This window comes from Pleurodeles waltl, chromosome 4_1 (genome assembly GCF_031143425.1).
Source record: "Pleurodeles waltl isolate 20211129_DDA chromosome 4_1, aPleWal1.hap1.20221129, whole genome shotgun sequence".
In the NCBI taxonomy this organism is placed as follows: Eukaryota; Metazoa; Chordata; class Amphibia; order Caudata; family Salamandridae; genus Pleurodeles; species Pleurodeles waltl.
The window spans coordinates 1,015,604,001-1,015,676,089 of NC_090442.1; positions in this window are offsets into that span (position 1 = coordinate 1,015,604,001).

The following is a 72,089-nucleotide window of genomic DNA, read 5'->3' on the forward strand; positions in this document are numbered from 1 at the left end:
AAATTCATTGGTCAAAGGGCGGAATGTACTGCCATTTGTTAAATTTTGTTTTGACCAATGACTTTGTGTTTCACCACTGCGCATATTAGTTGCTCAATGTTCACCAGTAGCACATGGTATGTTTTGTTCAGTTGAGCCGCCTATTGGCTTTGACATGGCATTAGCCATTACTTTCTGTATTCAGTTTAGCCGCCTATGGGCTTTGACATTGCATTAGTCATTACATTCTGTATTCTGCCTATTGGCTTTGACATGCTGTATCCAGTCTAGCCGCCTATTGGCTTTGACATTGCATTCCTATTGGCTTTGACATGATGTATTCAGTTTAGCTGCCTATTGGCTTTGACATGCTATTAGATATTCTGCCTATTGGCTTTGACATGATATTATACATTGCATTTTGTATTCAGCTTAACTGCCTATTGGCTTTGACATGATATTATACATTGCATTTTATATTCAGCTTAGCTGCCTATGGGCTTTGACATGATATTATACATTGCATTTTGTATTCAGCTCAGCTGCCTGTTGGCTTTGATATGACACTAGACATTGCATTTGATACTTAGGTTAGCTGCCCATTGCCTTTAACGTGGAGTTAGACATTGCAGTTGAGAATCCAAGCTGTATTTTTCCAAGCTGTGTTTTTGCATAAGATGAACCAAGATGTTTTTCTCACAGTAGACTAGACCTGATAAGAGAGGGTACATGGGTTGTTTTTCTCCGCTTGAGCTTGGGAACAGGAGTAGTCTCGGAGACCTGGCCAGTCTCCAAAAGGCTTGCTCAGTTTTCCCCGGTCTGAGAGGAGGGGGCACACCTTTGTAACGAATGTCACAGGCTGCAGAGATTCAGATTCGGATCTGCCGGACCTCGTGCTGGAGCTCGGCGCCAGCTGCCAGCAATCCCGTGTGGGTAGATGAATCTCTTTCTCGCGGCTGACAGGGGGTCATCAGCTTGCAGACCTTAGAAAGATGAAGCTGTAAATAGTTTCCCACACGGTGAAGTATTTGTTTTGCTTTGCATTCAATATCTTATAAATATAACCTGCTGTGTATATTGCAAACTGATATATTTTGTTTGATTAACGCGGGCTTGAAAGCTACTAATTCGTCATTCATAAAAATTGTGGTTGGGGAAGAATTAACAACAATAAAAGTCTTCTTTGAACTCAGAAGTGCATTTCTGGTGTGTTATGTTAGTGCTTAGAAACTAGATAAGAGGAAAGCACTAGAGGGGGAGAGGGATAAAGGATACACAGGGTCAACGGCTGCACCAACACCACTGTTGGTGTACACAGCACCCTTACACACAGGGAACAGGCCTACGCACTATGCAGTGCACTACCAGTGAAATGGCTAGTCACTAAGGAATGTGGAGGGGCACACACCGCAATCTGCAGCACACCTGGGACCCACACAGCCCTACCCAGGAGTGAGTTCTAACAAGCTAGGTAAGCAGTATTTCCCATTCAGACCCTTAGCCGCCAGAGGACCCACGCTGCTATGTCCGGCCTGTCCTAGGGGCACCCAAGGACACACAACCACTACCCGGATACCAACATATCTATTGATACCCACTGTACTCGCCCCCTTGTGGCCGCTGTGATGCCCTCAAGCACCCATCCAGCTCAGGGTAGGCCACTGCCAGTATGCGGGCCATCAGGGGGGTCAGGGTCCGATGGGCACCCCTTCCTCGTTGGGAGGCCATCCCCAGCTGGGCCTCCGCGGTCTTCCAGGCTCAGCATCTCAGGTCCTCCCACCCTTTCTGACAGTGGGTGCTCCTCCTGCAATAGAACCCCAGGGTCTGCACCACCTTGGTGATGGCACACCATATCCCCTTCTTTTGATGGGCGCTGACTTGCAGAGGCAATACTGACAGGAGAACACCATTAAACAAACAGACCAGCCTGTCACACACATGGCCCACCAAACACATTTCCATCACCATTGGCACACACATTGCCCAATCCACAACAGGTATACCGCCAAGAGGACATCCACCCACTCCCCTCATGGTAGGTCTTCACACACAACTCCAAGCATTCAGGCCACATGCATCATGCCCAAGGTGTACTCACCTGTTGGTCTGGAGGACCACACAGCTGTCTGTACTGGGGTAGGACCCCATCCACCAGTTGCTCTGACTCCTCCAAATTGAAGGCTAGGGCCCTTTCCCCAGTCACACGGGCCATGGTAGGTTCCAGACACAGGTCACAGCAGCACATGCAGAGTAGGTCCTCTCCTATGGAAGGTCAGGAAACAAGTGAGGAATCAGATACAAAATGGCAGTCACGTCTGCGGCGGTGCATATCACCATTAGCCACTGTACCCCTTTGAGCCCTATATTAACCAATGAGATACTGCACGGTGGTTCACGGCCACCTACCGCCATGGCGCACAATGTCAGCAGCATAACCTCACTTCCACCTGTCCGTCCACATGGGACAGGCTGTCGCCATTTCTGGGGGGGGGCTGGACAGGCCTATCGATTATTGCTGCGTCACAGGACCAATTGGCACAAATATCATTAATTACAATGTCCCATTACATGTATGCACATTGTGGAGTTCTGTGGTGGCTCCATTATTCATTTTGTGACAGCCTACTCACGCTTGTGTCCCTTAGATACCTACCACTGCGGATGAATAGGAGATGGAGACATACCCCCGTGTATAGACCCTTGGTGGACTTGGCCACACTGGAGGACAGACACATAATACTCACCTATGGACTGGACAGGGCCACAATCACAGAGCTGTGTGCCCAATTGGAGACTGACCTGATATCTGATATCCGTCAACCGACTGGAATCCCACCTCTTGTGCAAATGCTATCAGTTCTCCATTTCCTGGCAACTGGTTCTTTCCAAGTGACAGTGGGCTTGGCAGCGGGAATGTCACAGCCAATGTTCTCAAACATGCTAACCAGAGTGTTGTCTGTCCTGATAAAAACACATGTGCAGCTACATTGCATTCCCCCAGGTTGAGGATTTGGCCACAGTGAAGGCCAGATTCTATGCAATGGGACATATCCCCAACATAATTGGTGCGATTGACGGTACACATATTGCATGTGTACCCCCCTGCCATAATGAACAAATGTTCAGGAATCTGAAGAGTTTCCACTCCATGAATGTGCAGATGGTGTGCTTGGCGGACCGGTACATCTCCCACGTCAATGGTAAGTATTCTTGGTCAGTGCATAATGCCTTAGTCCTGAGGAATAGCAGCATCCCAAATGTGATGGTCCAACTACAGAGGCACAGGCTGTGGCTGATAAGTGAGCCTTGGTTCCCACCCAGTATATGTTGGTGTATGCCTATGCTGTTGACCATGTAGGATAGTGTGTGGCTAAATGATGTTCCCCAATATTTGCAGGTGACTCTGGTTACATAAACCTACCATGGCTGCTGACCCCTGTGAAGAATGCCAGGACAAGGGCAGAAAAACGTTATAATGAGGTACATAGGCGAACCAGAAGGATCATTGAAAGGACCTTTGGCCTCCTGAAGGCCAGGTTCAGGAGCCTCCATCTGACAGGTGGATCCCTGTGCTACTTACCCAAGAAGGCCTGCCAGATAATCGTGGCATGTTGCATGTTGCACAAACTGGCCCTCAGATGCCATGTACCTTTTCTGCAGGAGGAGGAGACTGGAGATGCCATTGTGGCAGCAGTGGACCCTGAGGACAGGAGGCAGAGGATGAGGCAGAGGATGAGGATGTGGACAACAGAACATTAGTGATCCGTCAGTACTTCCAATGACACACAGGTGAGACAGTGCAACTTTACATTTCGTGACTATTGTTGTATTCTGTGTGGCATGGCCATGCTGGCATTACCCGCTTCTTTCCCACACTTACTGTTGCCTCTGGATATTGATTTTGCAGATGTTGGTGATATGACACATTTTCCTGGTGTGATCACAACAGCCAGCTACTGGTCATTATTTCTATGCTCATTGTATGTACAGTTTATTTGCAATGGTTGTTGCTGCTTCAATCAATACATATTTGCAAAACATGAATTACTCATAGTCGATTTTTATCCATGGGTGTTTATTGTAGTGCCAATATCTGGAGGGCAAAGTGCAATGGGATGGGGTGATGATGGAGGAAAGTCCAGGGTATTGTTCCAGTCTGTTTGTTGCACTGGTGCATTGTCCATGGGGACATAGGTAGGAGAGCTATGGCAGTTCAAGATGGACAAGGTGACTGAGTGGGACACAAGGGGGACAATCAGGAGAGTCTTGTTTCCTGGCAGTGGTCTTGGCAAGTGTCTCTGGCTTCAGTCTGGTTTGCAGGGAACGGTTGCGGAGTGGTTCACCTTCTGCAGGGGGAGGGATGCTGGTGGCCTGTTGGTCCTGTGGCGGGGCCGCCTGGCCTCTAGCGGCAGTGGAAATGGAGGGCTGTTCAGTTGACTGGCTAGTGGTAGGGGCCCGCTGGCGTGACACTGCCTCCCTCATAATGTTGGCCATGTATGCCAGCAACCCTGCAATGGAGATCAGGGTGTTGTTGATGGTCTACAAGTCCTATCTGAACCCCTGATACTGTCCCTCCTGCAGCCACCCGTTCTCCTGCACGTTGTCAAGGATCTGGTCCATCGTGTCCTGGGAATGTTGGTAGGCTCCCAGGATCTCTGAGAGTGCCTTCTGGAGTGTCGGTTCCCTGGTCCTGTCCTCCCCTTGGTGCACAGCAGTCCTCCCAGTGTCCCTGTTGGCCTGTGCCTCTGTCCCCTGAATGGTGTGCCCATTGCCACTGACCCCAGGTCCCTGATTGTCTTGGGTATGAGGTGTGGCCTGGGGTCCGTGTACAGGTGGACACACTACTGATTGACGTGTCCTGGGGACAGAGGTGTGGGTACGCTGGGTGGGTGCTGTGGTGTTGGTTCCTGATGGGGGAGGCTCTGTAATGGTCTGTGACTGTGCTTGTGTGACCCACTGTCCAATGGTCCCTGATGGGCCAGGTAGATCTTCCAGATCCTGAAGTCCAGAGTTACTGTCTTCACTGTGGGCTGTTGGGGGACTGGATAGTGGCGGCACCTCCTCTCCAGTGACACTGGCTGGGGTACCTGTGGGGATGTAAATGATGTATTATGCTTCAGGTGTCTGACATTTGTACTTCTGTAGCTTCCCCTCTATGGTTGTTGCTCCCCTGGCAGCATTTGCTTGTGTATGTTAGTGTATAGTGATTATGTTAGTATCCCTATGCTGTGCATGCTTTGGTGATAAGTGTCCATGCAGGTCTGTGAGGGGTGTCCATGCATTGGTACAGCATGCAGGGCTTGCCATTGGGATCAGTGTGATGTGATGGTGGAGTGAGTGGGATGGGGTGGAGTGATGGGAGTGAGGGTAGGGTGTGTGATGGCATGCAGGTATGGAGGTAATAATTGTTAAAAGTTGGCTTACCAGTGTCCAGTCCTCCTCCAACTTCGGCCAGGTCCTCAGGATGCAGTATTGCCAGTACCTGCTCCTCCCATGCTGTGAGCTGTGGGGAAGGAGGTGGGGATCCACCGCCAGTCCTCTGCATAGCAAGCTGGTGTCTTGCTGCTATGGAACGTACCTTCACCCGTAGGTCGTTCCACCTCTTCCTGATGTTGTCCCTTGTTCTTGGGTGCTGTCCCACATCGTTAACCCTGTCTATGATCCTCCGCCATAGCTCCATCTTCCTTGCTATTGATATCTGCTGCACCTGTGCTCCAAAGAGCTGTGGCTCTACCCTGATGATTTCCTCCACCATGAACCTTAACTCCTCCTCAGTGAAACAGGGGTGCCTTTGTGGTGCCATGGATGTTATGTGATTTGTGTTGGTGAGGGTGTGTTGGGTAATGTGTTGGGGTGTGTGATGTGGAGTGTGTGAGGGGTGTATGGGTGTGAGTGGTGTGTGTGTCTAGTTGTCGCAGTGGTCTTGGTGTCAGTATGGTGGCAATGATTTGTATTCGGAAAGGGTTGTGGGTAATGTGGGTGTGTGTTTTATAGTGGAGTGGGTGTGGTGTATGTATGGGTGTCAGGTGTGTGTTGTTTGAATTGTCCAATGTAGTGTTATTTTGTCTGTGGGTGTCCATTGTGAGCGCGGTGGTATGTACTGCCAATGGTTTACCCCCGTTGAATGTCCGCCGTGGTGATTAGTGGGTCATAATGTGATGGGCGTTGTTCTGTTGGCGTAATGGTGTGGGTTCTGGGACTGCCACTTTAACACTGACCTTTGGGTTGGCGGATTTGTGTATGTGGATGTATTCTGTCGGATTGGTGATTGTGTGTCATAATATGGTGGTTGGCTATTCGCCAACATGGCGGTAAGTTGGCGGCTGTCAGCATGGCGGTAAGGGCATTTACCACCAATGTCATAATACGGGCCTAAGTCTTCCTCTGTCTAAATATCTTTTTTATGAAATTATAGTTCCTAGAATTACCCACTAACAGTCTCTCCATCAACAAAAGTGCCCTAAATCACCATCACTGCTAGTGGATTAATTACCATAACTATTAGTTGAATGATTACCATTAGTGTGTTTGGATTAATCACCATCACTATCAGTGCACCTATCCACCACATAGGTAACTCTGGTGTCAGCAGATCTGGAGTCCAGTCCAAGATTCATGTCCTCATCAGATAGCCATGACCTTAATACTCCATCGGAAGCCACAATCACATACTAGTGTCAATCATCATCATGTACAACAGTCACGGTTACTACCAGCACCCCAGTAACCATCACAATTTTCTTAATGCAAAGCATTTGAGGGTAAGGAATGCAAGTAAACAAATACAAACATATATAGATGAACATAGGAAATGTATCAGCGACAGAGTGATTTTCTTCTCTGGAGTAGACAATAGTAGAATTTGAAAAGTCACTGCCCTCTGTCTTGGCATCAACGCAGCATTCATCCTTTACATTTGTACGCTGTTGTGATATGAAAGCCAGCAGTCGATAGCTTTTTTGCTATTGTCCACAAAAATGCGTGAAGGAAACATTTCAGACTCAAATAACATATCTGCATTTTACAAATAAAAATGGGCACATTTCAATGACCATCAGCTTCACATATTTGAATTCTGGTATATAGGTGGTCATTACGAAAGACCGCCGAGGAACCACCGTGCTGAAGACCGCCAGTGCAGGCGGTTTTCCGCTCAGCGAATTATGACTGCTGGCAGCCCTCCGTCCTTTTACGGACGGAGAGCCACCAGCAGCCATCCTGGCAGTCGGCAGGGAAGTGGAGGTTGCTCCACCTCCACCGCCCCATCATCATAACACCGCCCACCGGTGTTCTGGTGACGGGGTGCTGGCGGCGGAGCAGCCCCCATGGATCCCGTCCCCTCCGGGAAGATCAACGGACAAGGTAAGTTGATCGTATGTTAGGGGAGGGGGTGGAGGGGTGTTGTGTGCGTGCATGGGAGTATGCGTTTGAGTATGTTGAGGGGTTGTGTGAGTGCGTGTATGCATGCGGGAAGTGTTCTGTTCTTGAGAATGTGCACGTGTCTGTCTGTATGTCTGTGAATATGTGTGCGTGTATGTCTGGATGTATGTGTGCGTGTATGACTTTGTGTGTGTATGTTGGTATGTATGTTGGTATGTGTGCGGGTATGTGTATTGGGTGTGTCTGTATGTGTGTAGGGATGGGGGTGTGTTGTAATGCAGGAGGTAGGGGTGGGGATGGGGGTCCTGCCACCTTTGGGGGGGGTAGGGGGGTGGGAGGTGTGGGGGAGGACTCGGCGGTGTACTGTCATGGATTTCATGGCGGTCCCAAACCTCCTGAAATCCGTGGCGGTCGGCAGGATCGTGATACCGCCGGTGGTCTTGTGACAGCCACCGGGCAGGAGACCGAAGTCTCCAGCCCAGCAGTCGTCACCGTCCTGGCGGTCGGATCGGAGAAGTGGCGGATGGCCATGGCGGTAACTGCGATGGTCATGATTCAATTTTTTTTTCCTCCAGCCTGTTGGCGGTATTACTGCCACTTCTCCACCGACTGCCAGGGTCGTAATGAGGGCTATAATGTCTTGCCACCCTATTCCGGATATTGAATCAAGATGTTGAGCCAGTTCTTGGCATGCCTCCCAGCCCCCACTACCATGGTCTGGCGCTTTCTCCAGGCATGTGCACCCTGGAAGGGAGTACTTTCATGCAGTGCTCCGGCCAAGGGGAAGGAAGTGACAGTTCTGAAGTCTGAAACCTGGGTTCGAGGAGTCCCGCTTATTTCTGGGACATAGGTTGTCCAAATTAATAGTTTTGTTGTCTTCGAGGAAGCCTGCTAATATCTGGAGCCTGTGGAAAATAGTGCATTCGAAAGGCAGTATTGCTGTCTATTTGATAGCCCATCTGTCTGAGATCAGGGATTAACACTGTTATCAGAGATAGCTTTGCTGTCTTAAACCATGCAGTTCTGTGGGATAGCACTGCTGTCAGAGGTTTGACAGTTCTGACTGGTACCAGTCCTGTCTGAAGTTTGGCAGTTTTGAGGGGTAGCTTTTGTATGTGTTCACTTCAAGGTTGCACCTCAGAGTACTGCCACCTTATCACTGAAACCTCTGAGCTATGCTGGGTTCGATTAATTTTTTTTTATCCCTGGGCCATGGGGGAGGCTGGAAAACCATCTAGTCTACAATTTCATTCACCTTTCGGAGCACAATGGTGAGCAATGAGCAATGAGGAGGTAACCACCATTTCCATGTCTAAGGCAGGACCAACAGTACTTGCCCTCAGCACACAACTGAAACAGTTGCTATACACAAATGTCGAACACCAGTGCTTCTTAGTGTTGTAGATATTTTAGTAAACCTTGTCACTCAGACAGCGGTAACTAAAAATGACTGAGGTGAGTCAAAGTTCTACAAGAGATTCAACCTGTACAGAAATAATAGCCATAGGAAATATGAGGATGTTCGGTTGCTTCCTCCCTGCTGGAAATGAGCAGTGCTGATTTTATGCTCGTTAAACTTTAGCCTCTCTGAGCTCTGCTGCAGAATAAGGAGCCGAAGGATGTAGACTGGGTGGAATTCCCCTATGCTCCCGTCCTATTCAGGTGTGTCTAGCCCCTTCTCCCACAAACTGAAAAACGTACCATCCCAGTTAAATGATGACCAGTCGGGATGTAAGTGCAAGAGTTTTTTTCTTCTATCACCATTCCCTGAGTCCAGGCAACAACTGCCAGTGCTGGAACACTGTACTCGAGCCTTCCTACTCCGCCAAACATTCCAACTCTACCAGCCTGGCCAAACAGCACACCCCCTATGTAACAAAACCAAACAAACATGTTAAAATAACATAGTTGGTAACACATTGCTGGAGATATCCACCTTCCACACAACAATGAAAAAACTATGGAGAGGTAATTTACAATGACTACAAATACAAGGAATGGAATAAAACATTTGAGTACAATACAAACCTAATACTTATAGACACCAAATTATTATAAGTGCAGCACAAACAAAAGAAAGAGTAGAAATAATAAAAATCCAGCTCTGGATAGTACTAGAAGTAAATGAAAAGTGTAAATACTACATTACATTGCAAAGTCAGAAACTAGATTTCCACGCTTATTGTCATTCATCCCAAACGTATTGTGAACGCAATCAAAGATTAAGGGCCTGATTCCGATTTTGGCGGGCGGCGGAGGCCGCCCGCCAATGTCCCGCCGACAAATGACCGCACCGCGGTCAAAAGACCGCGGCGGCCATTCTTACATTTCCGCTGGGCCGGCGGGCGCTCTCCAAAAGAGCGCCCGCCGGCCCAGCGGAAATGCCCCTGCAACGAGGATGCCGGCTCCGAATGGAGCCGGTGGAGTTGCAGGGGTGCGACTGGTGCAGTGGCACCCGTCGCGTATTTCAGTGTCTGCATTGCAGACACTGAAATACTTTGTGGGGCCCTCTTACGGGGGCCCCTGCAGTGCCCATGCCATTGGCATGGGCACTGCAGGGGCCCCCAGGGGCCCCGCGGCACCCCCTACCGCCATCCTGTTCCTGGCGGGAGACCCGCCAGGAACAGGATGGCGGTAGGGGGTGTCAGAATCCCCATGGCGGCGGAGCGCGCTCCGCCGCCATGGATGATTCTGCAGGGCAGTGGTAAACCGGCGGGAGACCGCCGGTTTACCCTTTCTGGCCGCGGCTGAACCACCGCGGTCAGAATGCCCTTGGGAGCACCGCCAGCCTGTTGGCGGTGCTCCCGTGGTCGGTGACCCTGGCGGTCACCGGCCGCCAGGGTCAGAATGACCCCCTAAATCTGGGCCAATTAACATTAAGGGTTTGTTCCAAACTTTATCATTCTCCAATACTACAACATGGTCTTTGACTTTGTTTTACTTGTACGGGAGCAGAGACACGAGAAAACCCTTTCTGCAAATTGCTTGGCTTCTTGATTCCGACCCACTTGAGTCTGACCGAATCAACAGCTTTGATAGGAAGATTACAATGTTCCCTACCTGCCCTACTGTATTTGTCTGGAACTGCACATCTGACATCTACCACCTCCTCTAGCCTCTCCATATTCACTTTCTTCCAGCCCATCAACTCCTTGTTTAACTTAGATCCAGTTACTTTCCCTCTCAACAGGGTAAAAGGTGATACCTCATTGCTAATGTGCAGTGTGGTTCTTATGGCCCATAACATGTCTCTGATTGCGGACTTGCACTCCAACCCATAAATCAATGGCAACTGCAGTTCATCTTTTATCATCAGATGTTTTCTCTGTACTAGTCCATTGCTCATGGGATGGCAAATGGAAGTCTTCATGTGCTTTACTCCCACTGACTCCGAAAATGTATACATTTCTCTTGACACTAACTGGGTGCCATTGTCAGTAATCAATTCTTCAGGGTACCCCTCTCTCAAGAACAGTTCTTGAACAAACTCGATGACATATGAGGTACTGTTTTCCACAAATGTTACCATGGGCCACTTGGAAAAGTAATCTTTGAAGACAAGACCAAATTTGGGTTGACTCCCTAAAACGCAAATGGTCCTGAGATGTCAAGTGCCATGGCAAATTAATGCAATTTTTAGGATTGGCTGGGCATGGTTACCTGCGTTTTGTTGCTGAGAACGCAAGTGCAACAATCCCTGAGGAAACACTCTAATTCCTTATCAATGCAATACACCAGAAACCCTCTCCTAATCTGCTTTTCACGGCACATATGCCTATTTGTCTCTCATGAGCTAAGTATAGAACCTTGTTTTGAAGACTTTTTGAAACGACTAACAATACACATCTGCATAGCATACCATTTTCGATTGATAATTCCTCAGCAAACTTCTTTTAGGGAATTAAGTTATCCTGTAACGTCTTAGACGTAAGCCAGTCGTGAGGCACACATTTCATAATGGCTTCCATGTCATAATCATTCTATAGTATACACTTCCATTCTTGTTCAGAAAACGCTTCTTTCATGACAACTCTGAAGTAGTCACACACACCCTCTCCAGATCATCTAAGCATTACTGCTTGGAATCATTTTTACCCAAGTAATCTGGGCAAACAGTCTGCAGCAAAATTCTTTATGCCAGCAACATACTCAAGGGTATAATGAAATACCTGATGCCTGTACTGCTAGTTGGCAATATGGGGAGTGGCTCTGCCTTCTCCAGTAGTGCTGAACAGATCAACTAATGGCTTAGGATGAGTTCTGAGGATAATATGGCTTCCCCATATAAAGTTCTTAAAGTATTGCATGCCCCAGTACAAGGCAAGAGCCTCTTTTTCTGTGGTGGAGTAAGTGGACTCCATTCCACTCAAAGCTCTTGAAGCAAATGCCACAATTTCCACACTTCCACTGTTCCTTCTTTGCATGAATACAGCCCAAAGCCATGGTTGTTGGCATAAGTAGTAATAATGCTTAAATACAGCTCGATTTATAAAGAGCCTCCACACTCATGGTGGAGGCTCCGCACAGTTGTGGTGGGATCTCAGGACTCGTGGTGGGATCAGTGCAATGAGACACTGCAGTATGCAGGCCCCTCCATGACTGCGGAGATCCCGCCATGACTGTGGAAACTAAGCTACAAGTCTGGAGACTTTCTGTGAATCGAGTACTTAGGGCCTCATTATGACTTTGGTGGTCTTTTGGCAAGACCACTGCTGTGGCTGCCAAAAGACCACCACGTTGGCAGTAATCCGACTGCCGTATCACGACCCACACTGTGAATTCTGCCAAAAACAGCCAAAATTCCAAAACCACCAGGACACTGGAGGGCGGGAAAGAGGCAGTTCACCACCAGCACCACCAGCCCGACACAGATCTGCCCACCAGATTACGATTCACAAATCACCACAGCCGTCCTTCCATGGCGGAAAAACATTGGCAGTGTGAGACGCCGCGGTCAGAAACCACCACTGTCAGAACACAATATCACAATGGACAGTTTGAATACCCCACACCTGACACACAACCACACACCCGACACACCTATACACACCACTATATAAGACGCTCGCACACAACCCACAATCCTTTGCAACAAAACTGCAATACTGAAAAACAGAGAGCAGGCACATACACAGAGAGAGCACCCTAACACTATATGCACACAAACACCACACACATCACGCCAGCTAAACAAACACAATACACACATAACAAGCACACAAATTCCACGACTACCGTTCATCCCTCACAACGCACCACCCACACCTTATCATTCACCCAACACTGCACCCTTTCATACATAACCCCCCTACACTGTCAACACAATCACAGCCATGTCCCCACAAAAGCACCCATGATTCACCGACGATGAGTTGAGGGTCATGGTGGATGAAATTGTTAGGGTACAGCCACAACTGTTTGGAGCCTCCTCCCCCACAGTTCACATCTTGGGAGGAGAAGGTCTTGGAAATACTGCACCCTGAGGGGTTGACTAGAATACCTGGGGGACTGGAGCCTGGTAAGTTGCCACAAATCAATGTCGCACAATTGTCGTGTCCTGCATGCTTCCTCAACACCCAAATACCCCCTAATTCACTGAATGTCCCACTACACCTATCTGCCAAAATCACCCAATGCCCCTATCCTACATGCCACCACCCCACACAGCCCTTGGCAAGCACACTGATACCACTAGCTAATCCTATCACTATGACTCCCACTATGCACCAACCTATCAATGCGAAAACCTGCAATGTGCACATCACGTCACATTTCATGCATGTATGACTATTGTACGACCTACACCAACTAGAATGTACAACTGAGGACTAGTACATGGCTATGACAGCAATGCAATGGCACACCACAAAGGCTAAACATAGCTACGGCTCAGTGACAAATCCAAATGGACACTGATCCATATCCCATAGCCTGTAATGGACTGACCATAGGTTTGGAAAGTAAGATGCCAGACTCCATGCAGAACATCCAGAGACAGGAATATCACCTTTTGCGTACCCACTTACTGTGTTCCCAATGGAACATCATGGTGCAATGTGCAGCCATATTGTGTGACAACTACCATGCCTCACTACTCACCAGGTAGCAGAATCGGATAGTCATGTCAAGTATCAGATAGTAACAAACCCCATTATCAGTGCCATACATACTAATCAATGATGACAGCACCCAACATTGAGTATGGTAATCCTGTCATAGACTTGAATGAAATTCCAAGCTATGCTGTGCAGCACCTGTGATTGTCATTGCAGGGAATCATGGTAAGCCACTCTCTGCATCTCACAAAGAGGGAACCAAACACACATTCTTAACTGTACTCTGTGTCTCACTCCATTCACAGGTAACCCTGCCATTGCCGCCATTGAGAGGATACCAGACACTGTTCGCCCTCCTCAGGATGAAGGCCCCAGTGAGGACTACACGTCTGGATGTCTGGACAGTGACAACCTACTTAGCCCATCCGGGACACCTTGTCAGTCAACAAGTCCCAGCCTCACCATGCCCACAACAATCCCCCCATCTCTGTTGCTCTGACATCACAGCTAACCAACCACCCCCAAACCTGTGTCCCAAGGACTGTTCAATCAGGTGTGTGTCCCACAGTACAGGGTCCTGAGTCGGACCGTCACACCCCAGACAATGATGGTCCTGCTAACACTAAGAGTGTGCACACGTGCCAGGGGCACAGGCACCTGGGGGCAGGTGATGTGGGAGAGATGCTGTGGGCCAGAGGATGGGGCACCCAAGGGACTCCACTGACCAGGAAACCATCTCCCAAGTCCTAGGAGCATACCAAACATCCCAAGACTGTATGGACCAGATCATCACCATGTTGGGGGAAAATCAAAAGCTGCAGAGGGAATACCACCAGGAGGCCATGCAGCAGTGGCAGGCACACAATCCCACCATGGCCTCCATAGCAATGGTGCTGAGGGACATGACCAGCACCCTGCATGCTTTAGCAACCCACCATCAGGGTCCTTCCACTAGCAACCTGACATCTGCCCCCTCTACATCAGCAGTAGCTAGTGGAATGGAGCCAGGGGCTCCCCAAGCCTCAGACACCCCTCCCTCTGTAGCTTAAGAATCCCCCCGCAAACGTGGATGTCCTTCCAGACGTCCGGCTGGAGCAGATGCCAAGACCAAACCCACTGCCAAGAAGCGAACCTCTCCTAATTTGTCACCCTTGTGTGCCACTGATATACCCTGTTGACTGTTCAGAGACAGAACTTCATTTTCCCATGATACAAGGACACTGGACCTGTGTGACCAAATGTTGCAGAAGCTACTCTGATTAATCCATCTACCATGACTCCTCTCTTCACCTGTTTGTTACGTTGTTCATATTCATTTCGCTTGTCACAAAACTGAATGCACAAATCACTTATGGATACAGCTACTGTATATGTGTGTTTAATGATACAACAATATTTGTCCTACTACCCAACTGTGGTCTGGTAATGCCCCCCCTGATTTTAAATGGCAGTGTCCTGGCCATCATACGGAAGCTCCCTCAGCAGGACACACATGACAACAGTAAGGTCATTGGACAGATGTCAGAGAGTAAGGTTGAAATCCACAGTAACACCAGGGTGTAGTCCATTGAGCCATCTGCAATTAGAGCAAGACAGAGAGTACCATCAGGATGGAAGGCATGACTGGGGGTGAGTGTTTGAAAAGTTTCAACACTCCATCCATCATTTTTTTTGTGATGTTGCCTTGTGTGACCTATGTGGCTAGGGTATGCCCAGACGTGGGTCCCTTGCTTGCTGCACTACTGGATTCAAGCTAGCCTGGCTGATGAAGGGTGACACCCTGAAACCAGTTACAGGATGCTTGAATCCTGTCCAGGGAGGAACTGGCTTAGCAGTTTGGGCTGGAATGCTCCCATAGGCAGCACGGTCAAGACTGATTTTCTTATGACTGGGTCTGAACTGGGGTGACGTGGCAAGCAAAATAATGATAGACTAAGCCCAGATTTGTGACTGGGGTGAGTGTTTGAAAAGTTTCAACACTGCGTCCATCATTTTATTTTGTGATGTTGCATAGTAAGCACATGTACATGTAATCAACTGTGCTCCTACTGTAGTATAACTACAATTCATGAGCACCCAGATTGGATCTATACAGCACCAGACTCAGGCCCTTCACCAAATCCACTTAACAGACTATCTGTTATGTACACCTCCCAGAACTGTACTCAATCACCATTGACTGGTGATGTGTACCTCAAGCCTTAAGCACTAGACCCACACATGAAATCCACATCCAGTGGGTGGGAGGAGAAGGGAACAGGAGAATGCAGGAAACCCAGCTCAAAACTGGTCAGTCCACAAGAGATGTGCATGTCGGAATCAGTTGCTACAACACATATTTGAGGTCAACCACTGATACTGTACATCTTACATTCTATCTGTCTGCTTTCACAACTCACACATAGGCATTGGATATCATTACTCCATCACATATGTTGAAGGTCAGGAGGTGTAATGTCAGCTATCCACTTCTGATTGTGCACAGACAAGAATTGAAAAGGCACACCTCACATAGCTGTATTTCACTGGAAGTAATGATTGATGATCTCAGTTCTACAGTCAGCTGCTCCTTCTTCCTCTGGCTCTTCATTACTTTCCATATCGCCATGTGCAGCCACAGGTACAGCTTCCTCACCATCATCAGCTAGCAATGGTATCTGACACCTCAGGGCTAGATTGTGGAGCATGCAGGAGGCAACAATGAATTGGCAATCTTTGTGGGGTGAGTAGAGGAGGGCACCTCCAGATAGGTCCAGGCACCTGAATCTTGCCTTCAGGATGCCGAAAGTTTGTTCTATTACACGCCTTGCCTCCTGTGGGCCTCATTGAAATGGAGTTCCCCTGATGTGGCTGGGTACCTCACAGTTGTTAACAGCCAAGGAAGGTTTGGATAGCCAGAGTCACCTGTGACCATAATGGTAGAACTATTAAAATTAAAGGTTCAACGAGTGGGCAGATTGTGATAACAGGTCACATTACATACAAACACATTACAATGTATACTTGCCAACCAGCCAGGCCCTCTTTGTGTGTAGTCATGCCATCATGTGTGGTACATTGCTGTTTTGCATAATGTTGGAGTCTTCACTGATCCAGGTCACTTGGCTGTCACTTGGAAGATGTACTGGTCTGCCAGACACACCTCCCGCACGTTGATGGAGTGGTAGTTCTTCCTGTTCCAATACACCTGGTCATTGACACTGGGAGGGACCAGGGAAACATGGGTGCCATCAATGACCCCTACCACATGAGGAGTCTGTCCCATTTGATAAAAGTCAGCCTTCACATATGTCGTATCCACTCTTTGGGGAAACCTGATGTAGCTGTGCAGGTGTTTCAAGAAAGCACACAGTACATCCCTGAACACCAGACTGAATGTGGGCTGAGGCATCCCTGCTGTTAAGCCAACTGTATTCTGGAATAACCCTATGGCCAGGAAATGTAGCACTGGCAATACTTGAACAATGGGAGGAATGCAATATGGATTGCGATTGCCTGCCATCAGATCTGGCTACAACTGTCTTCATAGATCCATGATGGTCTGGCAAGTTAGACGATAGGTTTGGATGACATGCCTGCCCTCCATGGTTGCAAGGTCAGCCAGTGGACGGTACACTGGTGGTTGTCTCATTTCCCTCATTGCAGGATACCTATGTTGAGAGGAGAGAATGTACAATATGTCATGCAGTAGGCACTCATCAGCAACACATGGTATTGAAACAGACATCTAACATGTGTAGGGGATACGTAGCAGTGCTGACATAAACAAAACAGACAGTGGAAATGCACATCATACACAGGCATTGCAGCACATTGGCTGAAATGTCGGGTAGGATGCATGACACATATGTACAAGAAAACGAGTAGGTTACTGTGCAGTCCTGCACTGATCAAACATATATAATTAATTCAGCCTATATGCCAGTGTACCACACAGTAGCTACACAGAACTATCGACATTCATTCAGACTCAACAGATCATTCTCATGATTGGCCCATCATGTAACACAGCCATTAAGTCACAACATTCTGTGATGAAGATATCTGAACAAATTGGTGTCTGATGCACTTATTTAAGAACATGCATCAAGTACATGTGCCCAAAATGGCAGGCTGTTCTGGACAGTTGGAAGTGGCCTTGCAGTGAATCTCATTTTGTTTTAATGGGAAACAGGAGTTAGCTTAGCCTTTCGCTTGCAGAATCGTGCCCTGTCACCCTGTGATTTTTACCCTACTTAGTTTGCTCTGTTTCAGCCAATTTATTTAATTATATTCTTTAAGATGGCTGCCTTGTTTCTAGTTAGGCCAATGTTTTAGTTTCACGTTATCAGTGCCACCGTGCTAAGGAGTCAATATCAAGCGACAAAGATAAACAAACTGTAGGGGTTCACATTAGGTACTTCCCCTCTTCACGCCTTCGAGGGAATTGTTTACTTAAATTGGTTACCCAAGCATGTCTTGTTATCTATTGTTTGGGAACAGACTTCCGTCAGGGGTCCGAGCAGATCTGTATCAATGCACCTCACTTAAACAGATAGCCAGATGGATTCCGTCAGATGCCATTGCTGCTATTGATGCTGCACATTGCCTTGACGATAACCCAGTCTTCGTGTCCCTACGGAGTCTGAGCTAGAGACCTCATTCCAAGGTAACAAGGGTTGGGGGATCTTCTCATGGACATGGCACTGGCAGATTAGGTTTAACACACCTAGCTCTCTTCTAGGTTAGAGATTAGGTTCACATTATTATGGTATTAGAACCTATTTCATATCTCATTTCACTTCATGTCATTTCATGATATTGCAAGATGGTGGGTGCCTTTGTATTAATGACTCTTGTCTTTACCATTCTGTTTCTTGTACTGTTCATTATCCTAATCTTTGCAGCCCATGAAACGTGTCGTAGATTGCAGTTTTGTTAAATAAAACCTATTGACACCTTACTGCATCTTCTTCAATGCCTGTGTTTGATTGAGACATGTTGTTCATGTGAGAAAGGAGTATTCCCCGTTTAACCACAACACTCTTGAGTCCATGCATAAAGGCTACCACAAATCACCTTTTACTGTTTGGAATTTTGGTGAGGTGCTGCCTGTGAGCCGGGAGGGTTGGGACGACAGTTGCGACTTGTTGTAGGACTGGCATAGTCACCTGCAAACATAAGTACTATCATCCTTAAACCAGCAGTCTTGCCAAGAGCAAGAGTCAAACTACGGCAACCTATGTCTGCTGGCAGAAGTAGTCATGGTGGTAGGCGGTAGCAACCACAGTGCAACTTGTCATAGGTTAATATTGCTGTCTATGGCGGACTGGGGCCAATGGCGATGACCACCGGCGGTGACAGTTCTGTGACCACCATTTTCTGCAGTCTTGTTCAATTGACTTCTGACACCGCTGCTAGCAAAACCTCTACGACGTACTCCCTCTGGGAGCCATCATGCCTCGTCCTGCAGGTGATAGGGCCCCTGTCTTCATACAGGAAGAGCTAGAGAAGCTGGTGGAGGAAGTCCTACCCCTGTATGAACAGCTATATGGGGCACCAGAGGAACAGGTGAGTCCAATAGCCCAGCAATGTGTGCTTGGTCTTGTGTGTGACTGTGAGTCAGGAAGTGTGAACTGTAGTTGGAGTAGATGCATGCATGTGGTATACCATACAGGCATGTGTGCTGAGAGGATGGGTATGTGTGCTCACTTGCTGTTACAGTTGTGTAGTGTGAACTCCTGTTCGAATGGAGCATTTGTACATCACTTTCTCCTTTTTTCTGTGTCATACGTGCAGGTGAACACCCATCAGAAGAAGGGGATCTGGCATGCAATCACGAAGAAAGTGTGGACCCTGAGGGTCCACAGCCAGTGGAGCACCTATTATCAGAATCGATGGGAGGACCTGAGGCGCTGGGCCTGGAAGACTGCGGCGGCCAAGCTGGGGATGTCCTCCCAGCAAGGGTGGGGTGCCCGTCTGACCCTGCCTTCCCCCAAGTGGACCACATTTTGGTGGTGGCCTACCTTGAGGTGGATGGGCATTTGAGGGCAGCACAGCAGCCACAAGGTGGTAGGTAATGACTGTTTCCTGGCACTTGGCTCTGGTTGTATGGTGTTTTCTGTCTCACTGTTGTTTCTATGACAATGTATTAGGTGAAGGATGTTTGTAAACTAGTGTGAATCAATTGGTATCACCTTGCCTGTGTATTTGATATGGATCTCGCATCATGGTTAGCTATGTGTAAGTTTTGGACTTCTGTATCAAGACATCATTCTGAGTGCATGTGGAGATGCTCAAATGTCAATGCCACATGTGTTGCCTCATCCTGCCATTCCAATGGATGTGAGCTGGTGTGTCACCATACCCATTGACTCATACCTGGTCCATCCATTTGCAACAGGGCTGCTCACCTGTTGTATCAACTGGGAGGCTCACTCAATTGATACAGAGTCCAAACATAACTAGTACTGGTACAGGGCTGGACCCCATGTGAGGCTGCCATCTTATTGACACCACAGATTTAAGCTGCGTAGGACAGTACTGCTGCCTACCACAGATATGTGCTGTGTGGGACAGGGCTGTGTTTGTTGTTGTACTCCCATTGGCCATTCAACTCCATTCTATGGGGTATGAGAAGGTTGCAACAAAAGGACATCCTACTTTGGGTGTCTGATTTGTGTATTTAGACTCATCATGCTTTTCCATGTGATTGGCCTATGGGTATTTCATCTCTGCCCTAATGGGTTGGTTCTAGAGGAGGTAAGTTTTTTGCCAGAGGCAGCCTTTTACAATATGCTATGTCAATGCTATGTGTGTGTATGCCCTACCATTTCCTTAGCAACCTTGGCAATATGCTGCCTATATCATCTCTCAATGGTTACTTGGGGGCACAGCATATGAATTGGGACAATCTTTCCTACACTTGTCCTAGCAGATGTGTTCAGTCTGATGAAGTTATACATGCACTGGCAATCATGTAGGTCCATGTGTGCATCATGTGAACACATCATTTCCGTCTGAGATTGTTGTAGTCTGGACTTAGGTACAGGAAATCACATGTCAGGTATGGTGTGAGTGATATAGGTTTACTCATGTGCCAGTAGTGTAGCTGCATGACAGGTGGAATGGTATGTGGCCTATAATGTAAATTGTGGCTGCCTGAAGAGTTGTTGTTGTGACACTGCACTCAGTGATTGCCAATGGATGTATCATGTGTGCTATGTAGCCCATTGTAGCTGCACACATATTTATGCACTGATGTGGTGCATCTGTGTTTTATGTCTGCAGATATTCCTCTGTGATTGTGTGAATGGCATGCCATGCCTGTACTCCAGACATGTATTCTACACATCAGTTATCATGTGTATGGGAGTCCCACTTGTTCTGGCTTCATCAGTTGAAGCACCCATGTTGCCATATATGTATAGGGGGTCAGCCAGCCATGTGATATGTATGGCAGTTGCTGTGTAGTCTGTGAATAGGGTAGTCTACACTATCAAGGGACATTGCTAATTGAGATGGACTCGTCAGGTGTTGTTTCAGGACATGCATGATATGTTGTGATCAGTCACCTGCTCTTCCAATTGGTGATAGGAGTATGGAGACCAATGATCAGGAATATGCTTGATATACCTACTTCTGGCAGGGCATGAGTAGCATGCTGACATGGCTTTACAGGTGTTCAGTTGGATTACTCTAGTTGTGCTAACTTACTTGGGATCTGATGTGTGTGTGTGTGGGATGATATAAAGGGGTGGATAGTTGTAACATGTTGTGACATGATATAGGATATGTGTAATGCCAACAGAGATTGCCTAGCAAGGAGATGTTTACCTACACTTATGCTTGCTCACATGTGTGTATGTAATGAATATGAAAGCCCTTTCTCTCCCTCCCTCTCTTTCAATTTGTGTGCATCAGCATCGGCAGGCAAAGGAGAAGGGGCACAGGCGAGTGGGCATGCTGCTGGCCATGGGACCCAGAGTGCTGCGACCAGCGACAGTGAGGGACCCAGTGGCCCGGAGGGTGAGGGGAGTGCCACGGGGGGGACTGGATATTCTGCATCATCATCTTCGGAATTCTCCACCAGTGGACACTCCCTGGTGGTGGCGAACCCACCTGGAACCACCACAGCACCATCTATGTCCACCACCCCCGTTATTACCACCGCCCTCCCTGTAGCTCCCCACCCCGTTGAGGTACCCGCTCGCCCAGGAGGGTGGGCGTCTCCTTCGCCACAGGCACCTCCACCCCTGCCCCAGTCAGCCCTGCTGCCCTCAGTGAAGACGCTATTGACCTCCTGAGGTCGATCTCTGTGGGTCAATCGACCATCGTGAATGCCATCCAGGGACTTGCAACTCAAGTCCAACCGAGCAATGTGTTTCTGGACGGCTTTCACGGTGCACTGGCTTGCCTACAGAGATCCTTTCAGGCTCTGGCCTCCGCATTGATGGCAGCTAGTCACCTTTTGTTTTCCGTCCCCCCTCCATCTTGCTCTTCCCAATCCCATACCCCTCTTCCCATCCCAGCCAGAGCACACAGACAGACAAGCATGCATCCACCTGAACAGCCAAGGGTTCTGCAGACAAAGACAAGCACCACAAATCCCACCACTGGCATGCACACAAACAACACCAACATGCAGACACACCAACACCCACTACCTGCACAGACTCCGCCACTTTCACAGACACTACACCGGACACACCTGTAGACACCACACCCATATTCACTGATACAGCCACAACTTCTATCCTACCCACAGTCATCCCAATAGCATACCCACAGACATCCACCTCAGACACCACATTCACAGACACCACAACCACAGACACATCCACATGCAGCACATCCACCATACCTGCAGTCACCACCCCAACAGACAGTCACCCATCCAGCATGGCAACTCCCAGCTCCTCCACCCCCTCCTCCCACGACAAATAAACGCCAACACTCACCCACCCAACAGACACCAGCACACACAACCATTCCTCACACACACATGCACCCAAAACATCCACCAAGACACATCCTACAAGCACTCCCTCTCACTCCACTCCCAAACCCTTTTGCCATGACCGTCCTGTGTGTCTAAGAAGTTTTTGTTCTCGGAGTTGTCCCTTTTCCCTACTCCTCCACCACCCTGTGTGACCCTCAAAAGATCAGTTTCCCTCTCCAAGTCTAGTCCTCCCATCTCCAAGTCCTCCTGTGCCACCCATGCTACTACCCATCCCTCTCGCCTGCCAAGAAGTCAACCCCTCCAAAGTGTTCCCAGCCCTTCCCTAAGCCAAGTCGAAAGCCTCACATCCCAAGCCCAATGACCCCCCTCCCAAACCTAGGCCCAAACCCTGCACCTCCACCACTTCCTAATCCCTGAGGTGCCTGCCTGCTCCCTTTATGCCTAAGCCAGTGGAGGCAAATTAGCAGCTAGGAGTCAAGTTGGGGCAGTCAGACATGCCATCTGTGCAAGTTGCACTTTGATATGTGGATTGGCCTAAGGGCTTTTATTTATTGTACATAGTTATTTATTCTTGGTATTATTTATTTATTTAATCCCATACATCTGGGCCAACCAGTTTTTGGTTCCAACGTTACATATTTGTCCTGCCTTTCATTCCTCATGGCTGTTATGGTGTTGCCTGCTTTCTTTTGTGAGTGAGTGTGTTTTGAGTGTGTCGTGGTTGTTCTACCATTTGTGCCTGGGCTTCTTGTGTGAGTGTGTGCTTTTCATTTGTCCCGCAGTGATGGCTGGGTATGGTGTGTTGGACATGTATGTGTTTGGGACATTCATTTATGTAGATATTTTGTGTATAGATTGTGTTGGTGTTTGTTATTTGGAGTGTGGTGTGCCCTAGTGTAGTTGTACTGTGTGTGTGTGTGTGTGGTGATTCCTAGGTCTGAACCGCTGTGTGGTGTGTTTGCATGGTGTAACGTCTGTCTTATTGTATGGTTGTATGATTGTGTGTATTGGTACATTGGTTTTGTTATGTTGTGTTGTTTGTATGTATTGTCAGGTGGTGGGTGTGTTGTGGAGTGCTGACGGTGCATATGAGGTGTTGCGGTTGTTGAGTAGTTGTGTACTTTGCTGGTGTTGTGTCTTGTTGTTCTTGACAGTGCCGGTGCTGTGTGTCTGCGGATCGGTGTGTGTTTTGGTAGTGTGTGTTGGACGTGGTGTGTGTAATGAGTGTGTCTGTATGTGGCTGTATGTTAATATGCGTGTCAGTGTAGGAGTATGTGTATGTGTCACCTTCGCCACCCGTACCAGATGTGTATGTTGTGTGTACGTTGCGACCTTGGCATTATCCGACAGTGACAGGTAAGTGTGTGTACTCATCGTCGTCGCTGGTGCCAGAGTCGTTGGGCGAGCAGGAGCAGCAGGAAGACGTATAGTTCAGGCTCCATGGCGGCTCCAGATGGGTATGGCTTCCTGAACGCGAGTGTCTCCATTTATACTGATGGTTTCCGCCAGGGTTTCCGTGGTGGTGTGACCCCGCAGAAATCATGGCAATGTGCACTTCATAATCTGTCCAGTGGAAACATGATCTCCGTCAGACTGAAGGTGCCTCCTGCCATCCGTGGCGACCTGACTGCACTGGCCGGGCCGGCGGTGCTTTGGCTGTATTCTGTTGGGTATACTGCCATGGTCTGCTCCACCAGCCTGTTAGCAGTACGACCGTCACCGCCAACATAGTGGTCATGGAACTGCCAAACTCGTAATGACCCCCTTAGTGTCTAATGGTTTAAGTGGTTGGGTCACCACTATTTCCTTCTTTAAAGTTTCAAAACCCTTGTCACACTCATCATCCGAGGTGTACTTTGTATTTTTCTTTAAAGGTTACAAAACATGAGTTTTACATGCAAAATTGTGAACAAACTTTGCATAATATTCTGTGAGACCTGAAAAGAATTTCAGATGAAATTTAGAATGTTGGTTCAATGCCTTTATCTGACTCAAAATGACCATGATAGTCAACTCCTGGATGGTGAAACTTATACTTATCTTTCTTGAGAGTTAGGCCACCAGCACCTATTACTTCCCTTACTCTCATGTTGTTTTTAGTCCTCATCACCAGACCTGCTTGACCCATTCATCAGTAATAGCCAAACCAACTCCTTCGCACCCACCAAGGAGCAGGAACAAGAGGAGACCACTCCTATTCGCATGGTGTCATTGAGCACTACTGTCACCCAAACCAGCAGAAATAGAGTGGGCTAGTGGTGTTCTGAATCATAAGGTTTCGTCATATTTAATTTGTAGCCATTCATCCACTGGGGACCACACCTCTAGCTTATTCTTGCACTTTCGATTTCATTAGTCCATTGAGTATACTTTCTTTAAATGTACCAACCATTCCTCTAAATTAGAGGAATCAGGATCAACTCATCTTTTACAAATAGTATGCCTTGCTATAACTACTAAATAAAAAATAAGGTTCCTTTTCTTCCAGCTATTAGGCTCATCCTCTAGCTCTTGATCTACCCCAAAGAGAACCAGGAAGGCACTCACCTTATTCTCTTTGTTGATAATTTCAGATATTGACAAACTTACTTTCTCCTAGAATGTTGTAAGCTTCAGACATTCAACAAACATATGAAGATCGTCCTTCCTGGGCATGTTACACTTCTTGCAACAGCTTTCTGAGATATTAGAAATTTATGAGAGCTTTAACGGAGTCCAGTTGGCCCTGTGTAACATAAACAAATGGTTCCTTTTGAAAGCAGCAGAAGGGACAAATTGTATAAAGTGCAAAATGATACTTGCGATAATGCTTCCAACTGGTTACACTGAAAGCATCTGTTCCAGGTCCTGTATGGTGGTGGCAGCTGCATTTCTTCCAGTTGACACATCAGCCCATACCACTTTGCAACTTCTTACTGAATCCCACTGAGGTGTAGAACAACTTCAATATCTCCTGGGGATTGCAGTTTGTTTCTCTGTGCCATTGCCTAAGAGGTTAATTGCAGATATTTGAATTTGGATAGGCTCCCACCCGACTTAGTGCTTAATTCTGCCCATGATTTTAAAGAGTTTCCACCCAACAAATCTACCTATTTTTAGATTTCCGCCACTTGGAGTGGAACACTTAAGTTGTCTTTTAAGCACTAAGGAGTACCAAGTGAATCCCAAATCGGGGCAAAAGGGGAAAATAAGGTATCAAACCATAGCTTCCGGAGCCTCATCTACATGGTTATAGCCGCTGCTAGAACCTCTATGGCTTCCCAGACCTCTTCCTCCATAATTTCTTGCACTAGGCCTACTCTAGATTCCTCTGAGAGTCATGCAGATGTACACACTCAAGCCACTTTCTGATGCATAGTGGACTAAAGTGCAGATCATCTTTATAGAGATACTGAAAAAAATACTGAAAAGCATCTCTGATCTCTTCCGACTGTCTCAGTTCTTGTCCCTCCCCTGCTTGTTCTCTATTGATGTACTTATTTACTAGAATACTTCTGATAACATTTTGGGTAGTCTGTGTTCTTGCACATCATTCTAACAGCTTATCAATCCCCTTGCCATCATTAAACTGTCTTATCTTTTCAGCTTCCCAACTCTCTTGCTGTTTCTTCCCTGCATGACCTCTATATTCTTGATTACATCTTGCTAATTCCTTATTCAGGGATTTAATCTGACTGCTTGAATCACTAATCAAACCAAGGGCCTTATTACAACCTTGATGGAGGGGTTTCCTCCATCACAAATGTGACGGATATCCCGTCTCCCATATTATGATCCCATTAGATTCAGTGAGGGTCCTAATACGACGGACGGGATATCCGTCACATTTGTGATGGAGGGAACTCCTCCGTCAAGGTCGTAATAAGGCCCTAAATGTTGAATATTTTCTTGCAAATCTATTTCCAGCACTCTTTCTGCTCTTCTCTGTGCCTTCACCTATTTGATGATCAAGCCCCTTATATAGGCCTTTTAGGCTTCCCACACTATTCTTGCTTCACAACTACCGGTATTGATGTCAAAATATTCCAGTGTGTGAGTGAGCAGGGTTTGCAAAACCCTCAGGGTAATTAAGGAACTTTCTCTCCAATATTCACTGCCTCATTTGATTGCTCGTCTTATTAATATCCCTTTTCACTTCTAACCAAACAATTTTATGAACAGAGATTACATTGGGGTGTACTTGATCTGTCTCACTCGCTCCACATACCAATAATCGATGAACCAATAATCTAGTCTTGAGCGATGCCCATATTTGGAGCTCTAAAAGGAATAACCTCCTTGATCACCCATTTTCTCTCTCCAGACATTTCTCAATCCTAGATCACTCAAAATAAACTTCAAACTGTTCACCATTTTAGGCGCATTGACATGGGTCCGCCGATTTAAACTATCCATCGCACCATCCATCAAGATGTTCTATTCACTTTCTCATATAATGGGGCTTCTGCATTCCAGTAACTTTCCAAACACGTTTCTTAGGGGTACCGGGTAGTCAAGATTCTGACCATAGTAGCCAATGCAAGCAAACCCAAACTGACCATAAATCATCTCACTTCTACCCATCTTCCCTTTTCATTCACCTCTGATCGTATAACTTGTAGTTTAGGATTGGCGGACACTGAAATAGCGACCCCTTTTGTTGCACATGTCTGGGTAGTGAATAACACCTCCTGAATCCACCTGTTTTGACACCAGCAGTCCTCTCATTTCAGTGGCCAATAGGTGAGACTGCTGCAACACCACCACCTCCTGCAAGATCACTCTCTGCCTCCTTCAAACACGGAGACCATTTACATTCCAAGACAATAATCTAATGCATTGCCTATGAGTATTGTCACCTCCTATTTGTGCCGTGCTCTACACCGCATCCCCTTCGTGACATTGCCTAACAATCTTTTCCCTAAGCTTCCCATCTAGTACCCAACGTCCATCTATCCCACAGTGTCCTCTCCCACACCCCTGAGGAACCTTCACGATTCCTTCAGCTACAACAGTCATTTGTGTGTACCTAGAAGTCCCCTTCCCTCCCAAACATACAAGTATATGACCTAATTCAAAACTAAAGCCTTCAACCAGTAATCCTATCCAATCCTCTAAACCTACATGTTCTTTGTTACCCGTTAGACTCCCATCTAGTGTTCCAATAGTATTTTGCATCTACAAACATCCAAATCTTAAACTGACTAGCTCCATAATCTTCTTGTGCCTATTCCTGTTTCTCATCACTTTTGCTTAACTTGCCGAAGTAAAGCATCAACCTTATCTCCACTATGGACAATATGCATTTTATTCTCCCACGTAACCTTTAAAGTGGCTGGGAACTACAGCTGCGCAGACGCACCCAACTGCTTGAAATTGGACATCTTTGTCCCCATGCACCACCTCCTCTCTTATGTGACCTGACAAAGATCTGACCTTATGCAACATGGGTCTCCCTGAAATGAACAAAAATGTGTTTTAGGGCTTTAGACAGGATTGCCACTTTTACCTGAAAAGAACAGAAGTTCACCAGGATTTTCCTAGGTTTTACCCTGTTCTGCCTAGCTCTATATGGGCCCCTGTGTACCATTTGGATTTCCCCATCTAAGTCCTCCGGTAAGGACTCCACAAATAACCTTTCGTTGATCAGCTTGATAAGAAAAGCCTTAATATCTTAGCCTTACTCTCATGTTGTTATGTTCATTCAGATCCTTCCTGTAAATTAAAACGTTATCTTGAAAATAGTAACTTCCAGCAATGTCCTTGAATAAATTATTCATCAGTCTTACTGAAGAAGCAGACGCTATGCCGAACTGCATGTAGACATACCGATAAGCTTCTTACAGTCTACCAAGGATAAAAGGTGCCTGGAATTGAGACAAAGTTCAATTTGGGAATATGCTGCTGACATATTAAGGGGTATGAATAATTCAGCCTTTTTTAGAGTGGCTAAAATTTCATTGATATTGGACAATGGTTGGAGTTCAACCCGAATGTCTGCATTCATATTAACCAAGTCTAGACACAATATCAGCTATTTGTTCGATCTCTGAGCCAAAACAACTGAGAAGAGCCATTCTGAACCTTTGATTGGTCTGATTGTTCAGAACGTGCAGAATCACTCAAGCTCGAATCTCAGTTCTGCTCGTAAACTCATTGGAACTTTGTGTACCATATGTACTATAGGTCAGGCTCCTTCTTTTAAGATGATGCAGTGTGGAAACCTTTTAACATTCCCAATGCATCCATGAACACATGCTGAAACCCATCCACCCATTCATACTCATTAACCAAATTAACACAGACAATTATTGAGCTTATCAATGTGTGCTTAGACAAAACCATGTTAGGATGATTGTGATGTAAAATTATATCAAGATCACCTTGATCATGCCAAGGTGATAGCACTATGTTAAATTCTATGGTTGCTTCGATTTTACACACTATTTCCACTCTCTTTCCACCATAAGTAAATATTTTTTAAAGTGAGTCTTTAATGTGCACCCCTTCAAGATCAGGAAGTCCACAATGGTTGGTCGAAGTGAAAAGATCCTGAATTAGCCATGATCCTGACATTCTTTTTGTTCATGAAAATAGTGCAATCAAGAGGATCCTCCACCTCTTATGGTTGCCGGTCATTATTTTTTCAAATACTTCATCACGCAGTGGAGGACAACACTAGCACAAATTTCTCATCATCCTCAGAATCATAGTCCTCGAGAGCTTTAACAGTTGATTTAGGACAGTTTTCTGTCCCATAGGAGATTTGGACACCTGTGTAAAATGTCCTTTCATGCCACATTTGAAACACATCTGGTTGATTTCAGCACAACATTTGGCATTGTTTAACTGGGATTTGCTGCAACCTTGGAAGCACATCAATATACTTTTCTCATGCTCACTTTTGCTGATGAAGTCCTTGTAGTAATATGAGACTGGAACTCTGTATGTTAGACCAAGACAACTTTATTCTACAAACTCCTCCTCGCCATCAGCTACTCCTCATCAACATTCCAAGGTAAACTCCTGGCCAGTCCATTCTCCTTAAGATTCTAAGGAGACTTTTGGGAGTGTATCATTGGTGCAATTACAATACATACAATCAAAATTAGTGTAAATAAGTATATATAATTAGCCTGAATAGTTATTACAAAACTACACTTACGCAATGATAACAAAATGTAAACAATAGGTTCTTATATGTAAAATTGGTTCTTAAAGTTGATTTCAAGTTCACTTCCTTCACAAGTATTGTGCTTATAACAGTCCTACCCTTAAGTTGCGTATTTTCATACTTTACAACACATTCCTCAGATTGCTTGATCATCATCTTTATTTTGCTTGCCTGTGGACTTGTATTAATCTCCCTCATAAACGCCAGAATGCTAAATTCTCCTTGCCAATGGTAGTGCAGTTTCCATATCTGGACCTTCAAAGGGCAATACACGTTCTTGATTTTGCTTGTTGTTCATTCTCTCAATCGATTGATAATCAATTATTTCATCCTTAAATTCACGATAATTGCACGTTGGAGCAAGTGTTCTCAATGCTACTACAAAATCATCAATTGAGTCTCCAAGCACACTTGTGCCCATAGAAGAAACTTGTGCCATACTAGAATTGTGGTTTTCTTAGGATTAAGGCCTTCATTATGAACACGGCGGTGTTTACTGCTGTATTCAGGCTGGAGGTAATTTAACTGACCGCCAGTCCACCGGGACCCCGCTGGCCGCTTAAAGAACATTCTGCTGGGCCGGCAGGCAGAAACATTGTTTCTGCCCGCCGGCCCAGCAGAATGCACGGCCAGGACATTGCCGGTGACTCCACATGGAGCCAGCGTCAATGCTTCTGTGCGGCAGGTGCAGCTGCACCAGTCACGCAGATCACTGCCCGTAAATTGGGAAGTGACCTGCGCGACAGGGCACTGCACGGGGGTCCCTGCACTGCCCATGCCAAGTGCATGGGCAGTGTAGAGCCCCCCAGGGGGGCCCAAATCACCCCAAGATACCCATTCCATCAGCCTTTCCCTGGCGGTGTGAACCGCCGGGAAAAGGCTGGCGGAATGGGTATCATTATCCTGTCAGATAGGAATACACCGCCCCGCCAGCATTACCACTGGTGGTGGCGGTGGCGGTGTCGTCCGCTGTTGTTTTTTGGGCGGTTCATAATTTGGCGGTCTGGGCCGCCATGCCGGATGGCGGTATTTACCGCCACCGCCAGCATGGCGGCCCAGACCGCCAAGTTCAATAATGAGCCCCTAAATCTTTTGGCAATAGTTTTGATTATGGTTGCATACTCATCTTGAACTTGGGCAACATCAACACCAGTGCATATAATCCTGACCTGTAGAGGAAGAGTTTTTAATATGCTCCTACCCTCCAAGTCTCAAGTTGTAAATGAACAGTGCCTTTTTTCTTTTTTTAAGTGAGCGCACCACTATCAATGGCTTTGAGATAAGACTGAAATGCTTCCTGCCACTGTTTCCAGGTAGGAAGAGGAATTTCTGGAGTTTGAAGAAAAGAAGGTGCTGCTGCCGTTTTATCCATAGTAAAATAAATGATTACAGCTATTACTGCCTAAGTGGTTGCTGCCGATATCCTTGTACTGTTTGCCTTGATCTTGGTGAACACAAAGCACACCATATACAGATATAGATTGCCCCAGACATATTTTTCATAAACAAACACTTTTTGTAATGGGTGCATTTATCACTGTTTATCACTTGTGTAGGTGGTACATTGTTCAATTACTTATGCCCAAGATTCCCTTGAAATTGGTGTGCCTGTCACTGATGGTTCAGGCAACAAATGTTGATAGAATTGCCTTTATGGTAAGACCAATGTACTGTAATGGACTGTATATTTTCTATCAAAACAATTATAGAAATTAAACAAATCCTCCAGATAGGCCAATACATGAATCACTAGGATGGCTGTCAGACAAAATTATGTGAAGGTATCTCCAGCACCTTTAATGAAAAAGATACTATTGTTTTTTAAAAACATATTCGAAACATACCATGGCATCCACACTATAAATTATTACAATAAATGTGACTTCATTGTGTACAATCACATCACAGGAGAGGAGTCAAGAAGCCTGCAAATAGTTTGTGAAGGAACGTCCATTGCAAAAACTACAACACACAGAAATACTATTCTCTTTCCTTTCAAGCTACTAAACTGAGCATTGAAAACTGGTCATGGGATGGTGGAAAATGAGATAGTGTGGATTGAAAGGAATGTCAAATATGTGGGAAAACACCTTTGTGGTTGAGATACGCAGACAAAATGTTTATCATATGGGACCGAAGTGAAGAATAATTTCAACAATATTTTGAGACACTGAGTATAAGAGAACCGAACCTCAAATTCAATTATGATATCAGTACCTTAATAAGTATCTTTCTAGATACAGAAGTCTATATACAGAATGGTTAGATCCAAATATGGGCCCTCAATAGGACATTGGCGGAAATTCCCGCTTACCGCCACGGTGACGGCTGTCAACATACCACTGCGGTGGTGAATATCCGTTAGCCATATTATGACACACACACACCAGACGGACAGAATACAGCCACATACACAAATCCGCCAGCCCAAAAGTCAGTGGTAAACTGTCGGTAGCAACACCCATACCGTTACGCCAACTAAACAATGGCACCCACATTATGACCCACGAATCACCAAGGTGGACATTCAACGGCGGTAAACCATTGGCAGTACACACCGCCGTGCTCAGAATGGACACCCAAATGATAAACTACACAACATTGGCCAATTTAAAAAAAATACACCTGACACCTATACACAAACCACACCCACCTACATACACCACTATAAAATACACACCTACATTACCACAACCCCTTATGAATACAAATCATTGCCACCAGACAGACATCAAGACCACTGCGACAACTACACACACACCCATACATCCCTCACTCACTCCACTACGCACACCCAACCACAGTACCCAAAAGCGACACGCTTACACACACCACACAACACTCATGGCCCCACAAATGTGCCCCTGTTTCACAGATGAAGAGTTGCGTGTCATGGTGGAGGAAATAGTCAGGGTAGAGCCACAGCACTTTGGAGCACAGGTCCAGCAGATATTCATTGCAGGGAAGATGGAGCTATGGTGGATAATCGTGGACAGGGTGAACACCTTGGGACAGCATCCAAGAACAAGGGACGACATCAGGAAGAGGAGGAACAACCTACTGGGGAAGGTACGTTCTGTGGCAGCAAGGCACCAGCTCGCCATACAGATGACTGACGGTGGACCCCCCTCTCCTCCCCCACAGCTCACACCATGGGAGGAGCAAGCATGCATGGATACCCATCACCAAAGCATGCACAGCATAGTGGAACTAACAACCCCACAATACATCACCATACCTATTCAAAGGTGGCAGGGCAACAGCAACAATAGAGGGGAAGCTAGGGATGTATAATATGTCACTGGCATGAAGCATAATACATCACTTACATCCCCACAGGTGCCCCAGCCAATCTCAGCGGAGAGGAGGTGCTACAACTATCCAGTCCCCCAACAGAAGATGCCCCCAGTGATGACAGTAACCCTGGACTTCTGGATCTGGATGAACTACCTGGCCCATCAGGGACCACTAGGCAGTCGGTCACCCCAGCCCACTCACACGCCCCCATCAGTATCGAACACCACAGCACCCACCCAGTGTCCCCACACCTCTGTCCCCAGGACACGCCAATCAGCAGTATGCCCACCTGTACAGTGACCCTAGTCCATACCTCGCCTCCAAGACAATCAGGGACCTGGGGTCAGTGGCAGTGGGCACACCGTTCAGGGGACAGGGGCACAGGGCAGCAGGGAAACTGGTCGGACCGCTGTGCACCAGAGGGAGGACAGGCCAAGGGAACCGACTCTCCAGGAGGCACTCACTAATGTCATGGGGGCTGCAGGAGGAACACCGTCAGGAGATCAGGGAGGACTTGCAGGCCCCTCAACACCACCATGATCTCCATAGCAGGGGTGCTGGCAGACATGGCCAACATCATGAGGAAATTGACAGCACAGCAGCGGGCCCCTACCACTAGGCAGTCTATTGACCAGCCCACCACATCCGCTGCAGCCAGTGGACAGGAGGCCCCGCCACAGGACCCAGAGGCCACCAGCACCCCTCCTCCTGCAGAAGGTGAACTGCCCGCAAACGACCCAGACAGAAGCCAGAGACACTTGCCAAGACCAAGACCACTGCTAGGAAATGAGACTCTCCTGATTATCCCCCTTGTGTCCCACACTGTCACCTTCTCTACTTTTAACTGCCTTTGTTTCCCTTCCTATGGCCCCTTGAACACTGCACCTGTGCTACAAACAGACTGGAACAATACCCTGGACTTTCCTCTACCATCACCGCATTCTATTGCACTTTTCAGTCAATTATTTGAACTACAATAAACACCCCCTTGAACACAATTTGAGTGAACTGTTTTATGTCTTGAAAATGTGCATTTTTGGGAACAGTCACATCTAGTGCAAATGATCTGAACACTGTGATAGCATACAACGTAACTGTCTGTAGTGATCACATCAGGACATTGTTGTCATATCACCAACATCTGGAAAATGAGAAGCCATAGATGACAGTAAGTTGAGATGCAAAGGAAGTGAATGCCATCATGCTACAGTCACATAGATGAAATCAATAGTCAGAGCAATGAGGAGTTCCACTATCTCACCTGTGTGTCATTGGAAGTATTGACAAATAAGTAATGTTCTGTTGTCCACATCCTCATCCTCTGTCTCCTCCTCCTCGCTGTCCGCAAGGTCCACTGCTGCCACAGGGGCATCTCCAGTCTCCTTCTCCTGCAGAGAAGGCACATGTTGTGCAACACGCAGCATGCCACTACTATCTGGCAGACCTTTCCGGGTGAGTAGCACAGGGACCCATCTGTCAGATGGAGGCACCTGAACCTGGCCTTCAGGCGGCCAAAGGCCCTTTCAATTATTCTTCTGGTTTGCCTGTATGCCTCATTATAATGGTCCTCAGCTACTGTCCTGGCATTCCTCTTAGGGGTCAGGAGCCACGATAGATTTGGGTAGCCAGAGTCACCTGCAAGTTTTGAGGGACAACATTTAGCTTTACACAATGCTATGGGGATAACACCTGAAGGCATACACTGACATACAGTGGATGGGGACTCTGGCTCACCTATTTGCCACACCCTGTGCCTCTGTAGTTGGGCCATCACATTTTGGATGCTGCTATTTGTCAGAACAAAAGCGTCATGCACCGACCCAGGATACCTGGCAGTGACGTGGGAGATGTACTGGTCCGCCAGGGATGCCATTTCCACATTCAGTGGAAACTCCTACGATTCCTGGACACCTGTTCATTCTGGTGGGGAGGACAAATGCAATATGTGTACCATCAATTGCCCCAATAATATTGGGGATATGCCCCATTGCATTGAATCCTGCCTTCACAGTGGTCAAATCTTCCACCTGGGGGAAAGCAGTGTAGCACATGTGTTTGACCAAGGCAGACAAAACCATTGCCAGCATGATTGAGAACATTGGCTGTCACATTCCTGCCACCAAGCCCACTGTCACTTGGAAAGAATCAGTTGCTAGGAAATGGAGCACTGATAGCACTTGCACAAGAGGTGGGATCCCAGTGGGGTGACGGATAGCTGATATCAGGTCAGGCTCCAATTGGGCAAACAGCTCTGTGATTGTGGCCCTGTCCAGTCTATAAGTCAATATAATGTGTCTGCCCTCCAGTGTAGCCAAGTCCACAAGGGGTCTGTACACGAGTTTTGTCTTCTCCTCCCATTCATCCGCAGCGGTAGGTATCTAAGGGACACAAGAGTGAATAGGCTGTCACAATTTGAACAATGAAACCCCCACCTCAGTGTACATAGTGCAATAATGTGATGGGACAGTGGGAATGGCAAGGTATGTATAAATCTAGGCAGTGACGCCAGTAGGTTGATCTGATCATTGTCCACCACCATGATATGGCGACTGCCTGTACTGTATGTAGGGACAGGTGGAAGTGAGGTAACTCCGCCGACGTTGGGAGTCATGGCGGAAAGGGGTCTTGAACTGCAGTGCAATTCCTCATTGGATAATGTGGGGCGCTATGGAGTACAGTGGCCAATGGGGATCAGCGCCGGTGGTGACGGTGTACACTGCCGCGGATGTGACTGCCATTTCCTATCTGAATCCTCACTTGTTTCCTGACCTTCAACAGGAGAACACCTACACTGCATGTGCTGCTGTGACCTGTGTCTGGAACCTACCATGGCCCTTGTGACAGGGGAAAGGGCCCCTGCCATCACTGCAAAGGAGTTGGAGCGATTGGTGGATGGGGTACTACCCCAGTACTGACTGCTGTATGGGCCTCCAGACCAACAGGTAAGTACACCTTGGGCACAATGCATGTGGGAAGAATGCATGAAGATGTGTGTGCAAGCATCGAGGGGGGGGATGTCTTGTGGTGGTGTACATGGTGGGCGCCGGGCAATATGTGTGCCAATGGTGATGGAAACAGGATTGGTGGGCCATATGTGTGACAGGCTGGATTGTATGTGTAATGGTGTCCTTCCATCTGTATCGCCTCTGCAGGTCAGTGCCCATCAAAAGAAGGGATTATGGTGTGCCATCGCCAAGGACGTGCGGACCCTGGAGGTCTATGGCAGGCAGAGCACCCACTGTCGGAAACAGTGGGAAGACCTGAGCCGCTGGGCACGGAAGACCACGGAGGCCCAGCTGGGGATAGCCTCCCATTGACGAAGGGGTGCCCGTCAGAACCTGACCCTCCTGATGGCCTGCACACTGGCAGTGGCCTACCCAGAGCTGGATGGGCGCTTGAGGGCATCACAGCAGTCACAAGGGGGTGATTACAGTGGCCGTTACAACAATAATTGGTAGGTGTCATGGGATCCTGGTGGTGGGTGTCAGTTAGTGTGTGCCCCTTAATGCCAGGCCAGAAATTGCAGCATGATCCAGCTCAAAGGTAATGGTTGAAAGGGAAATCCAGGTAGCCTAGCTAGGTTGCATTCCATGTCAGACAGGGCTTAGTGGGTCCCAGGAGGGGTGCAGTTGGCGGTGGTTGGCTCTCATCTTGCTGTGGCATCTAGCCAATTGATTGGCAGTGCAATGCATAGTGTTCAATCCTGATCCCTGTGTGTGACGATACTGTGTATGCCTTATGTGGTGTTGGTGCAGTAATTGACCTAGTGCGCCCTTTCTCTTTCTCCCTCTTTTTTCTTCTGTCATCCTGTCCATGTGTACATTAGCATAATCTGGCGGAGGATCAGGGACACCGGCGACAGAGGGAACTGCATCCCACAGGATCCAGGAGGCAGAATCCACAGATGCCGAGGGAACCAGTGGACGGAGGGCGAGGGGAGCACCCCGGCAGAGAAAGGAGGTGACAACACAGACTCAGATGCCTCCTCCAATGGAAGCTCCCTGGTGGTGGCGGACACCTCTGTGACCACCCTATCTGCAGGTACACCCGCCACCCCTGTACCAGCACTGCCCTCCCAGTAGCCCCTCAGAGAGTTGCCCGTGCCCGCTCACCCAGGAGGGTGGGCATCTCCTTAGCCCCAGGCACCTCAGGCCCTGCTCCAGTCAGCCCTGCTGCTCTAAGTGAGGAGGCTATTGACCTTCGGAAATCCATCTGTGTAGGGCAGTCAACTATTGTGAATGCCATCGAGGGGCGGGCATCCCAGATGCAACAATGCAACGCATTCCTAGAGGGCATCCACGATGGATTGCGGCCCAACAGTGATCCATTCAGGCTCTAGCTTCCTCTCTGATGGCAGCCATTGTCCCTGTTCCTACTGTCCCCCCTCCAACTACCACTTCCCAGTCTCCTCAACCCAAACCCATCCCATGCACACATACAGACGAGCATGCACACAAGACATCACACAAAAGTGGCACAGTCAAACACAGGCACCACACTTCAGCCCACAAGCGCTCACTCAAACACCAGACAGTTGTAGACACAACCACATCCACTGCCTCCACTGTCTCCCCTCCTCCACCTCCCTCACAGTCACGTCTACACTCACACCTGCATGCACTGCATCAACATCCACCACCAGCATCACCACACCAAGCAGCACACACACCTCACTAGCAGACAACTCCACAACATTCATCCACTCATCCCCTGTGTCCTCTCCCACCCTGCCTGTCCCTCCCTCCTAAAGGACACAAACGCAAGCACTCAAACACCCAACAGCCATCCACCTCACACACGCACACTGCCCATGCACCTGCACCCAAGTCCAGCAGACATACACCTCCAATAACCATTCCCTCAACCTACACTCCCACCCCTCTTCCTGCCCCACCGTCACCAAGAAGCTTTTCCTTGCCCAACTTGACCTCTTCCCTCCCCCCCGTCCTGCACATAAGAGCAGGGTCCCAACGACCTAGCCCAGCACCTCAGCTAAACAGTCCACGGGGACACTGAAGGCACCTCCTAGTCGTGGAGGCAAGACAGTGAAGGATCCCACTCCACCATCCAGGAAGGGTAAGGATCCCACACCTCCTGCCATGAAGGGGAAGAAGCCCTCAACTCCTGCCATGAATGGGAAGAAACCCTCAACTCCTGCCATGAAGGGGAAGGAGCCCTCCGCTCCTGGCATAAAGGGGAAGAAGCCCTCAACTCCTGCCATGAAGGGGAAGAAGCCCTCGACTCCTGCCATGAAGGGGAAGGAGCCCTCAACTCCAGCAGAGGCTGGCAGGGTACCACCACCACCACCAGTGGTCTCGGAGCCCTCACCTCCAGCTGAGACAGTGCAGCCCTCACCTCCAGCAGAGGCTGCCCAGGAGGTACTTCCCCAGCTGAGGCAGTGCAGCCCTCTCGTCCTGCAGAGGCTGCACCTTCAACTGCTGAGACAGTGCAGCCCTCATCTCCAGTAGAGGCTGCCCAGGAGGCACCTTCACCTGCTGACACAGCGCAGCCCTCACCTTCAGCAGAGGCTGGCAGGGTAACACCACCACCAGTGGTCACGGAGCCCTCACCTCCACCTGTGACAGTGCAGCCCTCACCTCCAGCAGAGGGCATGTAGGTCACCCTCCAGGGACTGCTGTACAAGGAGCTCCCTTCAGAACCAGTGGGCATGTCACCACCAGAGAGACTGTGACCTTGCACTCCCCAGCAAAGATAATGGGCATGGAGCCCCCTCCAGAACCAGTGGCCAAGTTACCCACCTGAGAGAGTGTGACCTTGCCTTCCCCAGAATAGGTATATGGGCATGGAGCCCCCTCCCGAACCAGTGGACAAGTCACCCACCTGAGAGACTGTGACCTTATCTCTCCCCAGCATAGGTAAATGGGCATGGAGCCCCCTCAAGAACCAGTGGGCAAGTCACCCACCTGAGAGACTGTGACCTTGCACTCCCAAGCAAAGATAATGGGCATGGAGCCTCCTCCAGAGCCAGTGAGCCAGTGGACAAGTCACCCACCTGAGAGACTGCGATCTTGCACTCCACAGCAAAGATAATGGGCTTGAGGCCTCCTCCAGAACCAGTGGGCAAGTTCCCAACTTCGGCTGAGGTGCCCCCAAACCCCCATTTCCCTGAGGTGCCTGCCCACTTGCAAAATGATTCCCACTGCAGAGTTCTGTGGGGATGAGGTGAGGAAACAAGTTGGGCCTTGGACTGTGCCCTGAGGCCATGTGGGCCCTTAGTACTTTGGATTGGGCATTGGCCTTTTGTGGACATTTGCACATATCTCTTTGTTATCCAATTGGTTCATTTGGTGGCTGTTCCCATTCAATACATTCTCATTACTGCCTTCTTGTTGTCCTTGCATTATTATGCATGTCATATGCCATTGTTTTTCATCTGCAGCTGGTTGTCTGTATGGTGTGTGTATGTCTGGTGTGTGTTGTGCGTGTGTGTCACTCTCCTTTTCCTCCCTCCCTCCCTTGTGTGCTCGGCGCCTGTACTCACCTTCGCCGTCTTCTACGGTGTTGGTGTTCCAGGTGGAGCATGGCGTAGAAGAGCATCGGTAAGACTTACAGTTTTGGTTCCATGGTCGGCATTGTCCTTCTCTGTGTCTCTGATGATGAGTCTTTTGTCTTCTGTGCAGTGTTTCCACCAGGCTTTTGATGGCGTTGGTTCTGCCCCAGAAATCATGGCTTTGTGCTGTGTCATGATATGGTGGGCGGTACTTTGTCTTCCGCCTAGCTGTTGATGGCTACCGCCATCGTGCATGATGTTAACGCCCTGGTGGATGGTGTGGGACATTGGCTGTCTATGGGAGGGATCACCGCCATGGTCCTAATTTGGCAGTAATTACCGCCGGCCTGTTGGCGTTATTTCTGCACCTTTATCACTCACCGCCAATGTCATAATGACCACCTAAAGGGGGTAGCGATGGGTGCAAAATTCTCTCCGTCATATGCCAATTTATACATGGGTCAATTTGAAAAGATTCACTTATGGTCCAAGTGCCCGGCACACATCACTCAACACATTCTCTTTTGGGGAAGGTACATTGACGACATTCTAACAATCTGGACAGGCAACATCTCCGATCTTGACACACTCATACTTCACCTCAACACCAATGATTTCAATCTCACCTTCACACACAAGGCAGACCGCACCCAAATTGAATTCCTAGACCTTCTCTTGTACACCACCAACAATAGAATTACCTCCAGGCTATACAGAAAACCAACAGCCTGCAACTCCATCTTACATGCGCAAAGTGCTCATCCCCTGACACAAATCAAAGCAATTCCCTATGGGGAAATGATTAGAGTTCGACGTAACTGCACCGATCCTGACATCTTTAAACACAAACTCAAGAATCTGACACACCGCTTCAAAGCACGTGGTTACACTGAGAAGCTTATCTCAACGGCTACCAAACGCATATCCTCCATTGACCAACACTCGCTTCTCATCAGGGGCTCCAAAAAAACGTCCAAAACATCCAATAAACGTCCCGTCTCCTTCATCACTCAATATAGCCCTGCCAGTAAAACTGTTCTTCATGTGCTCAAAAGACACTGGCATTTACTACTACTAGACTCATGTCAAAAGAACTATATCAACAGCTCACCTACCATGACTCACAGCAGGGGACGCACCCTCAGGAACATCTTATGCCCCAGCTTTCTCATGCCCCATACACAGACACGCTCCCTACCATGGATCCCAATCAAACCCAATGGTTTTTTTAAGTGTGGTGGCTGCATTTCATGCCAAATGGCTCTCAATAAAACCACTTCTTTCACTCACAACACTAAGACGGTTCACAGTGTCAGGAGCTTTATCAATTGCAACACCAGATACACAGTATATTCTATCATCTGTGTATGTGGTCTTATCTATGTCGTCAGCACAATACGTCCACTCAAAGAACGTATTCAGGAACACATTAGAGCCATCAGAAACTGTAACACTACATACCCACTGGCTGTTCATTTCAACACCTCACATGGTGAAAGAGACATCCTTAACATCAAATTCCATGGGATTGCGCAGGTTACAGGTTCACCAAGACTGGGTGACAGAACCAGGGACCTCCGCAAATGTGAGGCCAAATGGATTCTCAAACTCCGTGCAGTTGAATTTGGACTCAACACCGACCACGAACTGCATTTCTTCCTCACCTGAATTGTGTCGAATCGCAAAGTTATATGTATCTGCATTGACTAATATACATCACTGTACATTTCCTCTTACATGTTACATTTTTTATCCATTTCTTTCCTTAGGCTTCCTTAGGCAGTACATACAACACTCGCTTTTCACTAAGATTGACTGTATTTGTATATATGTTGTACTTTACTTGTTAACCAGCTCGGAAAAACCCCGCCGTTTTTAATTATCTCAACTTTGATTTATCGCATTGACTCTGTTACTGAATATCTGGGTTGCTTTCTTATATATTTTTTATATTACTCTTTGTTATTTAACCATCTTATTGTTCTTTACATTTGTACTATTTACATTGTGCTCTATCCACCACTGAGATACCATGTTTAACGCTTGGACGCCTGTACTACAGTATGTGTCTTGTGTCCAATATTAGTACTCACAGGATCTTTCTCAGCTATACCATCCCTTACTGAAATTTTTTCCCACTATGTTTCACCATCTTTGTGGGTTCTACTTTCAATTACGTATATTCATCTTTCACTTCTCACTTTTCACTAGCATGCTTCCTTTCCTCACGCTGCTCCTGACCCATGAGCTACTCACATCAACTTGTTCGCTCTTAAGCTTCCATTACATTCCCTCTTTTGAATCTTCTTCCACATCTCCCTACTGTTCTGTACTCTCACTCACCATTCCAATATGGCCGTCTTCCCTTCCTTTCTTCTTCCTGTGCTCTCAAACACCCACACCGTAACCGCATTACAGCACAGTCCCCTTTCTATGTCGCCTCATTTGGATCATGTTTAAAACAAACGCGGGTCGCCGAGTTCCTAGACACGCTTCGCTAGATGGACTAAGTGCTCCCGGATTACCATTAAGGTATTTGTGACCTTCGCCTGTTTATGTACACTGCTCGGGGGTCATTCATTTACTTGATTACTCGCTGCCAAGCCCTTTGCTATATACAGCAGCTTATGAGTTGTAATACGACACTCCACTCCCGCTCCAGCGCGGTTTTCGAGTGCTTCTGTTTACATGTACTATTAGTACTGAGCGCTCTTTTTTGGCTGCTCGAGTCTGGTTAGACACTATCCTCTAGAACAGGCACATTTAACTTCATATGTGTTGGTTTTCTGCCCAATTCTACATTTATGTCTACACGACCACGCCGGCACCTAATGCCGTTAACTGGCTCCGGCCTCAAATTATTAGCTCACCTGTTCTGTCACCTTATGACCCACTCATCGGCGGTCCCATGCGCACTGTCCATACTCCGTTATTTTCGGAGTCTGGGTCCTCCCTGGTTTGCCATCTTTTTTGGGATTCTCTATTTACTTATTTCTTGGATTTTTTGATTCCACTATCACTATCTTACTGCATCTTTGATTGTCCAATTAGGGTCACGACTGTGGGCTTATCAGGGCCCTGACGTACCCTTTTTCGACTACTGGACTATCGAATACTTACCTTGGTCATACTCAGGATTGACTACCGTCTTTATCTTCCTCTTACTTTGGCTTGCTGTTTTCTTCTTCCTCTGGCCGGACGGGCCCAGGTATGCTCTCATTACTATTTACCTCTACTACACTTCCTTCATCACCCTACATTACGTCTCTTTTTTCTTAACTGCAGCCTTTTCTATTGGGCCTCTCCTTCCTTTCCTGATTATCTCACTGGGGTGGGCTTCCTGCAATTCAGCTTATCGGCGCTATGAATCCTATTCCACTTGCACACTTACTACTGCAACTATACCTCCTCTGCACTGAACTCACTAGTGCTCATGTTTGATTTACGATACGGTAGCACCATTCCAAATACCATAACTTGACGTTCTCCGCACTTAATTCACTGGGTACTCTGTCTGTTCTTACGACACTATTTATTGGGATCACACGGTAACATCTATTTTGCCATGCCTCTTGACTCTTCACTCATTTGCATTTGCATGTACATGCACTTATCTAAAGCAGATCACGGGTATACTTTAACTCTGTTAACACTTAATAGGCACATTTCTTCAGGTCAACTATACATACCAGTATGTATTTATTACTTCTTTACAGCCTTGATAAAGTCACTTGTGTGACTAAACACGTGTTGGCTGTTTCCTGTAAGACGATACAAACCTACGCCTGTGAATAAAGACTCTTTCAAAACACCAACCCGGAATCATCGCTTTTCTCTTCGCCTCTGGACTCATACTACTTGGGTTATTTTTTCCCAGAAACGTTTATGGACTCTTACTTCTCTGTGTGCCTTGGTCTACCTGCATTTATTGTCATTGTGTACCTCGGTACACAATTCTCTGTGCCCACTAGGGTAGCGGGGCACCCGACCGAGTGGCACCATTTTCTTAACTGACTTACTTTGTTGCTCAAATACGAATTGTTATGGTACGGAGGTGAGGCATCCTCACCACTACTACCCTTGTACACATATATAAGTATATATTTACTATGTAAAACACATTCACATATTTCAACGATATATGTATGGTTAAGGTACAAAAATTAGGAGTTAAGTATATTGAACCTATACTTAAGCTATATACTTACCTTCACAATACCATGGTTTGTGATAGGTAGGCCACAATGTGCCTGATATTCAAAGCTAACTCACACTTTTGAATAATTTACACTATTTTGTAACTGTAGTAATATTTGCACACACAGAATCCAAGTGCATGTTACTACAAAATAAAACCAGCCCAGTACCACACTTGTCCAACCATTGGTACTTCAACACCCTCCTATAGAAATTAATGAAGCTAGGGAATTAAATTAAAACCCCATATGAAATAATGTTACATTGATTTATATTATTTAAAATAGAAATTTAAATACATATCTTTTAATGATGAAAAACATATAAAAGGAGTATTTATTAATTATTTTATTAACTATATTTCCATTTATTAAACATTTCATCTAAATGGAGTTATTAGGGCTGTAACATTTTTCTTTTAGTTTTACATTTGAAATGAATATATTCACTGAATTTACATTATTATTTACCATACAAATATTTGTAATATTTATTGTTAAACCTTTTTATTTTTCCATATACTTTGCTATGCAGAGTGTCCTCGTGGTAAAATATAGGAAACAGTTAAAAATGTAATTCATAAATAAGTATTACAAATAAGTTTATATTAAATATTAATGTAAATTCATGTTATGTATTTATTTTAAACGTAGAACGAAACAAAAAACACCCACATCACTATCTTTAATTAATGGAAACATATTTAAGTAAATTAAAAATATTTTTTGAAGTTTAAATTAAAAAAATGAATTACCTCCCAAAGAAACTGACTTTCCTGATCTCATCCCCGTCAACAGCATCTCTTCATTTACCACACTTCCTGAGCTACCATGGAGCTCAATTCAGACCCCAGCTTCCTTCCTTTGAGCAATTCAAAAGGAGAAGCACCTGTTACAGGGCTGAAAACAGTTATTATTAGGGCACAACTTCCATAATTCCTAGTAGTGTAGTCACACAGAATTACCTAAGAATTCTGCAAGGTTATGCTTGAATTACGGGAGAATAGTAATTCTACGTTTTGCACTAGTTCTTAGCATACAAATGCCCCCTAGCATCCAAAATTGTCGGGAGGATGCATTTTTGCTCAGAAATACTGGTAAATGCAACAAAACTCAAATAGTGAGTGCAAGCAGTTGCTCATGCTCGCTAAATGTGCTGTTGAGGTGGGGATTTTGCCCCACTTTACTACTGGCATTTAGCTCTATTTTCTTAGGGCAAAATGCACCTTCATGTCAAAAATGCAAGAATGCACTTTGTGCAAAGAAACAGCAGTCAATGCAGCATAATATGAATAGCAAGTGCGAGCAGCAGGATTTTTCCCCCCCAAATAACTTTTAATTATGCAAGCAGGAGTAATTACCAGTAAGCGTAACACAGAATTCCCAAAATTACTCAGCTTACTCTGACATACTCACAATTCTGCCCAGACCTAGCTATTAAGTCAACAAAGTAGCTTGAAGTACTACTTCTAAGACAGACCACCTTTCACTGTAAGCTCACTCAACACATGATTAAATATTTCAACTTGACATTTGAATTGAGGATAATAGTTAGCTGTCCTCTTGTGCAGGATAGTACAACTAGTGGAAAACTGATCAGATTCCTCACTGACAAACTAGTTTCTCAGGTAGATTATGCCTACAAAATACATCCTTCAGGAATACAATTACCACACCAGAAAATACTTTTTTCTGTAATCATGATCTTCGACAAATTGGAGAAATAATCCATCAGGACTAGAGCATACATGTGCTTCACTCCTTTGAACCATACAAAACAGACACAAAACATTGATGCCTAATCTCCTTCATGGAGTACACTGTACTGGGAATCTCTCCAGTACACATGGTTTTGCAAATCTATCACTTGACGCATACAGAGTATACTGATGCACCCTTCCATCCACACACTTGTCAATCTCAGGCCACCAAGTTCTTATGTTGTTCATGCACATCTTTCCCAAAGACAAGAATATCATCTGAGAAAGCCAACACAGCGGTCTCATGTTTTAATGTTTCTTTCATTAAATATTGAAAGACTGAACTCTCCAAGCCAAATGGCATACTGCAAAACTTGAACATTCACTTGGGGGTGACAAAAGCTGCTAGATGTTTAGATTCCCTCTCGAGTTAAACCTGCTAATAAGCACTTGCCAAATCTATAGTGCAAAACCCAGTTGGTCCAGCAAGTGTGGACACTCACTCACGTAAAGTTAGCAAAAGATGCCAGTCTAAATAGGTTCACCCCATTGAGGCACCTTAAATCCACACACAATGTTAGTCCTGCTGAGCTCTACAACGAAATCAGTTGAGGAGAAACTGATGGTGAGGATTTTTTTGGTTCAGTGATCCCATTTTAACATATATCTTTCAACATCCCCCTAAACTGCTCTAGATAAATTAGGGGAACATTGCAAACACTTCGCAGGACTGGTGCTGCATTATCTTTATCTTTCAGTATCATTTTCTGTTTGAAGATGCCAAATTTTTCCATTATTCCATGAAGATATTGAGAAATGTGTATTTAAGAAAGGACGCACATGGTCTGTCTTCATCTCTTCCTTAAATACATATTGTGTTGGTGTGGCGTTAAGCTCTAACCAGATGCTCATCCCTGAGGTCCACCCAAGTATAAGATCCCCTTTCTTTGTGATATAAATATTCCCTCTTGTTTTTCATCCAGGAAATTCCATATCCATTCAAAAATAACCCAGCAAATCAATTTTATATCGTGCATAACCACCGGGTTGGACATCCGGTGAAAATAAATCCTTTCCCCCCATGTTTTTGTAATTAAAGACTTGTCAACTGTACTGAATCATTCATAAGAATCCACCATAATCTCTACATCCACTCCATCCACCTGCACCACACATCTAAGAAACCCCACCATTTTTCTCTCACTCACACACAAAACAACATTGGATTTAAATTGTCCATGTCCAGATCATCCTGGGTAATTAAGTTAATTTGCTTTTCCATTCTGGCCTTGCATGTCTTTTTTAATGCATCGATTGCAAACTTTATCAATGGCAGGACATGGTTTAACATTCCCAATATAGTAGAAACTGACACACCAGTAGCATGAATGTGTGGTTGTAGACTTATTTTCTACACTCTTACCCTGTCTTTCATTCTTCCCTTGACTACACATGGCATTAACTTCCATGCATGTCTCTATTCTTTTTGAGCAGTTTATACCAGAGGCACTTTCACCTCTGATCTCCTGAACAAACCTCTCCAATTGCTCAATACTCTTGTGATGTTTATAGTGCCACTTAGTGTAAGTTCTGTACCAACCCAAAGTCTTTCATGATCCTTTTTACTTTTGGTTCTCATCATTCCTTGATCTCTTAAGACTTGGTCATAAGTTAGAGTTTCAAACTCACAAGATGCTTCCAATTCTTTTAAAATTATACCTCCTAGGTAGTATTTTAACAGTGAGAGTTTTCTTTGGGGTAGACAGCCCTCCCCCTCAAGCACTTTCACATAAGTCATACTGCAAGGGGTTCCAAAACTCCTATTCTATTGGAGGTTCACTTCTTGAAAGACAAATGATGGTGTTGTAATCAATGCTAGCCAAATTATAGAGCAAAAAACAATTGAAGTAGATGAAAAAATAAGTCAATTAGGATTCAGTTAGTAAACCTCTGGAGAAATACCTATACTGGTAAGGAGCCTATGGTTGATGACGTTAGGCTAGAAATTAAAATCAATGCATAAAAAAGCAGTCAGTTAATGTACAAATGATTATTTACCCACAACATTATTAACGCTGTTGAATAATTAAATGCTTTTATTTCCCAAAAAAGTTGAGAAATCATATATACGTTGCATTCTTCCTGAATCACGACATCGGTATATAGAACTCTCCGAGCTCCGAGTGAATCTGAGCAAACCTATATCTCCAAACTGGCAGCTGTATGCATATGTCAATCATGCACACATGGTATTTTTTGTGCGCTCCTGTGAATTTGCCTAATTACGATGTATTGCCTAATTGCCATGTTGTGTCTTAATTGAACACCTGCTGACTACCTGCCTGCATCAATGTCACATTTTCTGATGCCTTCATTCTTATTCAAGCTTTCGACCAAGCTTCCTCCACTTAGTATATGGCTCACCTTGGATGATCCACTTTGAAGGACAGTGAGAGTACAGGAAAACATCTTGGTTTGCTCCAGTGCTCCCTCTCATTGCCAACATGAAGAAACAGGTGGCAGACACACAGAGGGGTAAGTTTCCAAAGTTTAATCTTACACAGGAGCAGACCAAAAAACACACAGTCTGCAGTCTGCCCACTTCCAACTGCTGCAGTTAGGAACATAGAAAGAAACCTGTCACTCTTTTATCAGTAGGCCTTTGGGAACTGCAGAATTCCTTAAAGGCTGAGGCATCTGTGCTCCTGTCATTGGGCTGTTTGCTCTTCTCAAAACGCTGGTCTTTCAGTGCTGATGTCTGACATATCTGAAAAACTGTTGATCTGGGCCATACAGCAAGAATATGATATGAAAGCAAAGCCATGGATGCAACAAAAGCATCTTCATTGAGGCTGCAATGTTATATTTAACAAGAAGATGGACCAAGTACTTCCATCACACTTTGGGGGTCCTTTTGAGTTTGGCAGATGGAAACGGTCATCTGCCAAACTCCCACAGTCAGGTTATCACCAGTGCGGTCCCCTTCCTGAGGGCCCCAATACGAGTTTCCCCTTGGTCAGCAGGTGGAAACAGTTTTTGCTCGGTGGCCCAGCAGGAATTACCCCACAACATTGATGCTGGCTTATAATTGAGCCGGCGGCAATGCTGCAGTGCTTTAGGTGCTCTAGCACCCGTCGTGCTTTTCACTGTCTGCAGCCACCAGCATGGTAGTCAGACCACTTTATTACGAGATAAGCAGGCCTATGGCGCAAAGACTGCTGCGGTCCTGCTGGCACCACCATGGAGTGCAGACTGCCATGGTGACAAGGCAGGACAAACAGGCCAGCAGTTTCTGTGTTTCATCCAGACACATTACGAGGATGCACACCGTCAATGTGACTGTGGGGGTCCAACTACACATCCCAGCAGGTGGAAACGGAGTATAAAGGGAGCAACTCTCCTGCAGGCAGCCTTACACGTTCTGTCCTGCCATGGAGCCAATCACACATGTCCTACTGCCGCTCATCTATGGAGCCTAAAATACACGCTGCCATGAATGCAATCAATGGTAAGTACACACGCTTACCTGTGTCAATCGGCTCCACAACAGAATGTTGCGCCTTCATCCACCTGATATGGGGGGGGTCACACTACGGGCACCAAACAAACTTGTCATTGTATCCACGGTCCGGGAGTCACAGAGGAGGACCCATTCACAGCCAGAAAAAGCCCCCATTGGGCAGCTCACTCAGCCTGCACCACAACACAAAACAAAAACACATGCTTGCACATCTCGTGCAAAAGGAACAGTAAAGTGTAAATAACATTGTGTCACACAACACCAACTACACAGCAACATCACATCAAACAATGCAACTGACACCCTTAAATTGCACACCTGGCATGGACTGTCATCAGATTCAACACACATACGTATGGTTGTGACATTTAACACAAACATCCCTCCCATTAAACGTCCCTCTAAGGGACCCACACATCACCCACATTGCAACAAAATGGAAGGACAATAGGATGCACAATTGTCAGAGAGACAAATATCCAAAGCTCACTATGCAAACAATACCTGACCAATAGGGATGGGGCATCAGGAACACTCAGGGAAGGATGCTGTACTAGGACACATATCACTTTGCACACACTCCTAAAACAACATTTGCACAGGAACTGGCCCTACATGTAGCTCATTGACAGACAATACTAGTGCCAAGTGACACAACTATCTGCACAATGTGGAAGTGAAAGTCAAGAAAGCACATAAAACAGCAACTTCACAGGAAATATATATAGATGAAGTGGCTGCAAGGTACACACATAAAAATGGACACTTGCACAGTCAAATGCAAAGGAAGCTAGCACAATTGAGCACATTCTGTGTCTGCACAAAAAAAGTCAAGAGGCCAAACATGAGACCAATATACAATCCATATATGGGAGACAATTAACACCATAAATGCTGACATTAATCCACACAAGATGAAATACTTACCATACCAAACAGAACACAATGCTATGGTAACCCATTTGGATTAACACACACAATCCATACAGTTAACATCTACCTTTGTCTTGGGGAACACCAGCACTGCCCACAAATGTAGGTATTGCAAACAACAGCAAATGGATCAGCAAGCAGGGTCAAACATACACAACTGTACGCATACAACACAAGTTACATAAAGGTAGAAAAGGTATTGCAAGACAAATGTGTACCCTACAAAACAAAAACTTGTGTTTTTTAATGAAGAATTGCGGAGGAGCAAAAACCATTTTTTAGGTGCATGCACATCACTGTGCCCACACCTGACTCCTATTACTGGCAGGGAACCTCAACAGAAAGGGGCATCAAGTGGGCAGGTAGGCACCTCAGGTATCGACCTGGGGGAAGTCGGATTTGGGACATGGGGTTTGGGTTTGGGAGGGGTGCACTGTTTCTTAGGAGGGGTGAGCTTCTTCTTGGGAAGACGGGTATGGGTGTTTGCAGATGGCAGGAGTGACAGGGGGGACTTGGAGGTGGAAGGGATGGGTTGGGATGTGGGTTTGGGAGGTGGTGTAGAGAAAACCGAGGAAAAGGCAAGATCAAACAGAAAAGACTCCTTTGGAACACAGGGATGGTCTGCAGAAGGGGCTATGGATTCGGACATTGAGGCAGTAGTTGACTGGTGTGTCGGTGTAGATGTCTTGAGTGTGTGCACGTGTGAAGTATGCTTCTGTGGGTGGTGTCTCTTGTGTGTGTGAGTGTGGGCTCTTGCGCATCTTGGGGGCTGGGAGTTGGAGGTACTGGATGATGGAGTGGTGGATAGGCCTGGGTCGAGTTCACAGAGTTCTGCTATGTGGAACTCCGTGAAGTGCCAAAAAAACTCTGCCGCACTACATGGAGTTCCACGAGTGGCAGAGTTTGGGTAAGTGACGCTGTTTGTGCTGATTTTCAGCACCAGGAGCTTCTCTTGCACTGTAAAATCAGCGCATACAGCATCACGCAGAGCACCAGAGGGTGCTAACTTCGTTCTGCCACTCAAGTAGATTTTCTACTCAAACGGCAGCTGCCTCAATGTGAGCAGCAGCTTTCTCAATGCGAGCAGTAGTGACCTGCCACGACTGCTCACGTTCAGAAATCTTGCTTCCACTCGCCAACTTAACGATTTCTCTCGCTCGCCAATGGGCAAGCCGTGCAAAAGAAAAAACTCCACTCCACATCAGTTTGCATAGTTTTTCGGAATTCTGTACAAAGTATGAAGCATGGAGTGGGGAAAACTCTGCTAATTTTGCCAGTGGAGCGGAATTCTTTGCCCAACCCCAGTCGTACATGTCTGTGTAACTGGTGGGGTGGTGTTTGTGGGTATGATGAACGTGGTGGATGTCTGTGTGTCTGTTGGGGTGATGTCTGCAGGTTTGATGGATGGGCTGGATGTCTGTGTGTCTGTTGGGGTGGTGTTTGCAGGTATAATGGATGTCTGTGTGTCTGTTGGGGTGATGTCTGTGGGTATGATGGATGTGGTGGGAATATACGACGAAACAACGACTGCAAAAAAAACTACTGCCTTAACAACGAGGTCGGAACACCGACCTCGTTGCTACTACTACTAATGATTTTACCACGAATGCCTTAACAACGATATTTCGTTGTAAAGGCATTCCTGATAAAATCATTAGCAATAGGCACCATTCACCCTACATCCCTCACCCCACCCCCCCAACCCCACCCTAAAACCTAAAACCCCCTGACCCCCCACCCACTCCCCAAAACCAAAAACGCCCCACCCCCCCAACCCCACCCCAAAACCTAAAACCCCCTGACCCCCAACCACTCCCCAAAACCAAAAACGCTAAACCCCCCCAACCCCACCCCAAAACCTAAAACCCCCTGACCCCCCACCCCCTCCCCAAAACCTAAACCCACCACTTACCTTCACCAAGTCCCTTCTTTGTACCTTAACCACATGTTCGTTGTTCAGAACATACGTAGTTAAGGCACAAAAAACCGAAGTCGTGGTTAAAAAAAGCGTTGTTGCGCTTTCGTTAACCACGACCTTTGTAAAAAAAAAGTCGTAAAAAAGGATGTTTCCCATGTGGTGGATGTCTGTGTTTCTGTTAGGGTTGTGTCTGTGGGTATGCTAGATGTGGTTGATGTTTGTGTGTCTGTTTGGGTGGTGGCTGCGGGAATTGTGGGTGTGGAAGATGGGTCACTGGGTTTTGTGGTGGTGCCTGTGAGTCTGCTGGATGTTGTGTGTGGGTCGGTGAAGGTGGTGGGGTGTCTGCTGCAATGGTGGATGGTGTTGTGTTTGGCGGTGTATATTGAGTGCCTGTGTGCTGGTGTGTCTTGTGGTGTCTCTGTTTATATGTGCTGATTGTGTATGTTGAGGTGGGTGCATGCAGGTGTGTCTGTGTGCTTGGGATAGGTAATGGAATGGAGGTTTGGATTGAGAAGAGGGAGGTAGAGGGGGGGCATAAATTGGGGGGTGACTGGCTACCGTCAGTGAGGAGGCTGGAGCCTGAAAAGATCTCCTCAGTCAGGGCAACAGCGGTAACAGGGGTTGGGGTGGAGGTGCCTGCGGCAAGGGAGACACCCACACTCCTGGGTGAGCATGCACAGCCAACTGGATGGGGAGCAATAGGGAGGATGGTGATAGAACTGGGGATGGTGGACAAAGATGGTACAGGAGAAGGTCGTGATGGATCCGCCACCACGAGGGAGTGGCCACTGGAGGTAGAATCCGATGATGAGGATGTAGATCTGGTCTCCTCCATGGCACTCCCCTCATCCTCCAGGCCACTGTGTGCCTCCGTTTTGGTGGTCTCTTGCCCGTAGGTACCATGGCCAGATGCTTCCCCACTTGGTTGTGCTTTGTCTCCTTCCCTTGCCTGGGCTGATGCTGAAAATACAAAGAGGAAGAGGTTCATCACATGTTTCTGAAAACAGTTGAACAAAAGCTGTGATTAGCAAACATTACCATAATGTGAAGTTGGCCCCAGCAACAAACTACATCAAAGTGGCTCCTACATATACCATATCATATGCATTCATGCCATCTGAACTATGAACAGTTCCCCACAGGAAAATCAAGCTCTCAGACAACTACAATTGCATGGTTGGAGTTGTGGAATAACAATAACCATTGAAAAAATAGGATACCACATCACCTTCAGTGATTTGCCTCATGGAACATACCTCAGTTACCTGTTGTCATATAATATTAGCCCCATACCATCTTTAGTCCTACAGATCCCACACAAGGTCATGCACACATCTATTTGGCACATACACAATAGCACAACAATTTGAAATGATGCTACAAGAACATGCCATGTTGCTGACAACTGTACAGTAGCCTGGAGAAGGTGACATGGAATTACTCATGCCACACTGGAAACATATCAACAATGCACACTTCACCAAGTGAGTCATGGAGATAGTACTAATGTTACTCAGATATGCCACACAATTGGCATGGAAATGTACACTGTTGATATTATGTGCACATTGACAGGGAGATATGTTCCTAAAGTCCACAACATACTGAATCAGCAAGCCCCAGGGAAATCACCACTAATGTCTGGTACCCCTTACAATAACATACTCTGATTGCATCAGTATATGACATTAGTTCTTTGTATGTTGTAGAGGCACAGAGATATGCAAGTACATGTAGAAGGACCTCCACAGATTGTACAATGGGAAGATACATCACAGTCTCCATTTTGGTCTTGCAAACCCCAACGTCTGTGAATGAATGGTTATACCCAACCACATGTGATTCCAACATAACTGCAAGTCACTCCATGATGCATGGCAACAGTCAGCTAACAAAACTTCCCCATTACATATGGGCAGTGCATTTTGCTACATGATGCCACAGCAATGGCATGGAAATGCACACATTGGTGAAAAAATCTAGTCATACACGTCTTGTCGCTCATTGTCACTGTAGTTGTACATGCAAAATAAATGACATGCACTGACAGGTGAGGGTCTGTGTCAGTCAACAATCAATGGTGACACACTCCTGTCTGTGGCATCAAATGAAATGTAGCACCATTGCAAATGTCCCATTTCACACACAGGTAGGCATGCACATATATGTGAGGGAATACAGAAATCATCCCATTATCACATATAGACTATGCATGACACGTCGATGTACACATTTTGTCAAAACAGAAAAGGACACATGCTAACATGCAGGTACAAGGAATATTGGCAGCAGTGATGGTGCATAAATGATGTCAGTGGACATTCCCCACTTACCAAGGGAAAGTAAAGATCTGTAGTTGCACCCATAGAACAATGTATGCTCTGTCACATGTATGATGGCCACCTTCACATTACTACAGTAGTGAGGCACCAGCACCCTTCACACGCTGAAGACAAGTAGTCTCTGGGTGGCAGATGCAAATATACTCATTTGACCAGACACATTGTTGAGGACTGAAACACTGAGGGTTAGTGGTCTGTTGCACAGAATTTACATCCACTACAACAAACATTACGTGATTGATCAATGTATACAGCCATGTGTTGTCCCTAAATAGCAAATTTTTGTGGATTGTATACAGTTGTGTCGTAGGTCCCTGAGCCAGTAGGCAAGGCACATCAGTATGCACCACATGACATATCTCCACAAATAGTCGCTCAACTACTGTGCCACACATTGCTCATCCTTGATCGTCAGGGGGAGATGTTAGAACCTAACACATTAACTTGGCAATGTGACAGGCAGGAATGTGCCCTGTACTCACCCCCTTGTGACTGCTGTCCTCCCCTTATATGGCAATCAAGGTCTGGATACGCTACCACCAGGATGTAGGACATTAGGGAGGCCATGGCCCGACAGGCATTCCGCCCAGGTTTGGAGGACAGCCCAGCTGGACCTCCATGATATTACGGGCCCCGCATCTCATTTCCTCCCACATCTTGTGAAAGTGGGCACTCTGTCCTCTGTGGACCCCCAGGGTCTGCACCTTCCAGGCGATGGCTCTCCATAGCTCCTTCGTCTGATGGGCATTTACCTGCATGGATGCAAGAGACAAATCAAGAGATTACAATCACAAGTCTTTTGCACAAATGGTTGAGTCACACACATGTCAAAAAACTAAATTAGAAATCTTCTCTTTGTTAACACACCACAAGTGTAATGCACACAAGCCAATAAGTACAGGGACATGACTACAGACATTTATATCCATCTACAGACTCACCCAGTAGCCTTCTCAGGTCCTACAATAACTTAGCACTGTGATGGGAGCCACAGAGAAACACTGCACACATATGTGGCTTCTGAAGGGTGTATTCCTTAGGCCTGACTGGACCAACACATTCACACTCTGCAAGATTGACTCACTGCATACAGTCCCTACAGGCAACTTCCATAGTACAGCCTTCACCATTATACTTGAGTGACAATGAAGGGGCTAGCATGGTGGGGAAAGAAAGTGTATTCCTTCTGCATGTGTGGACGTGTTGCCCACCAAAGTCAGACTTATGCCACTTCAGGGTATGGATTCTGTGACATATACCTGTAACACAGAACACTCCTTTAGACATATGTGTCTAACCTACAGAGATGGCATCCAACATACAAAGGTACACTTTATACAATGTCAGCTATGTAACCAAGGTACTGAGTCACATATCATGGCCTCCCAGGAATCAACACACTGTCTGCACTGTGGGAGTGTCATAAATGCAAAAAGTCTGTACAGGACAAATATGATTTATATGAAGGTGACAACAGATCTGTGGGAGCAAGGGACCTTTCATGAATCTAAGACACACATTGGCAATGAGGCAAAATGAACATGTGGAGTACTTCATGGATGTACCTCAGTACCCATACCTAATCTAGTCAATGGACTGAGGCATCCACGGCAAGTTTTGCCACTCGAACATCATAATGTCCACATGACAGGATCTGCTGGTGTACAGGGAGTGGGCACAGTGCCACAGATGCATAGCCACAGTGACTCTTACATAGTCTGGATTAAGTCCAATACTGGGAGATACAACAGACAGGCCCTGGTCTCTGCAGGCTAAGCATACTGAGCCTACATGACACTCACATTTCCATCACTTCCATGCATGATAGTACATCATGTGGCCATCAACAAGTTGGCATGTGCTTTATGTGCCAACACGCATTGCTTACAAGGTCCACAAATGACTCATACAAAATGCATACATGGCTCATGCTGCCATGCACATACATGTTGGCACCATTTTACAACAATCATGAACAAGGAGATGTCAATGGATGCAGGAAAGTCTCTTTACCTAGTCATATGCATCCAAAACAAGGAGGATCTTGGACCTCAAACACCTCACACAACACAATGTGACTGAACTTAACATGTAGTACTGGCCATCAATACCTGCACAATGTACATCCCATTTATGCCACACAGAATTCAACGATAGGCACGCAAGACGTATTACTGGTATACAGGGGCACATATTAGCCTGTGAGGAGGGAAAGGATGGTGTTGAATAGAATTAATTGTGTCAATGAGAATCATACCTGCTCCTCTGGTGTGCCATTGAGCTGTCCGTACAGGGGAAGGACCTCGACAATAACCCTCTCCAGTTCCTCTGGAGAGAAGGCAGGGGCCCTATTACCTGATGGATGTGGCATGATTGCTCCCAGAGGCAGCACACAGCAGCTCAGATAGTGGAGGTGTTGCTGGCAGAAGTGTTAAGAGTCAAGTGAGTGAATGTGCACAACATGGCGGTCAAGTCTGCACGGACACAGCCATTGGTCCGCGACTGCCACAAGCAACAACGTTAGCCTATGGCTGGGTCTGCCATGGTTGGGACCGCCTACAGCCCTGATAATTTCCGCCAGCTTTTGCGGGCATTTCCTAGTGTCCAGTGGAGTGGGTCAGACATACACCATTTTGGTGGCATGAAATACTGTTTTGGGGTTTGTAAACTGAGTCACACCTACAAACAATGTGTTGCGGCATTGCAAACATCCTTTTTCTGTCTTTTCATGTAGGTTTTTCTACGCAACCACCAGTGTGGTGTGTTTCAGGGCACAGATGGCAATTGACGGTCATTTTTGCTGACAGAGTATACAGATATATTTGAAGGGGCAATTGTGTGGCAGATAGTTGAGTTTCGTCCACATCCATTGACAACCATGTGGGTCACATGTGACCCTTGTGTAGTTGCCAGCTGTGCTGTGTATTGGGTGTAATGTATATCCAGTCAGAAATGCTTTGTTCAATGTCATTATTGGTATGCATAATTTATTTTGCGGTGGACACACTGACAATGTTACAGATTTTGTCTTGTTACACATAGGTACCCTGGGAGAGGAAGGATGAAACAACCTCCTGTCTACCATCCACTTCCAGACCTTCAGACCGTTGAGCAACATCATATAATTATGTTGTACCGTCTGGATAGGCAAACAATAGTGGACTTATGCCGTCAGTTGGAGCCAGATCTGCTGCCAGCTATTAGCTACCCAACCTGCATTCCACCCATTGTACAAGTCATGGTAGTTTTGCACTTCCTGGCCTCATTTGTTGGTATGTCCCAACCTATGTTCAGTCTGGTGTTGAAGAATTTCCTCTCAGCTATGATAAAACACATCAGCTATATTAGGTTCCCTCGACGTGAGGATTTAACCAATGTGAAGGATTTAACCAATGTGAAGGCTGAATTTTATAGTCTTGCCCGCCTCCCACATGAGGTGGGGGTCATTGATGGCACACATGTTGACATGGTGCTATTGTAGGCTACTGAACAAGTGTATCACAACAGAAAGAACATCCATTCCATCAACGTGCAAGTTGTCTGTTTGGCAGATCTTTCCATCTCACATGCCTGTGCCTGTTATTCATTTATAATGCAGACCAGCACCGTCCCCCAGCTGATGGCACAACTACGACCAGAGAGGGCCTGGCTGGTTGGTATGCCACGTCTGTCCTGATTGTGTGTGTGTAATGTCAAGTGCAACAATCATGAAGTGAGTGACTCATTGTTGCACTTATGTCCCATTCCTTGACAGTAGACTCTGCGTATCCAAACTGTCCTTGGTTGTTGACACCAGTGAAGAATCCAACTATGCCAGGGGAAGCCCATTTCAATGAGGCCCATGGAAGAACACAGTGGCAAGAGGATTGGGCTTTTGGGCTCCTGAAGGCCAGATTTAGGTGCCTGGACAGGACTGGTGGATCCCTACTCTACTTGCCCGGAAAAGTGTGTTAGATCACTGTGTCATGCTGCATGCTCCACAACCTCACCCTGTGGAGGAGTATCCTGTGCATCCCAGAGTGCCGACTAAGGGTGACAAGAGTTGTGAGAAGATCTCATCAACAGCTATTTTTCATTAGTGCATGCCATGTGATGTTATGGCTGTGACTGTACAGTGAACTGTAGCTGTAAGAATGTGTGGAGTTGAGCGTTTTGGAGACAGCCAGGGAGCTGATACTCAGCAATATTCAAGCAAAGGCTGCTTCATGGGATAGGTTTTGACACTTCCCCACCTTGATGATTTTGCTTTGCTTGTGTCAGTTCCCTTGCAAAGTACTTGGTTTTCCAGTTGCTTGATATGTGACTTGTGGCATAGGTATGGTTTCAAGCCTATACTTCTTGTTTTCTTATTTGTACAGGTACCACCACCTGACACCTTCCTTTGGACATTTGAGAGTTGTGACATTGGCAGGTATCTGATGCTGTTCTGACATACCAAGTGGACATGGTTTGTACCAGGTAACGTGGGTCGAGGAGTTTGGATGTTTGAGACCTGTACCAGGGCAGTTTGCACAGTGTTTGGGTGGAGGTACAGAAGAGGCAATTGCACTTGTTTTGTGTGTTGTGGTCAGCCTGATGCATCATGTGTGTCATCACGTGGTCATAAAATGTGTAGTCGTAACTTTTGAGCAAGTTATTTTCCCTTCACAGTGGCTAAACATTCTTTTTGTCTCACCTGTATGTAGCTGTAGATGGGTTTGATCATTGTAGGCCACAGTGACTGTGCCACAAAATTGACATATGTTTGTGTCAGACCATCAGATGCATGGTCATTGGATTAGGATGGACCTGTGATCAGGGACTGTTATACAGCCATCTATGTGTATCTTGGATTATATGTTTCTTGGTTACTTTGGTGTGGTATGTGATGCGGCTTTAGCTGATGACTTCAACCACTTCTGTGTTTGCCTATACTAGAGGAGAATGTCTGACAAATCTCTTTCTTCCGTGGTTTGGGAGTCTGTACCTGCAAATATGTACATTTACTTTGTATGAGTCACTCATTCTTGATTTCCAGTAATCCAGACATATTGACAGCCTATATGTTGAACATTGGATTAAAATCTTTGGTTTGACCAGACATTTGTACTATGTTGGAGTGCAGTGGTTGTAATCCTGAGCTGGACACTGTACCTGTAACATAATACTGCTTGCACAAGTAGCTTGTATCTTCGTCTTATGGTTAACATGGTCTTAATTCTCTACATAGCTAAGTGAGAAATCAAAGCAAGCAGACAATGAGTTGTGATGGGTGAATTTATTTTAATGCCAATACATTTTGGAGTGAAAGAAACAAAAATTAAATGCATGGTGAATGAAACCATAGGCTAGAACCACTGGGAGGCCAAAGTCCAGAGTTCTCCTCCCATTGAAACAGGTAGGTTGTTCAGTACCAGCCTACAAAGTTAATGTGTGGCAGACAAAGGATGTTCTTAAGGAAGAGGGTTGTTACTGGCAGTGGTGGGTGTCTTGCCATCTGCACCTCCTGGATTCTTGGCTGGACTTTCCCGCTTGCGAAGGGTGGATCTGCTGCCATAGAGGCAGGGGTGCCTGTGGCAGGGCCTCCCTTCCAGTGGCTGACACCGGTGAAGAAGGGCCTGCTGTTGATGTACCAAAGTAAGGGGTAGAGTGGTTTTGTAGAGCCCTTCTCGGGGTGGTGTTAATGTCCCTCAACACCCCTGTTAGGGAGACTATATTGGTATTGTGGGCCTCCTACTGTTCAAGCATATCCCAATGGATGTCACCTTGTAGCTTCTTGATTTCCCAGAGTTTGGTTAAGACCTGGCCCATCACCCCTTGGGACTCCTGATAGACCCCCAACACATGGCTGATGGTGTTCTAGCCAACAGTAGCCCCATTGGTCTCAAAACTCTGGCCCACAGCATCCCTCCCATGCACCCTACCCCCACTGGCCTGTGCCCTTGCCACAGGTTGCCCTCTCCAACTAGATCCTGGACCGTCATTGTTGGAAGTGTTGCGCTGCAACTCTGCATCCAGGGCTGGGAGGCACAAGATGGTAGACACTGTGCTAGGTGCAAAGGTTGGGGCGATGAATGTTTGCCTGTGATGTTGAAGCAACAGGGCTGGGAGGTGACGTAGTGGGCACAGTGAGACTCACTGTTGTCTGACCAGGTTGCCCAGATGGGCCAGAACCGTCTTCCACATCCAGATGTCCAGGAGTGTCTTCTTCACTGAGGGCTTTATCCGGGGGGGGGGGGGGTAGTGGAAGTCTGTACAGTGGGCTCTGTGTGCCTAGCAGCATCCCCACCTTTTGATGTGAAACATACAATGTTACTGGTTGTATTGTGACATCTACCTCCAAGGGTTTAGGGTTACAGTAGGCAGAGACCTTGTACAAAGTTAAGTTGCAGTTAATGCAATTGTGCAAAGTGAATATAGTACTGGGTGTTTTGACTTGACATGTGTGAAATTTGCCAATTCATTTTGACCCAAGCAGTGGATGAGATGTGCAGATCATTTGCACTTTAAAGGATGGCCAGAAACTGACATCTTGCTGCCAGTACAGGCAAGATAGTGGCTAGGCAAGATATAGATTTGTCTATTTGGAGGCCTAGTTTAGTGTGATGCAGGCAAACCTAGGACTTTGTTGTATATGTGATTGGAGTCATCATGGGCACAGTGCAGTGTGAATGTGTTTGTTGCCACTACCAATCTGGTGAGGCACATTGAGGCCTTAGGAATACTTGTTATTCACACTGGGTACGGTATCATTCCTGTCCTCAAATATGTTATCTTGGGTTAGCAATTCAAGGTGGAGCTATATTGACAGCTACATCTCTGATGTGTGCATAATGTGTGCTTGATCACTCCCAGGTTAGTATACTTCATTTGAGAGTTGACAAACAAGGGTATTTGAACAAGTAACCACTATGCTGGTGGTTGAAGTAAGGGTAACAGGACCTATTGGGCTTTGCAGTCAGGTCAGTCCATCTACTTCCCAAAACTTAGCAAATGGAATCCTCTCAGGTGAGTACACTTCTATTGAGAGTGGAGTGACAAGGGTTTTGGACAAGTGACCACTGGTCTGTTGTTGTAGTTGGTGAGACCGGAGCTCCTGGGAGCTGCAGTCTAGTCATCTCTCTCCTCCACACACTGTACCAATGTTATCCCCCCAGATGAGTTTACCTCAATTGGAAGTTGACAGACAGGGGTATATGAACAAGGGAGGACTGGTCTGGTGTTTGTAGTTGGTTAGACAGGGCCTCCTTGAGCCGTAGTCAAGTCACTCCCTCTCCTACTCACACTATAACAATGTTCTCCACACAGGTGAGTACAGCTCATTCGTGAGTTGATACACAGGTTTATTTGGTCACAGGCACACTGGTCTGGTGTTTGGAGTTGCAGAAACAGGGCCTATTGGGCTTTGCAGTCAGGACACTCCCTCTATTCCCCAATATATGACAAATGTTCTCCCCTCAGGTGACTAAACTTCATTTGTGAGTTAATACACAGGTGTATTTTGTCACAGGCATGCTGGTCTGGTGTTTGGAGTTGCAGAAACAGGGCCTATTGGGCTGTGCAGTCAGGTCGCTCCCTCTACTCCCCAATACTTGACAAATGTTCTTCCCCAGGTGAGTAGACTTCATTTGTGAGTTGATACACAGGTGTATTTGATCAAAGGTACACATTGCTGGTGTTTGGAGTTGCAGTTAGGTCACTCTCTGTACTACACAGTGGGCAAATGGTATTCCACCAGGTGAGTAAACTCATTTGTGAGTTGATACATAGGTGTATTTTGGCGCAGGCACTCTAGTTTGGTGTTTAGAGTTACAGAAACAGTGCCTGGTGGAAGTTGCAGTTAGGTCACCCTCTGTACTACTCACACTATACAAATGTTGGGCATTACATCTCTGTATGCAGACTGTGTTTAAGGTTTGGACATACTTTTACCTGTTGAGACATACCATGAGTCCTGGGATTGTTGTTGTATATTGAAAGACCTACAGGCCCCATTTTGGCCAATGACATGTGATGAACCTTAGTAGCTGTGATGCTAGGTCCAACAATACAGATTGACAGTGTGAACACCCAGATGCTCTGGGAATTGAATGTTGGTGTGGTACATGGACAAGTCAGTGGCAAAAGGTGATTGATGAGAATGCATGGCATTGCATTTTGGTGACATTTTTTGTGGTGTGAATTACCATACTCCACTCCCAGGTTATTCTTGTCAAGCCCTCAGGTTGCAGGATGACCAAGGCCCTCACCTCTCTGGGAAAGAGACATAGTGGGGCACTGGGAGGGCCACCGCCAGTCTTCTTGGCCTGCAGGTGGTGTCTGGAGACCAGGGAATGCTCCTTGCCCCTGAGGTAGTTCCACATCTTCTTGATGTCGTCCTTTATGTGCAGGGTGGTGGGTACAGCATTCACTCTGTCGACTATCCTGTCGCACATTTTCATTTTCCTACTGAGAGGAGTATGCTGGACGTGTGCTTCAAACAATTGTGGCTCTACTCTTAGGGTTTCATCCACCATGACTTTTAACTCATCCTCAGAGAAACGTGGGTTTTTGGAACATGACATGATGGAGGAGAAAAACTGGTGACAGTGACTTTCTAAACAGAGGTAGTGCAATAGGGCATGAATGGACAAAAGTGTTTGCAGGGTGTTCAATGGGATGGTGAGTGTAGGAAGTTGGCTCTGTATATACTATCTCAAAGTGAGAGATAGTGTGCACAGAGTCCAAGAGTTCCCCTTAGAGATTGATAGTGGAAAATTAGGTAATACTAATGCTCTATTTTGTGGTAGTGTGGTCGAGCAGTAGGCTTATCAGAGGGTTGTGTTAAGCATTTGTTGTACACACACAGGCAATAAATGAGGAACACACACTCAAAGACTTAACTCCAGGCCAATAGTTTTTATATAGAAAAATATATTGCCTTAATTTATTTTAGAACCACAAGATTCAAGATTTGAGGTAAGTACATAAAATGCAAGGTGCTTCACACAGGTAAGTATGGAACTTTGATTTAAAACAGTAGTACACACAGTTTAGGTTAAAATGGCAATGAGATATTTTAAAAGTGACACAGTGCAAAAACCAACAGTTCCTGGGGAGGTAAGTTTGGTTAAGTTTCTCAGGTAAGTAAAGCGCGTACACAGTCAGCCTCTTAGGCATAGGCAGCCCGCCACTGGGGGTTCAAGGCAACCCCAAAGTCACTGCGCTAGCAACACTTGGCCAGTCAGGTGCAGAGGTCAAAGAAGGGCCCAAAACACATGGGCGCCTGGGGAGAACAGGGGTGCTCCAGTTCCGGTCTGCTGGCAGGTAATTGCCTGCGTCCTCAGGGAGCAGACCAGGTTTTTTTTGTAGAGCACTAGGGGGGACACAAACAGGCACACAAAAAACACCCTCAGTGGCACGAGGCGGCAGGGTGCAGTGTGCAAAGTAGGCGTCGGGTTTGCTATAGGAAGCAATGGAGGGACCCAGTGGTCCCTTAGGCGATGCAGGCAAGGCACAGGGGGGCTTCTCGGGCCAACCACCAACTGGGCTAGGAAGAGGGTCGCCTGCTGGTTACTCCTGCACTGGAAGGTGGTTCCTCTCAATCCTGGGGGCTGCGGGTGCAGTGCTTGCTCCAGGCATCGGGTTCCTTGTTATCAGGCAGTCGTGGTCAGGGGGAGCCTGTGGATCCTCTCTGCAGGCGTCGCTGTGGGGGTGCAGGGGGGTTGACTCAGGTTACTCACGTCGTCGCAGTCGCCTGGGAGTCCTCTCTGCAGTGTTAGTTCTCTGGAGCTTGAGCTGGGGGCGTCAGGTGCAGAGTCGGAGGTCTCACACTTCCGGCAGGAAGGGAGAGTTCTTTCAAAGTTGCTAAAAAGTAGCAAAGTTGTTGCTGTTTTTGAACAGTGCCGCTGTTCTCAGGAGATTCTTTGGTCCTTCGGGTTCAGGGCAGTCCTCTGAGTCCTCAGAGGTCACCGGTCCCTGTCAGATGTGTCGCCATGCAGGTTCTTTGAGTCTGGAGACAGACCGGTAGGGCTGGGGCCAAGTCAGTTGGTGTCTCTTGTCGTCTCTGCGAGGCTTTCAGGTCAGCAGTCCTTCTTCTTTCTTCAGGTTGCAGGAATCTCATTTCCTGGGTTCAGGGTTGCCCCTAAATACTAAATTTAGGGGTGTGTTTAGGTCTGGGGGGCAGTAGCCAATGGCTACTGTCCTGGAGGGTGGCTACACCCTCTTTGTGCCTCCTCCCTGAGGGGAGGGGGGCACATCCCTACTCCTATTGGGGGAATCCTCCAATCTCAAGATGGAGGATTTCTAAAGGCAGGAGTCACCTCAGCTCAGGGCACCTTAGGGGCTGTCCTGACTGGTGGGTGGCTCCTCCATGTTTTCATCATTATCTCCTCCAGCCTTGCCGCCAAAAGTGGGGGCAGTGGCCGGAGGGGCGGGCATTTCCACTGGCTGGGATGCCCTAGGGTGCTGTAACAAAAGGTATGAGCCTTTGAGGCTCACCGCCAGGTGTTACAGTTTCTGCAGGGGGAGGTGAGAAGCACCTCCACCCAGTACAGTCTTTGTTCCTGGCCACAGAGTGACAAAGGCACTAACCCCATGTGGCCAGAAACTCGTCTGGTTGTGGCAGGCTGGCAGAAACTGGTCAGCCTAGCACTAGGAGTCGGACTGGTTTTCAGGGGGCATCTCTAAGATGCCCTCTGGGTGTATTGAACAATAAATCCCACAGTGGCATCAGTGTTAATTTATTGTGCTGAGAAGTTTGATACCAAACTTCCCAGATTTCAGTGTAGCCATTATGGAACTGTGGAGTTTGTGTTTGACAAACTCCCAGACCACATACTCTTTATGGCTACCCTGCATATACAATGTCTAAGGTTTTGCTTAGACACTGTAGGGGCATAGTGCTCATGCACATATGCCCTCACCTGTGGTATAGTGCACCCTGCCTTAGGGCTGTAAGGCCTGCTAGAGGGGTGACTTACCTATGCCACAGGCAGTGTGAGGTGGGCATGGCACTTTGAGGGGAGTGCCATGTCGACTCAGTCATTTCCTCCCCATCAGCACACACAAGCTGTGAGGCAGTGTGCATGTGCTGAGTGAGGAGTCACCAGGGTGGCATAAGACATGCTGCAGCCCTTAGAGACCTTCCCTGGCAACAGGGCCCTAGGTACCAGGCGTACCATTTACAAGGGACTTATCTGTGTGCCAGGGCTGTGCTAAGTGTGGGAACAAAGGTACAGTTTAGGGAAGAACACTGGTGCTGGGGCCTGGTTAGCAGGGTCCCAGCACACTTTCAATCATAACTGGCATCAACAAAAGGCAAAATGTCAGGGGGTAGCCATGCCAAGGAAGGCATTTTCTTAAAAATGGTGGTGGCTAGGACATGAACAGATGGAAAAATGGTGCTGAGTATTGTTGGTCCGCAGTTGAAATGCGAAGGGGTGTTTTTATAGTGTCCTTTGCAGATGTGTCAACTGTGGCAATGTGAGTCAGTTGTGTTGTTTTCAAATTCATCCAATGTGCAGTTGTCTTTTACTTTACAGACTGCAAACCACCGTGGTTCAGACCACCTTTGGCTGACCGCCATGAAGGGACCACCACTGTCACTGTGTGCTTGTAATATGATCGTTGTTTGGTGGGGGGCTCACTGCAAAGGTGGTCGACTGCTTTTCTCCAGGCCGCTGCTCCACTGGCGGTCTGACAGTTTTGCTTGGCGGTAGGAGGTCCTGCCTGTGTAACTGATAATAGGGTGGTGTGGAAGAACACCAACATGACAGTCTTTTCAGGACCACCAACATGGTGGTCTGGCCAACTGACTGCAAACTCGTATTGAGCCCCTTAGACAATGCAGTAGTAATGACATTCATAACCCATTAGGGAGGAACTTCCTCTTAATCAGCAGCAGTGGCTGCATAGTTGGGGGCATGAGCAATGTGTCATCTTTCATCTCTTGCAACCTCTTGTTATGAGCAGTTATCAAGCAGAAAGGCTGAGCAGGTTATTCCCATCCTCATAAAATCTGATCATTTTACAAAAGCTATTCAAAAATTTCAGCTTTCCATTTCTGGCCCATGTCTTTGCCTCTAAAAGCAGTGCATGACTTCCAACGTGTTGATCAATCGCTCATATATCAGCATGAAATATATTATATTGCAGACTACAGTGAATGTGCAACAGAATTCATATGTGAATTCATGCATTCGCCTTCATTATTCACAAGATCTAACCTTTTCCTAATAACCAGAAAAGGGTATTTAAGTCTGATAGGGACACTTTCTGCGTTTCTTGGGAGCTGTGCTTGAGTAGTATACTACAAATATCTTAGCTGAAGGCCAAAGGATATCAGTGCTTTGACTTATCTGTGCTTTTCACCTTCTGACCTTCTCAAAGCCAGTAGCTGATTAACAACAAATTTTTAATCCTGTAAAGGTATGCATGTTAGAGGCAACCTAATCAAATTGGATGCACAGTTAGGTGCTAAGAAAGTTTAGATAGGGGCTAGAAAGGGAAATAGTAGAAACAATAGCAGAATCATAGACTGGTTTCATTATTCAGTGCTTTCATTTAGTAAATACCATCTTACATTTTTATTTTTTATTATATATATTGTTTAATCATTTGTATCAATACACTGTTGTGCTTATATTTATAACAGCATTTATTCATATAATTTCCACTACATTAGAGCATTTACTTTTAATAAAGTCTTTCAAATTTATAGGGCCTGATTTAGAGTTTGGTGGATTGGTACTCTGTCACAAAAGTTACAGATATCCCATATCTACTATTAGTTCCACAGAATAGAATGTACTTGTAATTAGGCAGATAGGATAGCTGTCTATTTAGTGGCGGAGTAACCCATCCACAAAACTCCCTATTAGGCCCATAGTTTGAAATGTGTGTGTGTTTTCCCATGGGAGAAATAGACTTTAGCACTCGCTGATACAAATAGTCCTGTAGCCTCACAGGAATGATTGTTACACTAGGCACACCAACCTGAAGTAAAGTGAGAGTGATGTGTGGGTTATAAACCGCATGAATTCCTAGCTGTAATTGGGAAGCTGGCTATGCCTGTTCTTTCAAGAGGGTTTTGAATTTCTAAAATCGGGACCTATTTTATGGTTAACCTGCAAAAGTACCATTTGAAGCTTCCACTGACAATTCTACTTATGTTATCATCATTTTTAAATAGTCTTGTAAACCCATTGAATCAGTTGTTTATCATTTATATATTGTTAGACAACAAGTATGTCTAATAGTCCATTATCAGATAGCACATGAACAGTTCACATAATTGGACACTAACAACTTTGTACTATAACTTGCTTTACAGTTATTAGTGGAGCACATTTGTAATAGTATTGTATGTTTGAAACTCATTGTGATAATTGCTTTTTAGGGATCAATTGTGACTGCTCATGTGAGATTCTTTATGGAGACTGTTTGAGTTGTTATGACAATGCCAACAAACCTTTGTTGTAGTGATGTTCTTCTTCCTAAGGCTGGTCAGGGCTTAAAGAGATCTGTTCCTAAGAAAATATGAGCTGTGCCCCCATGGACATAAAAGAAACACTTTGCCTCTGTGCCTGTGACCTATTATAGATGCAGGTGCAGAAGCAAATAGCTGTCAAGCAGAGGTGGCATGCAGTCAGTGATCCTCCAGCAACAACACACACTCACAAGGGCAACCCATGAGAAGAGAGAAAAGATCCCCCTAGAGGGGGTAGTCTGTCACCACTTCTGTGTGCATGGGAGTCTCTGCCCTCCTTAGAAAGACAGGATGCAGTGCTACCTAGAAAGTGAAAAACAGACTTGCTGCTTCAAACAATTACAACATTGGCGGTAAAAGCCGCTTACCGCCGTGCAGAAGACCGCCAACACACCGCCGCGGCTGCAGAATTCCGCCATGGTCATTATGACCCACAGCTCGGAATCCGCCAAAATCCAGACACCCACACATGTCCGCCACACCAAAGGTCAGTGATAAACTGGCGATAACAAAACCTCCACCGTCACGCCAACAGGAATACACCCACACTATCACGACCCACGAATCCATGCGGCGGTCTTTCAACCGCGGTATTTCATTGGCGGTACACACCGCTGCGCTCAAAATACACACACATTTACAAAACACTACCACATTGGACATTTCGAAATACACACACCTGATAAACATACACAAACCACTCCCACACACCCAGTACAATATAAAACACACACCCACATCACCCACAAACCCTTACATCAACAATTGCGACTGAGGGCCAGATAGAGACACCACCATCTACAAACTAGCATCCACAGGCACTCCACACCATCACTCACACAACATCCACGCATCTCACACAACACACCTCTAAATATCACCCCACACATCACAACACACACCACCCCACACATCACCCACACCACCCCATGGCACCGCAAAGACACCCCAGGTTCTCTGAGGAGGAGCTCAGGGTCATGGTGGAGGTAATCATCCGGGTAGAACCACAGCTATTCGGATCACAGGTGCAGCACACCACCATAGCTAGGAAGATGGAGCTATGGCGAAGAATCATGGACAGGGTCAACACAGTGGGACAGCACCCAAGAACTAGGGATGACATCTGGAAGAGGTGGAACGACCTACAGGGGAAGGTGCGTTCCGTGGTCTCAAGACACCACATCGAGGTTCAGAGGACTGGCGGCGGACCCCCCCCTCCTCCCCCACAACTAACAACATGGGAGGAGCAGGTCTTGGCTATACTGCATCCTGAGATCCTCGCAGGAGTAGCTGGAGGAATGGACTCTGGTAAGGCAAATCTTAACTATTACATCCACCACCCACCTGCATGCTATCACATACCCCAACCCTCGCCCATGCCCCCATCACTCCAACTCCTCACGTATGTCCCAATATCACAAACCACACATCCCAAACTCAAGCCCTGCATGTAACACCAAAGCATGGATACCCATAACCAATGCATGGCCACTACACATACCCATACACCCCCCTAAACCATTATCACACAAGGTCCTACACAGGAATGCAAGCACTGGGGTACACAGTCACCCACCCATTGCACACCATGGCACACACAGATGCAATAATAATGCCTTTACACCCCTGCAGGACCCTACCCAACGTCACCGGACAGGAGGTTCCAGATATGTCCACTCCACCCACAGAACAGGCCCACAGTGATGAGAGCAGCTCTGTCCAACTGGATCTAGATGACCAGCCCGGCCCATCTGGGACCTCGGGACAGTCGGTTCCCCTCACACTGGCACAGGCCACTACAGAGCTTGCCCCCTCTGGAAACACCAGCGCATCAATCAGCAGTGTGTCCACCACTACAGGGAACCCAGGCTAACCCACCACCCCAACAATACCAGGGACCTGGGGGCAGTGGTAGTGGGCACACGGTTCAGGGGACAGAGGCCCAGGAACACAGGGGAACTGGGAGGGCTGCTGTGCGACAGGGGGAGGGCAGGCCCAGGGAACACACTCTCTACGAGGCCCTCTCCAACATCATGGGAGCCTACCACCATTCCCAGGAGATGATGGAAACGGTACTAGCCAAGTTTCAGGAGACCCAGCGGCTGCAGGAGGAACAGTATTTGGGCTTCAGGGAGGAACTCAAATCCATCAATTCCACCCTGGGCACCATTGTAGGGGTGCTGAAGGAACTCGTCAACACCAGGAGGGATGCTGTGGCACAACAAGGGGCCCCTGACACTAGCCTGGACGATGAACTGCCCACCACCTCCGCCGGCGCTAGTGGACAGGAGGCACTGCCATAGGACCACCACACCAGCACCCCACCCCCTGCAGATGGAGAACCACCCCACAAACAGTCCCTGAGATCCAGGACAAAGACAGAGAACAATGCCAAGACCCCCGCCAAGAAATGAGACCACCCTGATTGTCATCCTTCTGTCCCACTTTGTCACCCTGTCCATACTTAAACTGCCCCAGCTCCACTTCCTATGCCCCTTTGGACAATGCACCTGTGAGACTAATAGACTGGACTCTGCCATGGACATTCCTCCACCATCACCCCTGACCATTTTACAACCCGCTCCACTATTGAGCATTTAAATAAACACCCTTAAATCAAAGAACAATCTGGAGTCTCGAATCTGTGCTTTCGAAAATGTGTATTTGCAATAATAGTGGCAAAATGCTATATCAAATGTAATGTCAACATACCTATGTCACACAGCTCTAGTCCATGCAGAAACAAAACAGATGTCACACAGTGGGACCCACATCTGTGAAATCATAAGGGAAAGTGACAACTCAGTGACCATACACTGGGTGAAAATGACAGACAGATGAGAGGTAGTAGAATTAAACCAGATGTAGCAGACTGTGTTGTCTTCTTACCTGTGTCTCACTGGAAGTATTGCAGGATCACCGTGTTCCTGTTGTCTATGTCCTCTTCTTCTGCTTCCTCGTCTTCACTGTCCACAGGCACCTCCATCTGGACCATCCTCCTGCAGAAAAGGCACCTGTTGTTGCAAAGCCAAGTTGTGAAGCATACAGCAGGCCACGATGATCTGGCACACCTTCTTTGGTGAGTAGAATAGGGAACCACCTGTCATATGGAGGCACTGGAACCTGGCCTTCAGGAGGCCGGAGGTCCTCTCTATAACCCTTCTAGTTCACCCATGGGCCTCAGTGTAGCGTTTCTCTGCCCTTGTCCTGGGATTCCTCACTGGGGTCAGTAGCCATGACAGGTTGGGGTAACCAGAGTCACCTGCAAATGGCGAGGGACAACTGTTAGACACACACTAACTCATAGGGACATCCCCAGACCCAGACAACTATTCACACTGTATTGGGTCCATGTCCTCACCTAATAGCCACACACGGTGCCTCTGGAGTTGCCCCATCACTTAAGGGATGCTGCTATTTCTCAAGATGTAAGCGTCATGCACTGAGCCAGGGAATTTGGCATTCACATGGGAGATGTACTGGTCTGCCAAACACACCATCTGCACATTCATCGAATGGTAACTCTTCCGGTTTCTGTACACCTGTTCACTCCTGCGGGGGGGGGGACTAAGGCCACATGTGTCACATCAATGGCACCTATGATGTTGGGGATATGTCCCAGGGCATAGAAATCACCTTTCACTGTAGGCAAATTCTCCACCTGAGGGAAAACGATGTAGCTCCGCATGTGTTTCAGCAGGGCAGACAACACTCTGGACAACACGTTGGAAAACGTAGGCTGGGACATCCCTGATGCAATGGCCACTGTAGTTTGAAATGACCCACTTGCAAGGAAATGGAGTACTGACAGCACCTGCACTTGAGGGGGGATTCCTGTGGGATGGCGGATAGCTGACACCAGGTCTGGCTCCAAATGGGCACACAGTTCCTGGATTGTGGCACAATCAAGTCTGTAGATGATGATCACATGTCGCTCTTCCATTGTCGACAGGTCCTCCAGCGGTCTGTACACTGGAGGATGCCGCCATCTCCTCACATGCCCCAACAGACGGTGCCTATGGAGGAGAACAGTGAGCAGAGAGTCAACCAACTCTGAGGTACGTAAACACAGCTTACTCTGAAATATTAGCAAATCAACATATGCCTGTATCAGTGTTTAGGCAAGGCCTAGATATGTGTGATGCAGTCCAAAATAATGGCATGTGGGCCCATGAAATGGCGGCTGCCTGACCTGTAAAGTGGGACAATGGGATATGAGGTAACTGCGCTGGCCTTGTACACCGTCGCGGTAGGCGGTCGAAGACCGCGGCGCAATCCTGCATTGGTTAACATTGGACCCTATGGGTCCCAGGAGCCAATGACAATGTACGCCGGCGGACGTGCCCGCCATTTTCTCTCTGTTCAATCACTTGATACCTGATCTTTGACAGGAGAGGACCTACACTGCAAGTGCTGCTGTGACCTCAGTCTGGAAGAGACAATGGCTCATGTGTCTGGGGAAAGGGCCCCTGCCTTCAGCACGGAGGAGTTGGAGAAACTCGTGGATGGGGTCCTCCCCCATTACCCGCTACTCTACGGTCCTCCAGACAAACAGGTAAGTACACTGTGCGCATGCTGTATGGGCAATGCCTGTGTGGAGTGGTGTGGATGAAAGATAGGGGGGGTGAGAATGAGGCGTGTATGAAACGATGGTGAGTGCATGTGCATCATGGCAAGGGTAGGGATGCAGGCCAATTACTGTGACAGTGCGGATGG